The sequence below is a fragment of the Vigna umbellata genome, chromosome 2 (assembly GCF_029865625.1).
Source record: "Vigna umbellata cultivar VRB3 chromosome 2, Vumbellata_1.0, whole genome shotgun sequence".
Classification (NCBI taxonomy): Eukaryota; Viridiplantae; Streptophyta; class Magnoliopsida; order Fabales; family Fabaceae; genus Vigna; species Vigna umbellata.
This window is the reverse complement of record NC_142166.1, coordinates 34418888-34490976: the sequence shown is the minus strand read 5'-3', so window position 1 is coordinate 34490976 and position 72089 is coordinate 34418888. Positions and strand designations below refer to the sequence as shown.

Genomic DNA, 72089 nt, shown 5'->3' with positions numbered 1-72089 from the left:
TTAATTACGTCTTCTGGTATAGCAGATGTACTCTTGAAGCGCTGCAAAATGAAGAAAGATGCATTATGTACCTAAAACAACAAAGTTAAGTTGTTAGAAACTAAGAATCTAAATAAGTTAAGAATCATTACCTCATTCCAGTCATTGCTAATGACAGCTCGAATGATGGTCTTAATCCAAGACATGACATAGTAACCAGATTCCCATGAATCTAGCTGCTTGTTACACTAAAATGACAAACTAAATAGTCAAGCATTTAGATCATTCAATAACTAGTAAAATAAATTAGAACTATAAATAACTTACAACCTTTGGATACAGGACGAATACTAGCTGACCTCGGTTTTTACCCATTACTCTATTTACATTGAAAACACAAGGTAATATTAATATAACTATATTTATCATAAAAATTGAAGGTCAAAATGAATTTGAAACATAAAAAGAGAAACACTTACCCTTGAAGCATGTTTCTCAAGTCATTTTTCATCTTCTGTGTAGCGAACAAAACCATACAATTTTACATTGTTTGGGAATGATGAGCATCAACTACCAATGAGACCTATCATGATTCATAAATAGTTAGTAAACTAATTACGAAAACTTTAATGAAATTTTACATAAAGCAACCAATACCCATCAATGTATGGCACAAAGTATATGTCTCTGTTTGACTCAGCCATCCATGTTTCCAAATACTTTTGTTTTCTCTCAATTGTGTTACCAGAAGATTGGATGATTTGAGGTTCAACAAATCCGTACATGGAAGACCGACCTTGGTCCATAATGATTGTGTCCATGTACCTAAAACAACAAAGTTAAGTTGTTAGAAACTAAGAATGTAAATAAGTTTAATATGGAAGACAAAATTAACTATCTTACATGCACCATAGTTGAAGGATGGAAATATTCAACATCTTGTCTCCCTCAATGACCTCCGGTGCATCATTGAGTGTGATATATACTGGACATGGGGGGATGCCAAATACTTTATTATCCCAGTACACTTCTACTGGTCCTCTGTTCATCCTGGGTAATTTTGTCATGAGTTTTGCTAGAGGATCATCCTCCGCTTTAGCCATGTCATCATCTTCAACTATGATTGGCTCATGCATTTGCTGCTTCTGGGGACATATGAACTGTACATAAAAATTTCAAAGTTATCAATAAATATTTTTAAATTTAACATACAAAGACTAATAATAAAAATATTATACTTGTGGTGTAGCAATGTGTTCCATAATCAATGTTTTAGGCCAGGCTATAAATGTTCTTATGGCCTCCCCCACAAAATGAATTTATGAAGTGGGTACAAGCACCTGAGCCTGGGGATCCCGAACCTTGTCAATCGTCACACGCACGTGGTGGGTTAATAGGTGAACACCATGAACAGTCTGTCCTCCCTCAAGTACTCGTCCGACAGCCACAATGCGTGGGGGATCCCCATCAACTAACAGCTCATACTGACCACTATACTTAGTAGGGTCTACAGCAGAGCATGATCCCCTAGTGCTGACCCTAGGTGGTGTGGGAGCTTTAGTGGGCAACCCCATGGTGGGTTGCGTCATGGAATGCAACTTCTCTTCAAGCGCTCTTTGAATTTCTTTTTGTTCTTGTAGTTGCTCCATGAATCGTTGCTCCATTGATCTCATGCTTTGGTTGAGCCTTTCCTCCCACTGAAGATCCATCTTCCTTAGTGCCTCCTGACTCATGAATTGAGTGTTTTTTTTTTGTTTAGGGCCAAAGTAGTCACGAAGACCAATCGCCCCAGGAACTCCACGTACACGTCTTGCCTGCTCGGGCTTTCCAATGGCCATTGTTAGAATTCCGTCCCTACCTTGGCCAACAAATGTTCCCTAAGTTTGCTGCTCAACCAACTCATCCTGCATATAAAAAAAACTTTGTTACATAAAATACATGCGATGATAAATACACAATCAAACAATGCTTTGGTTTGAACTTACAATTTTTTGTGAGATCAAGACAGCTGAGGAAGATGTCATTTTCCCATCAGATTTATTCCGAGCAGCCTTCCATAGCTCGTACCTTGCAGGTGCAGGTGCTAGGTCAGGGGACTCAAGCCCTAAGGCCTCCTCTCGAGTCTTCCTCATCTTCTTCTCAAGTTTTGCATAACCACCTCGTGATAACACGCGTGGTGCATCATTTAGCCGTTGCCTTTCTTGGGCAGCTAACCTTTTACCCTGTGAAACCATGTATATTCATAAGTGTAAAATCATAATAAAATGCATTAACTAAAGACTCTGTAGATGTTAAGAGACAAACCTGTCAGTCGGCAGACTCTGTAGATGCACAAAACTGCATCCACTCCTCCTGTGTGAAATTGTAGTGTTCCCATGGATTCTTATGTTGTCTGTCTCCAAAGACATATACACGTGTTAGTCTTGTCTTGAAATCCCTCCATCTGGTTGCTACATGGGATAACACTTTCTTTCTAACCTGGGTAGTGTTTGGAATTTCATAATTTTCCTGTTTAAAATATAGAACATGTTAATGACATAAACCTATAAGAGAAAAAAGTATATCAAAGTCATAATAGGTAAACATACCTGAATATCTTGCCATAAAAGGTTCTTGTCGACCTCTGGGACATCATCCCAAGATGCAAGAAGGATAGACACATGGGTTTTTGCTAACACACCAAATAACTCCTAAACCTATCAACATTTGGCCTTGATGGCACACCTGATCTGGGGTCAATGTCAACATGTCTCCTCTTGCCATCAACACGTTGGCATGTCACTTCTGGAAATCGTGTGACAGATCGACGACATCCTGATCCTGAGGTCGACATATCTGCAACATATATACAAGGTTAGTACTACATCAAATATCATGAATAAAACATTTAAAATCACTAAAAAAAATATCACAAAACCTATTAAGATATTGTTTTCTCCCAGATCCCTTCATTCTGATCACTACGACTTGCATGGATGTCATCAGCTACGTCATCAACCTTGTCTTCAATGGGTCTTGATGGAACAAATGTTGTCTCAAGTATATCAAGAGAATCTTCATCATCATATCCTTGCATGTTTTTTCCTTCCAAAACCATTGACCATTTTTTATTTGCTGGATCATTTATGTAGAATATTTGTTTTGCTTGACTAGCCATCATAAATGGTTCATCAGTGTAATCCATCTTGTTAAGTGATAACAGTTGAAAAACTATTATTTTCATGCTTAAAATTGATACTAAAAGCAACCTTTATACTTAGAAACTAGCTTGAAATCATGCTTTTCTTCATATTTTCAGAAATAAGAGAGTTGGACAGGTTTATGCTTGATTTCAGTGTTTTTGTGCAGGTTTTAAGGTGAATTTGGTGAAAGAAGTGAAGAAGGAGAGATATGGAATCAGAAAAGACATCAAAAAGTGCAAAAGGAGAAGCCGAAGTCACCGCTCAGCGGCAGTTTACCGCTGAGCGGCACTCAGGAGCTTACGGGAGGTCCGCTGAGGGGCAAAATGGCCGTTGAGGGGAAGAAATGTCTCACGCACTTACCGCTGAGCGGCACTTTTATGGGCTTGGACCTAATTTTCTGTAATTTACGAATAATATATAAGCTTTAGGGTTTCCTAGGGTTAGGTATCTTTGGCTGGAACGAAGCAAACACTCTCTCTTCCACCCCTTTGAAGGAGGATCTTGGATGCTGAGGCTTCCTCTTCACCTTTTTAGGGTTTTATCTTTCATTCTTTCATTGTAATTCATCTAGGTTCACCATGAATATGGTGAACTAAACTCTGTATGTTTGTTGGGGAATCAATGTAATCTTTTGAAGCTCTCATATATGGAATCTGCTTTTACATCTTTTAATTAAGACTTATGCTTTCTCTCATCATTAGTTAGGTTTTTCCTCTTTGCGTAATGCTTGCATTGTTTAACTCATTCGATGCATGATTATTGGTTTTGTCGATACGGGCGCGTACGGGGAAGTCTAGATCCGGGGAATTTCTCCCAATATTATATTGGTTGTCGTTAAGCTCCTGTACTTATGAATTGTTCATTAGGAATGCTAGGAATTGTATGAACTCGTGATTAGGGAGAAGCCTTCTTGAAAGGTACTTTAGAGAGTGGCATTAACATTGATGATTTGAATGTTGAATTCCTAAAATATATGAGAGTGGATAAGATGAAATTGAACCCCAACAACATATTCATACATAAATTTCATTGAAAGTGTTTAGCTTTTGCTTTTTGCCATTGATCAAAACTTCATGCATACATATTTAATTTTCGTCTTTTGCATATAAAATCCAAATATTTTGTCTTTAAGTCTTAGCTAATCAAGAAACCACACAACTAAACTAGGCCGTGAGTCCTTTGGGAAGAACGATACTTGGTCTTACCAAGTTTATTACTTGAACGATTCGGTCACACTTGCCGATTGAAAAACAAGTTTGTGACATCATATTTTGGTGTTCATAAATTTGTCCATCATTAAGGTCCACCAATGTGAAACCAAAGTCATCTGTCATGACACCGGAATCTATATCAGCCCATTTACACTTGAAAACTGGGACTCTAAAACTGACATAATCAACTTCCCATATTTCTTGTTTATTCCAAAATAACTCATGGATGTTGTGATTGGATTTTTGTGTTTAGAACTAGCAAAGTGCACAACCTCAGCTTGTAGTGTAACCCCACTATTTTGAACTCTACTTTTGTCATCTTCTACCTTTGTTTGAAAAGAAATATTGTTTATATAGTACCCACCATATGTAATGACATATGTGTTCGGCCCGCGAGATAGCCTCAATAGACTTTCAGAAACATCTGGAGTCGCATAAATCTTTTTCTTAAACCATTGTAAGAAGGTTTTGACATGTTCATTAAGATGTCATTTTTCACTCATTCTTGGGTATGCTACCTTTATTTCATTAACATGTTCAGAAATGTAAGGAATCACATCAATAGTGTTGTTTAAGTTGTACAAATGAGCTTGATCAACTTCTTTTCTACTAACACACTCAATTCTCACACCTCGAACACCCTTACCTTCACATTTTCCTTCTTGTCTGCTCTTAGGAAGACCCACTGGTTCACAACGTGGCATATAACTTGAACAAAATTCAATGGCTTCTTCTGTAACGTATCGCTCTATGATTAAAGCTTTTGGTCGATACTAATTTTTGACATATCCCTTTAACATCTTCATGTATCTTTCAACAGGGTACATCCACCTTAAAAAACCCGGTCCACATATTCAAAATTCTCTAACTAGATGAACAATCAAATGAACCATGATATTAAAAAAAGAAAGTGGAAAATACATCTCCAATTCACACAGTATGCTTATTCCTTCATTTTCCAATTGATCTAAACCCTGAGGGTCAACAACTTTCTTGCAAATGGCATTAAAGAACAAACTCAGACGTGTCAGGATATCTCTAATAGAAGCAGGTAATATGCCTCGAATAACAACTGGTAACAATTGTTGCATCAATACATGACAATCGTGAGACTTTAAACCAACTAACTTTAACTCTTGCATAGCAACAAGGTTACTAATATTTGAAGAATAACCTTGTGGAACTTTCACACTTCTTAAAGATTTACAAAAACTTTGTTTTTCTCTTTTAGAAAGAGTGTGACATGTTGGGGGCAGATAGGTGCGTCTTTCAATTGACTGTGGATGTAACTCAGAATGGATTCCCATGTCAGCCAAGTCTTGTCATGCTTTTATTCCATCTTTTGTCTTCCCTTTCACGTTTGATAAAGTTTCGATGACACTGTCACAAACATTTTTTTTCAACATGCATGACATCTATACAATGTCTAACATCAAGTATACACCAGTATAAAAGATTAGAAAATATTGATCGTTTCTTCCAAATGTGTTTTGCAAAGGTACTTTTATGATGTTTTCCGAAGACAATGTCAATGTTTTTGACTTCATTGTACACTTCTTCATCATTGCGGGGTTTGCAGACAACCTCATCCTCAACACTTCCATTAAATGCTTTTTTCAATCTACAGTAAGGGTAATTACGAGGAAGGAATTTTCGATGTCTTGTATATACTGTCTTTTGACCATGCTTCAATTGAATGTAACTAGTGTTTTCTTCACAAATGGGACATGCAAAATGACCTTTAACATTATAACCGCTCAACTTTCCATACACTGGCAAATCATTTATAGTGCAACACAACATTGCACGCAAACGAAAAGTTTCTTGAACACCTAAATCGAACACTTCGACCCCTTCTTCCCACAACATTTTCCAATCATCAATTAAAGGTTTCAAGTAAACATCAATGTCATTTCCAGGTTGTCTAGGACCCGATATCATGGATAACATCACAATATTTTCTCTTCATGCACAACAATGGATAAAGATTGTATATCATCAACATAATTGGCCATGAACTGTGTTTGATACTTAAGTTCCCATAAGGATTCATACCATTAGTTGCAAGTGCAAGTCTTAAGTTTCTTGGTTCTGTACCAAATTATGGAAATATTGCATCGATCTTCTTCCATTATGGTGAATCAGCTAGGTGTCGAAGAAGATTATCGCACTTTCTTCCGGCAACGTGCCATTTAAGGTTCTTTGCATCTTCTTTAACATAGAACATACGTTTGAACCTAGGTATTATATGCAAATACCACATCACCTTAGCATGTGCACCATCATTACTTTCATCAGTAGTGTTTTTGTCATTTTTCTTTTTAAAACGGGATAAACCACACGTTGGACAATACTTTAGTGAAGAAAAATACTTTATGTACAAAATACAATCATTAGGACAACCATGTATCTTTTGATATTCGAGTCCCATTGGACATAAAATTTTCTTGGCCTCGTAATGACAAATAGGTAGAGTATTATTTTCCGGAAGCATCTCCTTCAACAACTCCAACAACTCTATGAAACTTTTATCAGTCCATCCATTCCTTGCTTTTACACGAAACAACTTCAAAGTTGTAGACAGACGTGTAAATTTGGGGCATCTTGGAAACAACGGTTGCTATGAATCATGTTTAAGAGAATCATACAAATTAGCTCTTCCAAAATTATCTTCACCAACATCACGTATCATGTCCTCTAAATGATCAGTCAACCATTCTTCCACATAATTTATTCCTCGTGACGTGGTAGGCTGGTCTAGTACTTCTCCATGTCAAGTCCAAATGGTATAAGTTCTCATTATGCTGAACATGAATAGATATGGTCATGCATATTGCCTAAGTCTCGGAGTGTTTGATTACGACAACGAACACAAGGACATAAATATGTCTCGTTCACAGACTTAGCATTTTGTTCAACATATTGCAAGAACTCTGAAACACGCTTCTCATATTCTTCACTAATGCGACGTTCATTCATCCAACTTTGATCCATACTATGTTCGTAATATACTTCATCAGTTTCAATTTTTTAACTCTCACAAGGTTAGGCCCTACCCATTCAGAAAAATTATTTTTCATAATTTGCTAAGACACATGCAAAGAAGTCTATACATAAATTTGATAAGATTTCGGCAACATTTCGCATTGTTCTCCGATATACACGAAATGAGAGTAGTCAAGGATGACCATAATCAAATATGCATCTGGAGAACAACACAAATACTGAATCGAAATTTTATCAATCTTATCCATAAACTATAACGGACAATTCAAAATTTAATACAAACAATTAAAAGATTAATCGTTTGTGTTAAATTTCAAATGGGTACTAAGTTTCACTCAATTAGATACTAATAATCTAACATATCAATCATAACAACACAACAAAACTTTATCACATGCATATTCAAAAGCCAATAACATGCATACACAAAAGTCAATAACATGTATATATCCAAAACCCAACAACATGCAAATCCAAAAGCCAACAACATGCAAATTCGAAAGTTAATAACATGCATATTCAAAAGTTAATAACATGCATATCCAAATGCCAAAAACATGCATACCGAAAAGCCAATAACATGCATAGACAAAAACTTTTAAACAAGAATGCTAACCTTCTTAACCAATTACAAACGTAGTGGAGGAATTGGAGGAGTGGAAAACGAAAAACCGCTGCCCAAGAACGTAAGAAATCGTCGCCTAAGGAAACGAGCAAAACTGCACCAAAACACAGTGAAAACTCATTTTAATCGGTTCAAATGGAAGATAATCCACCAAAGACTAATTTAATCGGAGTAAAAGTAAGTTTAAACGGTCCAAAAGAGAAAAAAACCAACCTGAAAATGCAAAGCCGCGAGAGAAAACGCGAGGAGGAAGATGATGAATAGTGCGCGTAACTGCCCCGAGTTCATGCAAAGTGTAATAAAACAGCCTTAGACGTCGGGGTCCTCCCCCATCGAACGTTTATAGAGACATCAGACGATCGACATAGGGCCCCGGACATCTATGTGTATTTAAAAAATTAAATTTGGCGGAGGCTATCCACGTCCAATATATGGGGACCGGATGTCTTTAGAGACATCAGACGTCCGACATAGGGGCCCGGACGTCTAAAGCAATGGAATAGGGCACCTTTTCACCTACCTGTCAGGCCATTAGGCGTCCGACATAGGGGCCGGACGTCTATAGAGACATCAGACGTCCGACATAGGGGCCCAAACGTCTAATTAATGGAACAGGGCAACTTTTCACCTACCTATCAGGTCTTTAGGTGTCCGACATAAGGGCCTAGACGTCTATATAGACATTAGACGTTCGACATAAGGGCCCAGGCGTCTACACTACGAAATAAAATGAATTTTGGTATTCTGGTGCCACCATGCGACGTCGGGGTCTTTCCAATATGACGTCTAAGAGTTGTAAAAAAATATTTTCTACCACATTTTGGCGTCCGACTGGGAGGAGCTGACGTTTTCGTGAGTATAGACATTGGGGACCATCCCCGTCGGACATCTACAACATTAACTTATTTACAGAAGTGCCATCGGTCATTTTTTACGTTGGATATTCAAGGGTCGGACGTCTAAAGGGTGACGTTAAAGGCCTTTTCTATACTAGTGTGAAGTTAAAATGTGAAGTGATATTTTAGTAATTAAAGGAATTTTTTAATATTTGTTAAGATAGAAAAAGTTTGTCTTTTATCTCGAGTTCAACAGACAACTTTTTATGTAAATTTTCTTCCTAGTTGAGATAAAAAAATTTCATGCAAGACTAAAAGAATCACTTTATTTTTTATTTTTTTTCCATTTTTTTCTTGTGATTGTTCTTCTTTGCTCTCATCCTTGTTATTGTTATTGTTATTTATTCAAGTGAGTGTTGATTGTTGTTTGTGGTTGAGTTGGTAAAATATGAATATGAAGCTAAAGAATATGAATTTTTTTGTGATGTAGTGTATACCTTTGTAAAGTTTGAAATATCTTCTGAAGAGACCTTGAGCACAAAAAGGGATTTTATATGAACAAATTAATCAATTAGGTTTAATACATAATTGATTACGTTAAGAAGAAACATATATTTTTAAACTGACATCAGAAAAAATTGATTATGTTAAAAGATAATTGGTTTCAATTTTAAGAAAGTTTTTCAAAGATATGCTTCTAATTAATTATATTTAACAATAACCGATTAATATGTCCAAAACTTGTTTTCATAAGGTTAAAACATATTGATTATGTTGAAGACTAATCGATTGTTTCAGAGTTAGAAAGCATAACTATAAAAACGTTGCTAAAGAGTACTTATGAAAAATTGATTTTGTGATAGAAAGATTTTTCACACAAATGAGCAAGGGAGTTTGTTCAAGCTATATGTTCATATTTTATGTAATCAATCACAAAACAAGTGATATTTTTTTTTAATTTGATTCAAATTTCGTGCACTAGTAATTGATGTTTATTTATATATTTATATATGGGTTTGCTAACTTGTGTACACTCTTTTTTCAGTTAGTACATTTTAGCAATGTGTACCGGGTTTTAATAGAAAAAAATACCCTAATATATTATGCATTCTAAGTTTTAAGGTCAAAGGTATTTGAATAATTTTCATTTTCAAAACTAAAAAAAAAAACAAGAAACCCTCAAACCCTTACTCACCTCACCCATTCCTCTCAACCTTTTCTTTTTCATCTCTCTCACTCCAACCTTTTCTCTGTCATCCCTACTGTAGCCCCAACTGGAAAAATCAGAAACACTCGCCTAACCTTAATTAGCCGATGTCAACCACCCACTTTTTCATATGGATCGAATATTCGGGTTGAGATTGTATAATTTCAAGTTCTTGGTGTTCTTAAATCATTAAAATAAGGGCTGGAATGATGGATGATCAGAAATTCAGGCACTGAAATCTAATATATATTTTTTTCTTGTTTTTGGAAACTTAATTGAATGATACGAGAATGTTTTGTGATTAATTTAGTGGGCGACAGATTCAGTTATTTTCCGTGTTGAATAACCAACTTCAATTTTTAAAAAAAATATAAATGAAACCATATAGAGTTGAGAAAAGTTAAGTAAAGTTTCGTGAAAAAATCACTATGTTCTTACCTGAGATTTGAGCGTGTTGTCGCCACTGCTGCAACTCATTCCTTTATTCATCCGCCGCCACCACCGGCGAAATCCCAAACCAGTTTTTCCATCATCTCTTTCCATTGCAAAGTGCATTTATTCTTTGGCAGGCACCTTGCTAAAGGGTCTGTTAAGATTGTTGATAGGGAAGCATTGGTTTAGCTGAACCTACAATATCAGAGTTTCTCGTTTTTTATTATGACAACACATAATTAATAACACATGTGTTTATGTGTTACATATTTTATTGCTTACATGTTATATGTTTTAATCATTGTGTAAATCTGTTAAAGCATTGAGAACATGATTGTGTTGAAACATTGCATTTCACTGTGCTATATAATTGATTTTATTGCTGAATGCATGTCTGGTGTTTTATAGAAAGAAAACCACAAGCACTTTTGTTGAACTTATAATATGTGGCAACACAGCAATTTTAAGTCGACTTCATTATGAAGTAAGTCGATTAAAACTCGTGTTTTTGCACAAACCATTTTCAAAGTTTGTTGTGAGATTTTCAAAGAGAATGTTTTTCAAAACATTGTTTAACTGTATTGTATAGTCGATTACATTCAACCAGCATTCGACTAAGTCTGTTACAGATTTGAAATTTTGTTAATGCTTGTTTTAAATGCTACAACGCCTATATTTTTAAATATGTTGACAAATCATTTATTGTGATTCGACTGCATTAATTATACATTCAATTATCTGCATTGATTGCTGCTAACTGCCTTAACTGAATTGTGATATCGACTGCACTAGTAGCTTAGTCGATTAAAATGCATCTGAATTGTGGAAATCTATAAATAGACGCGAATTTGAATTCTGTAATAACATTTGTAAATTCTGTAATAACATTTGTAAATTCTAACATTTTCATATTCATTACAGATTAGTGTTATCTTACAGAACGTGGAAAAGCTCAAAGAATAAAAAAAGAAGACCGTGGTGATCATCTCTTGTGGTTTCTTGAAGAGAAAGATTGTTGTGCTTTGAAAGAGCTGATCAAATCTACACAGAGAGGTGTTTACTGAAAGATCAGAGTTGACAATCTATTAAAGATTGGGTTATTTTCCTATTGTGATTACAGGAAGAAGAGCGTGCGGCGTTCTTGACTTTGAGGGGTTTCTCAAAGGGTGCAGACAGTAGAAGAGGGGATTCTTGCTGCTGGTCTTTGTGTGTGTATGCCTATATTTTGATTAGAGGGTTAGAGAGGTGTTTTATATTTTTTACTTGGAGGTTGCTATAAAAGCCTTGTTGTAAAAACCTTGATCATTATAATGCATTTGCTTCCTTTGGTGGAAGGACACTGGTGTAGGCTTGGTCCAACCAGTATAAAAACCCAATGTTTGATTTTTCTATCCCTACTCTGTTACATTCAGTCAACTTTACTTTTCACGCATTTGACTTTATTCCGCTGCACTGTAAAGTCTTTTTCCTTGCTTTTCAAGAAAGTTTTTAAAGGCATCTACTTTGCAAAAAAGATTTAAAGAAAACATTGTTTTTGTGTTTCACAAATTCAGCCCCCCTCTTGGTGTTCAAAATTAAGTCATTCTATTTTAACAATTGGCACCAGAGCTGATTTTCATAAAATATTTGAAAAACAAGTCGATTACTTTTTTCTTTAAATCGACTGATCCTGGAAAATGGCTTCTAATTTTCAAACCTTTGGTGAAGGTGCATCAACAAATAGACCACCTCTACTTGCTGGTGAAAACTTTGCTTTTGGAAAATTCGGATGCAAATCTTTCTTGAATCTGTGGACAAAGGTGTATTGCGTGCAATCATAAACGGTCCATATGAACCCACTCATGTTTTGAATGGAAAAGTTGTTTTGAAAATTTTTTCTGAGTGGACTCAAGATGAGAACAGCAGAGCATAGTATAATGTTAATACTAGAAATGTAATTTCTTCTACACTAACTATTGATGAGTTTTTCAAGATATCCCAATGCAAAACGGCTAAGGAAATCTAGGAAGTATTAGAGGTGACTCATGAAGGAACAAATGAAGTTAAGAGAGCCAGAAACAATTCACTGATACAAGAGTATGAATTATTCAGATTGAAGGCTGGTGAGACTATCTACGAGGTGCAGAAAAGATTCACGCATATAGTCAACCACCTCATGGCTCTAGGAAACGTTTTTGACAAGGAAGAGATCAACATCAAGATTTTCAAAAGTCTGAATAGAAGCTAGCAACCCAAGGTTACTACAATTTCTGCATCAAGAGACTTAACCAGCATGAACATGGCCACATTGTTTGGAAAACTCAGAGAAAATGAGTTGGAGCTTGGAAGGCTAAAGGAGGAAGAGTAAATTGAAGAGAAGAAATCGATTGCTCTAAAAGCCACAAGCAACAAAGCTACAAATATTCATGAACCTGAAACTGAATCAGATGCAGATATACCAGAAAAAGAAATGATGAATATGATGGTAAGAAAATTTAGCAGATTCATGAAAAATAAAAATTCTACAACTAACAATGCAGGTTTCTCAAGAGGAGGAAAGAAGAGTTCAAGAAGCAACGTTATTCAATGCTATGAATATGGAAAGGATGGTCATATCAAGCCTGACTGTCCAAACTTGAAGAACAAGCAGAAAGAATTCTCCAAGTATCCTTAGGACAAGAACGGGAAGCAGAGGAAAGCTTATATTGCTTGGGAAAACAGTGATGAAGACTCTTCAAGTGATGATGACAATAGTGCTAAAGAGGAGTCAAATATATGCTTCATGGTAGGCTCTGCACAATCAAACGATGATAGTGATCGTGAATTCAAAAATGAACCAATAGAAGTCAAGTACTACATGCTACTGGATGCATTTAAGGAAATTCATGCAAAGGTCATGCGACTTCAGTACAAACTGAATCGATTATCATCTGAGAGAAGAGATTATGAATACAAATTTGATAATCTTGTGCAGGATAATGAAAAGCTTGAAAAAGATCTTGAAGAAGCTCTGAAATCTGCAAAGTAAAGACTGAAGTACAAGTTGTTGAGAAAGAGTGTGATAATTGTCCTCTACATGTTGAGAAGATTGAGTACTTAACCAGCACATTGGCAAAATTCACTCAAGGCAAAGAAAATCTTGATGATGTGTTGAGATCATCTGGAACAGCTATCTACAGACAAGGTATTGGTTATAAGGCTAAAAGTAATAGGATAAACTCAAAGAAATTTATTGATCTAAGTAAACCTACTTCTAATGCATGCTTTTGCTGTAATACACTTGGTCACACAGTAAGAAACTTCTATTTTAGACATGTTGGTAAAGGGAAAATACAAATGGGTTCCCAAGGAACAACATTCTACAACTGACAAGCAATGACCCAAATTCAAATGGGTACCAGCATCGAAAAATTTAAATTGTTTTGCGGGATAGCAGAGGCTGCTGTAGCAGTGCATAACTCAAGGATGAGCTAACTTGATGATATCAAAGTTCTTGAGTATCTACAGGTGGTAACGATTATTATCTCACTACATCATGCCTGATACTTGTTTGAATGATTGTTTGATGAATGTATGATTATTGATTGAGATTGTTTTATGTGAAAATCAATTTTTACGACTTTTAATCGATTATGTACATAGTCGATTACATGTTGTTGTATGTTGAGATTGTTGATAGGGAGAGCATTGGATTAGCTAAACCTTACAATCTCAGAGCTTCTGGTTTTTGATGATGACAACATAATTAATAACACATGTGTTGTTATGTGTTCTTTAAGTGTTACATGTTCTATTGCTTACATGCTATATCTTTTAATCATTGTGTAAATCTGTTCAAAGCATTGAGAACATGATTGTGTTGATACATTGCATTTCACTGTGCTATATAATTGATTTTATTGGTGAATGCATGTTTGATGTTTTATAAAAGGAAAACCACAAGCACTTATGTTGAACTTTTAATTGTGTGGCAAAATAGCAATTTCATGTCGACTTTATTATGAAGTAAGTCGATTAAAACTCATGGCATTGCACAAACAATTTTTAAAGTGTGTTGTGAGATTTTCTAAGTGAAAGTTTTTCAAAACTTTGTTTAACTATGTTATATAGTCGACTACATGCAACCTGCATTCGACTAAGTCTGTTACAGTTTTGAAATTCTGTTAATGCTTGAATTAAATGTTACAACGACTATATTTTTAATATGTCGACCGAGCATTAAATGAGATTTGACTGCATTAATTGTACATTCAATTAACTGCATTGATTGTTGCTAACTACTTTAACTAAATTCTGATATTCGACTGCATTAGTAGCTTAGTCGATTAAAATGCGTCTGAATTATGAAAATCTATAAATAGACGCGAATTTGAATTCTGTAATAACATTTGTGAATTCTAACATTTTCATATTCATTACATATTAGTGTTATCTTACAAAACATGGAAAAGCTCCAAGAATCAAAGAAGAAGGACGTGGTGATCATCTCTTGTGATTTCTTGAAGAGCAAGTTTATTGTGCTTTGAAAGAGCTGATCAAATCTGCACAAAGAGGTGTTTACTGAAAGATCAGAGTTGACAATCTACTGAAGATTGGGTTATTTCCCTGTTGTGATTACAGGAAGAAGAGCGTGCGACGTTCTTGACTTTGAGGGGTTTCTCAAAGGGTGTAGACAGCGGAAGAGGGGATTCTTGTTGCTGGTCTTTGTGTGTATATGTCTATATTTTAATTAGAAGATTAGAGAGATGTTTTATATTTTTGACGTGGAGGTCGCTATAAAAGCCTTGTTGTAAAAACATTGATCATTATAGTGCATTTGCTTCCTGTGGTGGAAGGACACTGGATGTAGGCTTGGCCGAACCAGTATAAAAACCTAGTGTTTGATTTTTCTATCCTTACTCTGGTACATTCAGTCGACTTTACTTTTCACGAATTGGTGAAACCCAAAAACAATGTTTTCTTTAAATCTTTTTCGCAAAGTAGATGCCTTTAAAAGGCCGAACCAGTATAAAAACCTAGTGTTTGAGTTTTCTATCCATACTCTGGTACATTCAGTCGACTTTACTTTTCACGAATTCGACTTTATTCCGCTGCACTACAAAGTCTTTTTCCTTGCGTTTAAATAAAGCTTTTAAAGGCATCTACTTTGCGAAAAAGATTTAAAGAAAACATTGTTTTTGGGTTTCACCAATTCACACCCCCTCTTGGTGTTGAAAATTAAGTCATTCTATTTTAACAGGGTCGATAGCAATTTTTTGTTTTGTTTAGTTTTTATGATTAGGTTTAATAGCCAATTTTGTCCCCAGTTTCGTTGACAAATCTCAATTTAGTCTCTCGTTTTAAAAGTGTTTGAAATGGGTCCTCACTTTTAAAATTTTGAGTCAAATTAGTCCCTTCTGTTAAGTATAAGCAAACAGAGTTAATGGGGTGATGATCTGGCTGCATTTAGTGGTTACATGTCATAATTTACTTGTGTGCATCTGACGTGTTCCTTAATTACAAAAGATAGGGTTTTATTAAGAAATTGGGTTTTTTTTTATTGGTCCTCAACACTCTCGAATCGTCCAAAACAACCAGAACCGCTTCGCTGAGCTGCATCAATTTCGCAGAAATAGATTTGATTATGTGCTTAAGCTTTGCATCCTTCTTGAGCTCGACGATTTCGCTGTAGCAAAGGCGATCAGAGACCACGGGAAGCCCTCAAGACCATGTTTAAGCTCCTCCGGCGAGAGAGCTTCAGAATTTTTGGCGGACTACTTTTTGGAAGAGTGTTTCTTGCCCTTGGTGACGGCGGCAGCGACGACGGCAGTAGCGACGGTGGATTGGGGAGGGAGGCAGAGATGACGATAAGGGTTACGGAGAGTTTGAGAAAGTCGAAGCGGTTGTGGTTTGGGGTTTTGTGGTTGTCGTCTTTGTTGTCATCATTGTCAGATTTTGGGGTGGGAATTTGGGAGAAGACGGAAGGGTAATAAGGGGATTTTGATAAAATTGATACACTAAAATGCCACAAATTCTAACAATTGAGATCCATAGTGTATATATTCCTATTCAATCCAATGAACAAAACATGTCGAAATCATCCTCGCACTAGCCAAACTCGCCGCCGCCATCGTGAAGCATCTTCACAAGAGCACAACCTCGCGCAAGCCGCGACGCAGAAGCGCCTCAATGCCTCCATTCAACCAAGAACAACACAGAATCCAAACCAACATCACCCTCACCAATTTTAGAACTTTCTCCACCCTTTGAAGGATTTTCAACAATGCTATCAAAATTCGACTCGGGTGACTTCAATTCAGTGAACTCACCACCCCTTTCAGCTTCCACGTATAGCATAAGCGCCTTTTTCTGCTTTAATTAAAGCATGTTCAAAAACCCATTGTTCCTCAAGGGGGTCAGGCTCTGCTGCAACCCCAACAGCGTGACGAAATCCGGTGTGACCCGAATGATTTTACTAACGGTTCGACCCGAGAGGCCCTGAACGAGCAACGCGGCGAGGCCTTTGGTGAGGACGGAGTCGGAGTCGGCTTCATATGACGTCGCAGTTGGGGTTGAGGTAGGCTCGAACCCAGAATTGGGAGACGCAACCTTAGACCTTGTTGTTGTTGGTTTTGAAGTGGAGCTCAAGGGGTTTGAGGTTTTTGCCATAGAAGAGGAACTGTTTGTATTTGACCTTGGGTTCGCGGACGAATTGGAAAAGGTGGACGATTTCTTGGAGCTTCGGAGGAAGGTCTTCAATGGGTTGAAGGGAATTGGATGATGATGACGATGATGATGGCGGCGGGGGCAACGGTGGGGATGATGATGGAAGTCTCTAGAAGGTGATGGATTTAGAGAAGAGAGTTTTTCTTAGAGAAGAAAGGAAAGTTGGGGTTTTGGGGAAGAGGGAGAGAGGGATTGTGTTCTCTGAATTGAGATTCACACCTGCAGTTAGCGAATGTCATTCAGCCCAGAAACATCTCAACAACGACAAAAAGGAAAGCAAGATCGCGCCTATACCTTTTTCTGTAATTAAGGAACACGTCAGGATGCACATATAACACGTAACCATAACTACTGCCAGATCATCACCCATTAACTCCATTTGGTTATATTTAACGGAAGAAATTAATTTGACTCAAAATTTTAAAAGTGAGGATCCATTTTAAACACTTTTAAAATGAGGGACTAAATTGAGATAAGTAGGGTGTTTAAGTGTATAAGAACAAAGATAAACTACTAATTCTAAAATTTAAAAACGAAATTTAATAATAATCACAAATGAACGAACAGAGCAAGAGTAACAAATTACGGTGTCACAGGTTGTTGTGTGTGGGTGAGAGAGAGTATGAAGATGAGAGAGAAACAAGTTGGATAAGTGAGGAAGGTGGATTAGGGTTAGGTGAGTGTTTCTGATTTTTTCAGTTGGGGCTACAATAGAGATGACAGAGAAAATGTTGGAGTGAGAGAGATGAAAGAGAAAAGGTTGAGAGGAATGAGGAAGGTGGGTAAGGGTTTGGGGGTTTCTTGTTTTTTTTTTAGTTTTGAGAATGAAATACCCTTGACCTTAAAACTTAGAATCCATAATATATGAGGATATTTTATCAACTAAAACCCGGTACACATTGCTAAAATCTACCAATTGAAAAAGAGCGTACGCAAGTTAGCAAACCCCTTTATATATATATATATGTATATGTATATATATATATATATATATATATATATATATATATATATATATATATATATATATAATTCAATGTTTTCCTTGCCATGAAAATCTTCTTAAAATATATTTTTGAGTAATTATTTCTATCTTGGTCTATTTGCATAAGATTTGTTTGTCATCAAACAATTTCAAGATTTTAGTAAAAAATCTCTTTTAAGATTGTTTGGATTAATTGAATGTGTAGATTCGAGAATATATTGTATAGATCAAATACCTTTCAATTTTATCAATGTAGATCTCTTCTTAAGACATATTAGTGCCCGACACACCTTAGATATTATCTGCCAAGAATTGAATGTATCCACCAAATGTTACATGCTACCTATTAAAGGTTAAGTACTCATGCCGAAACTCGAATACTACCTACAAAAGGTTAATATTTGTTTGTCGAAGGCCAAACACTGCTAGCCAAAGATCAAGATCCGTTTTTCGAAGGGTGAAAACTAACTAATGTGTCGTGTGTGCCACATGTCGACAGTCGCGTACTCCCTGCTAAAGATTAAGCATTGCATGTTGATGGATGATGGTCTCTTGCCGAGGAATATGTGCTACCCCTTAGAACTTGTTGTCCTCTACTAATACCTAACTACCATTTGCTAGGAGCTACATGCTTTCTACCATGATCGTATAACGCTTGCAGAAGATAACGACTAACACATATAGCATAACTTAATCAAAATCAACTACCATTACCTTAGGTAAATGGGTTATTGTGCCATTGGACACATATCCAAACCCATTTAGACAAGGACCAATAAATATTAAATTATGTTATAAATACAATAGTAATCGAGATTTATATTTATTTTTTACATTAATTGTAAGTTTGACTTTTCATTACAACATAATTGACTAAAGGATTAGAGATTTTTTTACAAAAACAACTCTCGTACATTTTGCAGAGAACGAACATGGAGATAAAAAAGAAGAGTAGTCAATAGAGTAAAGGTAGAAGAAATGTAGAAAATTAAAGTATCTTTATAGATACCTCTTCTACAAGAATAGGAATAATCAAACAATAAAAAAAAATTACATGAATCTTTTTTTATTTTTTTTTTGCATTATGTTCTTGAAGTCTTTTACCACAAAAACTCTTTTCATTATTAACAAATGTCAAGAACTAAATTTTTGACTAAAAGTCTTAAAAAATATTAATAATCAATTCAAGCGCCTTGTCCCTTCTCTGCGTACTCCCTTAGTATATAAATTGTTAAATATTTATCATTTGTATTATTAGTTTTCTTTGTTCATTCCTATGTCTTTCTTTATCTGTCTAATCTAATAAGTTATACATTTATCCTTCGTTCTCTGTCTTTTTTCTTTCTGTCTATATCTTCCACCCTTCACCCTAAAACGCGGATTGACACTAGCCATTTTCAAAATATTATTATTTGGACATTAGACTAAAACATGTGTACTCAAATAAAATATTTTAGAGACAGAGCAATTTATTAAAAAAGAAAATAAAGAATTCTAGTATCCTGAAATTAAGAGTCAAAGAAAAAAGAACGAAACCAACAAAAATAATAAGAGAAAGTTATCCTCGTATGTCATGGACAATTTTTATATAGTACATGTTTCATTTCATTTTTCTAGTTTTACGCCAACTCTATTTGTTTTGAAAAATCATATGTTTCTAACACATTTAATTTTTTTTAAGATTACGATATATTAAAAATACTTTGTAGAAAAATAAATAAAAAGATTAAATAAAATCTGAAAAAAATTATATATATATATATATATATATATATATATATTTGTAATTTAGTTAAAGAATAATGTTCTCCCGAATGGAAATATTTTGTTTAGGTAAACCCAATTATTTTCAGCTTTTTATTCTACCTCTACTGCAGGTTATGTTTACTTATTCTTATAAAGGTAAAATGTCTTTATATTCAAACATTGGTTTCATTCTTTTATCTTTTCCCCAATTAAAGTAACAAAAATATAGCTTTTTTTTGTCTTTTATAAATTTTTTTATATTCTTTTAAACAACTTATAACACCTTCTTTGTTCTTAATGATAGCTTTTCAACTAATATTATTGAATGTAAATTTCTTTTTTCAAATTCAAAATAAAATTTAGGTAATAATTATTCACGAATCTTAATTAACAATGGGAATCTATATAATATATTTTATTTCGGTGTGGATGTTGTGGAACTGAGGTACTGACCTATTTGACATGTTTTTCTTGTTTCGATTGTCTGATTGCTGGAGCCACTCGGTTTCTCTCAGTTGTGACCGCTCGGCTACCTTTTTGACAAAGGGTTGAGAGGTACCTACAAAGGCACTCTGACGCTCAAGTTAGGCGTTTGTTGAAGGAGCTTTTGTTCACTAACAAGTATTATCGTAATCGAGTATTGTAAACTCAGTATAGCATGAATAGAACGTACCTAGCTTTTTGCCCTGCCTCTGTACTTATAGGCTTTCATAAGCCCAATGAAATATAAACGAACTTACCTTAACCTTAAAATCTTGTCAGTTGCTCACAAACAGCTTTATCAATATCTGATCAGTATCTTTAATCAGATATCTTTGATTACTTTATCCTCTACTGGACTATTAGCCCAATAATAGTGTAAGCGCTGACCCAATTACTTATTGGCTCATCAACGCATTACTCTTAGTATAAGTCACGCAATCGCTGGCCCAACTGCGGCCCAATCCAACTAACCGATCGGCTAACTCTCTTAACCACTCGGTCTGGATATCATACTATACATATTTCAATTAAGTGTAGTTTTAATATAAAATATTCATGCAAAATTATTAAAATTTATTTTTCACATATTGCAAGTAACTTGGACGTTTTGCTTCCTCCTACAGTTGTAAATAAATATATGGAACACATGCACTATCCTTAATCATCAAGAACATTAATCTTAATCGTGTTCTTGTCGAAAAAAGTATGGATTTGGCCATAGAGTGGAAGACTTGAGACCACCCAACCAATGAAGCTCGGCTACTAGTAACAACCATTTTTTTTCTTCTTAATTCAAATGCAAATAATGTTTAACACAAGATACTTTGTGTTATGAGATTTGACTTAGAATAACCAAATCAAAACTTTTGAACCATAACTCGGTAAGCCACAGAAGACTTCCAATTTTAACAAGAAAAATATGGAACATAAAGAGAATGAAAAATGTTTTAATGAAAAGAAAATTAATAAATTGATATGACATATATTAAAGAATATACTGTTAGGAAATAAAAATGTAAAAAAAAATTAAAATTTTTTCACATACACGGCATCCAACACAAGCGCACAAAGAAAGGAGTTGTCAAATATCTTTACAAATAATAAAAGTAATAGTATTATATTTTTGTTCCATACCGGTTCTACTAATTTGGAATGCCTAGGGAACTAGTTAGTGAGGAAGATAAACAGAGTAGTCGGATTGAGAATTAAGGCAATGGATATTATTTTAAACTTAAGTATCACCATTACTAATTGAGTCGTAATTAGGTCAACATTAATTTGAAACTTATTTCGAAATCTATAAATACAAGTTTAAAGTATTATAGTAGGTTGGTGATATTTAATATCCATTTATTGCTAGAATTGTCGAATCTTTAATGACTTTGTCATCGGGGTACCTTCTCCAAGTAATTTCGAAGTTTGACTGAACGATGACGAGAGTGAAGTGAAGAAAGAATAGTGACTCGTTCTTGGAGTAGGATGAACAGACTAGAGAGAGCAGTTGACCTCAACCCCACAAACCCTAACATTTTAGCGTTTACCGTGAGGCTCGAGGACATACGAAGAAACCCAATGGTGACCACAAGAAACATGGGCGATCAACAGGATCCTATGGAGTTTATTAGAGAAATGTCACAACAAATGCAGGAGATGCAACGAAGACATGAAATTGAGATAATGGCATTGAGGGTCAGGCATAATGCTGGCCATCAGGAGCAGATCCCACAACACTTTATGTCGGTCATTCATACCCCGTCGAATGTGAACAATCAAGCAGAGGGATCGACCATGACAGTTCAGGAGGCTAGCACAAGGGTAAGCAAGGAGCCCTCACGGTGTAGATGATATAAGTCGAGGGCCTGTTACCTTTTACAGTTGTTGTTAAGGAGGTGTCTATGCCTGAGCGGTCGACGACTCTAGTTTTCGAGAAGTATGGTGGATCGACTTACTTGTATGAGCATTTAAGCTCGTAAATTAACACCATGGTGTTCTACTCGTCGAGTGACCCAGTCTAGTGTAGAGCTTTTTCTCTATCCCTAAAGAGGGAAGCGCTGGAATGGTTCAACACTATGACACCCAACACAGTGGAATCTTTTGCCACTATTTGCACCATGTTCGACTGTTAGTACATGACTAGCAGGGTTTAGAGCTTGACACATCTTGTGTTAGTAAGCATCAAGAAAGGGAAGGATGAATCCATGAAGACCTTCATAGACAACTATAAAAAGACCACCGGGCAAGTTAAGCATGTGAGTCAAGATTTCATCCTTAACAACCTCTCGACGACCTTGAGGTCGGGACCATTCGTGGATAGCTTGTGTGCTAGACTGGCCAAGACCATAGACGGGTGCAAGAGCAATCAATCATGTTTATGCACATTTAGGACATGTGCTATTTTCGTAAGAAGAAGTAGGAGGAGGCCGTAGTGACGAGCGACAATAGGAAAGACAAGAAGAAGCTGGTCGATGATGGAGAAAAGGAAGGTGGCTCTTGGCCGAAAGATTTTCCCCCAAGGGCCAAAGTTCCATCAATACACCTCCTTAAACGCACCAAAGGCAAGGATTTTGGAGGAAACGATGAGTGCAGATCTCCTTCCTTAGATCAAGAAGAAGACCACCCCCAAGAACGCGAATGGTAAGAAGCATTGTCAATACCACCAAAACCTGAGGCACACCACGGATGACTGTCCTACACTCTGTGACAAGATATTAGAGTTTATCTAGGTAGGTCATCTCCAAAGGTAAGTGAAAACTGATCGACCGAAAAGGAGTCCCTCCGAAGGCGAAGTCTCGACTTGCATCCTCATCGTGACGATCATCGACATGACAACTAGCGTAGAAGTAGGAGAAGGAGTTGTGACTGCCCCTTACGTGATCACATCAATATTATCTCTAGGGGGTTTGCAGGAGGCGGATCCTCGTCGTCCTCTTGGAAAAGCAACTCAGGAGTTTGAAGACTATTCACCTGATGGATAGGAAATAGAAGTCGATGCCCATTACTTCCATGGATGAAGATTTCCATGCCCTTGACCCTGATCAAGACGACCAAATAGTCAGCACTATAGAAATCGCTCAATATGGCGTAAGCAAAGTCCTTATCAATCAAGGGAGCTCAGTGAACATCGTTTACTAGAAGAATTTCCAAAAGATGGACCTTTCAGAAGACTTGATCGTCCCCTACAACGTACAAATTGTAGGCTTCTCCACTGAGCAAGTCGATATGCGCGGTTATGTTGATCTAAGAACAAGGATGGGGCATTGCACAATGCAAAGGAGCTCAGAGTAATGTATTTGTTGGTGGAAGAAAATACTTCTTACAATGTGTTGATCGAACGATCATGTCTGAACAAATTTAGGGCAATTTTTTCTACACCTCATCTGGCGATGAAGTTCCCTCCCAATAGGGGGACAATCTGCACGGTCCAAGTGGATTAGAAGACAGTCCGAGAAAGTTATGTGGCAAAGTTAAAGGTGGAACCATACATCCCTCCGAGGAAGATCAGGAGTTTAGAGGTAGTCGTGGATGACTTGAACACCACAACCAATACCGAAGAAAAGATGGAACTACAAGGCGGTATGAAACCTTTCAGCTGGGGAAGAGGGACAGGTGACCTCTATGGAGAGTTGGTTAGAGCGGAGCAGGAGAAGGCTTTGGGCGAAACATTAAGAGCCAATTGGGACTTGTTTGCATGGACGACTGTTGATATGTTGAGCATTCACCCTAATGTGATGTCCCATAAATTGGGGCTCCAAGGAGGCATGGCTCGTGACTCAAAAGAAGAGATGGTTTGGTGAAGAGAAAAAACATGCGGTTGATATAAAGGTAAAGAAGCTCTTTGAGACAGGGTTTGTTTGGGAGGTCACGTATATCACAGGGCTAGCAAATGTAGTCATCGTGAAAAAGGAGAGCCTCATTCAAAAGCCTCATTTGGTGAATAACAATCACTATTCATTTTTCAAAAACTAAAATGTGTCCTAACCCCTACACCTCGGGAGCCCGCTCACTCATCGTCCCCCACTCGGGCCTTATCCTCTTCCCCCTTAACTTCAACTTCTTCATGAACCTCGATGTGTTGGGGTTTACCTTGATCATTTGGTTCCCTCTTTTCAACCTTGGGAGGAGTAGTAATATCGACCAGGTGGCCATTCATCATTCGCTTCATCATGTCAAAGACTTCATACTTCGTAAGGACGTTGAAGAAGAGAGTTGCCTAAGAGATGTCCTTGTTAAAGCCCACAATGTGTTCGGCATATACCAGGATCACTGAGAACTCCATTCTCTTTGGTCATATTAGCTCTCTACTTCAACAAAGCCTCCCGCTAAGTTGAAAAGTTGTTATACTAGCTATAGAGTTTTTGAAGGTCCAGCTTGAGGTCATTGATAACGGTTGATTTCACCATTATTTGGGATTAAATTTGGATAATAAATGAACCCTTTTTGCTTAGAAGCTTGCTTGTTCTCTTGTTTTTAGCTTATTTTGGTGAATAAGAGAGTTGAGGTTATACTTGAAGATTTTATCACTAAATTCCCTTGATTTTGTAGGAAACTAGGATGAATTCGAAGAGAAGTTAAATGTCATGAAGTTGGAACTCAGAAAGGACAAAAAGAGCACCAGAAGAGAAGGCTACTGAAGGTTGCAGAACGCTTGAGCGCCCTCCTCTAGGGCCCTCAGCGCAGGAGTCTCGCACTCACGCCTGAGCGCCCTTTCAGGGACGCTGAGCGCCCTTTCAGGGATGCTGAGCGCCAGTCTTTAAGTAACGTTTCATGCCTGGGCGCCTTTCTTGGGGCGCTAAGCGCCACTCCTCTCGCAAGCTCGCTTGGGCACCCTAAGTTGGGGCACTGAGCGGTGTCAACATTGGCCCATGATCCAATTCAGTTGTATATAAAGACTTGGTCGTCCTAGAGGGAGTATCTTTTGACAGAATTGACACAAATTCATATTTCTCCAACTCTCTGGAGGAAGAAGTGGAGGCGGAAGCTCTCCTCTTCAATTTTTAGGATTTATCTTTCATTCTCATTCCATTGTTCATCTAGTTTCCCCATGACAAGGGGGAACTAAATTCAATTTGTTGTTGCGGGATGATGTAACCTTGTGAGCTCTCATGTATTTGAATTGATTCCAATTTATTTATGGTTCTTTCATTAATTGTTACGGTTATTCTTCTTTGCTCTATGCTTGTTATGTTTAACTCATTCATGACATGATCATTGCTTTTCGTGATATGGACACATACGGGGAAACCTAGATCTGGAGAATTGCTCCCAAAAGCAGTATTGCCTATACATAGGGATATGAGTTTTGGTTATCTTAAGCTTCTAATCGTAATGCAGAATTATTACTAGTGATACAAGACATTGTGATCTAGTAATTAAGGATAGGCTTTCTTCGTCGAGACATCAGGTTTTAAGTAATTTAGAAAGTGATATTAACATTAATGAAGATGAACTCATATATGCATAAGAGTAAACTAGGTGAAATCTAAGCCCCAACAACATATTCATCTCATATTTTCAATATCATCCATTCCTTTTTGTGTTTTCTTCAATTGATCAAAAGTGCATTCATATTTACTTTCTTATTTTTTGCATTCAAAACCCTAAAATTGTTCTTCAAAGTCTTAATTAGTTAAGAAATTACATGACTATTTAGTGTCGTGAGTCTCTTGGGAAATGATACTTGGTCTTACCAATTATTATTACTTGATACGATTCGGTACACTTGTCGACATCTTAACAAGTTTTTGGCGCTGTTGCCGGGGGACTCATGGTTTAAACTATACTTTTGTGTGATTCTTAACCAATTAGACTTTATCTTTAATTTTATCTTTTTATCTTTTACTTTTATCTTTAATTTTTATTTTATCTTTAATTTTATCTTTTTATCTTTTATTTTTATCTTTTTATCTATAATTTTTATTTTATCTTTAATTTTATATTTTTTTTATCTGTTAGTGCTAATTAGGTGCTCTAGTGTTTTTTTCTCTAGTGTATGCAGGATACAATTCGGACTAGAAACACAAAAGATTCTTAACCGCTTCTTGCAGGTTTGGACAACAGTAGAAGAAAAAGGAGAAACAGGACGTCCAGAGAACTTTTCCCTTCTCCTAACACTCTTTTACAGCCTTCACCTTAATGATTTGATAAGGAAACAAAAAATATGACTGAAGAGCATAATGGTAGACATACCCTGGCAGATTATGCAATAGTCATTGGTCCTCATCATCTTAATAGCATTGCAAGGCCGAGGGTTAATGCTACAAACATGGAGATGAAGCCTTCTCTGATTCAATTGGTGAAGAGCAACCAATTCAATGGATTATCACATGAAAATCCATGAGCATCTGACCACATTCAATGAGATATGCAATATTGTGAAGATCAATGGAGTGCCAGATGAAGCTATTAGATTGAGTTTGTTTCCTTTCTCTTTGGGAGGCAATGCCAAAATGTGGTTGAACTATTTTTCAGAGAATAGTTTTACTGAGTGGGAAGCCGTGGTTGCAAAGTTTCTGAATAAATACTTCCTACAATCAAAGGTGAACAAAGGTAAGCAAGAAATTTCTTCTTTCAAGCAGGGCATGGAGGAAACATTAGGTCAAGCATGGGCCCGATTTAAAGGCTTGTTGAGAAAGACGCCTACTCATGGTTTTGATTAACCTACAGTAGTCATTATATTCCTTGGAGGTCTAAGCTCACAAACTAAATTGATGCTAGATGCCTTAACTGGAGGTAATATCAAGTGCAAGACTCTAGAGGAAGCCTATGAGCTGATTGAAAATATGGCTACAAATGATAATGAGATGCATAGTGAAAGAACTGAACTTCAACAGAAAGGAGTTTTATAATTACAATCTCAAGATGCTCTGCTGGCACAAAACAAGATTATGACTCAACAGCTGGAAACATTGATGAAGAAAATCTCCCAATTGCCAAGGGAGTTGCAAAATGTGTCTTAAGTTCAACAACAACTTTGTGAGTTGTGTGGTGGAGATCATCTCAATGGACAATATGCCATGCAAGCTATTACCCAAGAAGAAGTCAATTTTATGGGTAATCATGGTCGCCCAAGTAACTACAACCAAGGGTGGAAACCTCACCCAAGCATGGGTCAAGGGCAAGTTGGGCAATTCAATAGACCACCACAACAACAATGGCAACAACAACCCTCTTTATATGATAGGACTGCAAAGATAGAGGAGACACTCCAACAATTCATGCAAGTGTCAATCTTCAATCATAAAAGCACTGAAGCTACCATTAGAAATTTGGAGATATAGGTTGGTCAACTAGCTAAGTTGGAGGAGATACAGGTTATACAACTGAAGCTACCAATTATAAAAGCACTAAAGCCACCATTTGTTTATTTTGTTTTTATTTTATATAAAATTCAAATAAGCATAAAATAAAGCAAAAATATAAAAATCTTGATCCAACGGCATCAGATGCTTTCATCTGAACCTTCCAGCATCCATCAGTAGATGCAAATCCTTCTCATCAGCATCCATCAGTAGATGTTGATCTTTCTCATCTTCATCGGCATCCATAAGTAGATGTCGTCAATAGCATCTATCAGTAGATGCTTAATCACATATCATCCATCAATAGATGCTTAATCTAGTAGCATCCATCAGTAGATGCTCTCATCTGAATCTTCATTATCATAACATCCATATATAGATGCTTTAATCTAGTATCATCCATTAGTAGATGCTTCTTTTCATAGCAGCATTCATCAGTAGATGTTCTCATCTAAATCATCTTAGCATCCATCAGTAGATTGTATCATCTGAGTCCTCCTAGCATTCCTCAATAGATGTTGTCCAACATCCATCACTAGATGTTGTCATTATTGCAAAGCAAAATCAAATCCAAACCACACAAATAATCAATTAAAAAGAAAAAGTCAAAAACTGGGTTGCCTCCCAGTAAGCGCTTCTTTAACATCACTAGCTTGATGCCATAAAGTTCAGTTTGAATTTATGATGTTGGTATTCCTCTTACTTTCATCACACCAACTTATCTTTAGCAACTTCTTGTTCACCATCTTGACTCTCCTAGAGTAAGGATCCTTTATCTAAAAAAATTTATTTGCCTTAATAGTCTTGACAACCCATAACTTGTTCTTAAATTTCACTGGTGTGCTAGGTTTGGGTTCATCACTTTTCACATCAGGGTGTTGGTGAACCAATTTTTCTTCCTTTTCTTTGTCCTCTCCTTTCACTTTTATAGAGAAATAGCTAAGGCTTTTTTTGACCAACTTGGCAGCTTTATCAGGTAGACTAGTCACTGATAGAACTTCATCTGTTGTTTTAAGACTAGTCTGCTTTTCTTGAATTGGCTGCCCAGCTTCAAAAACATTGAAAATTACCTCTTTCTCTTGTCCTTCAATGGTAAAACTTCATCATCTACACGAATGACAACCTTAGTTGTCTTCATGAATGGATGAGTGGTATCTCTGCATTTTCATCCATCTCCATCACTAGAAAGTCCACCGAAAATTGGAGTTTATCTATCTGAACCAGAACATCTTCCACTACACCATAAGGATGCTTGATGGACCTATCCACCATTTGTAACACCATTCTTATGGGTTTGACCTCCAGACCACCAATCTTTTTGAGCAAAGATAGGGACATCAGGTTGATGCTAGCCCTAAGTCAACTAGAGCCTTTCCTATATCATGATTCCCAATGGTACAAGGGATATTAAAACTTCCCAGATCTTTAAATTTTGGAGGGAGAGTCTTCTACATAATGGCACTGCATTTGCCCTGCACTTCAATTGTTTCCTCATCTAAATTGTTTTCTCATCTAAATATTTCTTCTTCTTGCTGAGGAATTGCTTCATGTGCTTAGAATAGGCAGGAATTTGCTGCAGTGCTTCGGTCAAAGGCATAGTAATCTCCAATTGCTTAAAGATCTCCATGAAATGCCCAAATTGTTTCTCTTTTTCAGTTTTTGAAAAACTTTTTGGATTAGGAAGGGGCTTCTCCATTATTTTTTCTTTTTTCCTCTCATACTCTTCTTCTTTCTTTCTCCTCTCATCTTTCTCACCTTCTTTTCTCTCAGCCTCTTCTTTTCTCATGAGTTCTAATCTTTCAATTAATGAATTTTTTATGAAGATGCATGTTCTTAAAAAGGGTTTGATGAATATTGATGAAATTGATTGATTTTGTTGATTGGTGCTGTGTAAACTTGTTTTGCCACTGTTTGGACCAATTAAATTGTGCTAATTTTGGCTAGGATTGAATAGAAATTGTTTTGGAAAGTGAAAAGTGAAAGAAACCCACGCTTGGCAGCAACGCTCGCCGCCCGGGCGGCAGACGTTTGTGACAGCACACTGATTTTTCTGTTTTCTGGCTGTGTGGTCCTATGCAGATGGCACTGATGGTTCCCTACGTGTCTTGGGAATAGTGGTACTGAGTTATTAGATTTTTGGAACTAACGTTTGATGTTTTCTGGCTTTGTTTTTTAATCTCTGTGCAAGAATGGTATCCTCATCTGGCAGGACTACATTTGAAGACTATAGGAAACAAGAGAAAGGAAAAGGAGCAGTACTACTCCCACCAGTTTAGGATGGCTGCCCACGAGAGATACTTCCCCTTAGTGGATGCTAGGAAGCTACTCATGGAACGTAGGGTGGGACTGATCCCTACTTTGGCTCCCAGTTTGGAAGGGAGGTCAACATCAGAGGCTAGGGGAACCTAGCTACTTACCCTGCTCCTGCCAGCATCGCTATTGTGAAGGAGTTCTATACCAACGCTAAGGCGTTAGGTGGAGAGCAAGAGACGTATGTCAGTTACGTGAGGGGCAGGAAAATCTCTTTTGATGCTGACACCATCAACACCTTTTTGGGCACTGATTAGGAAGGATAGCAATGCCAGTATGAGCAGGCTATGGCTGAAGGGGTCGACTATGAGGATGTGGAGAGGACCCTATGCGTGCTTGGAGGGCAGTTTGAGAGGAGCAGATCTGATGTACCCATCCACATCAAGAGGGCATCCTTGATACCATTGGCAAAATATTGGATGACCTTCTCCCAGGCCAACATCCAACCTTGTTCCCATATGTCTGATATCATCACCCAGAGGGCTATTTTCTTGTATTTTATTTTGAGTGGAAGGAAGGTCAACTTAGGGGCAATTATTGCTAAGCAGATCAAGAGTTGTGCACGTGCTGTGAGCAGTAGGACCCCCCTAGGACACCCCTCTCTGATCACACATCTGTGTGGGATTATGGGTGTTGATGTGTCAGCGCCGCCGCTAGAGCGTCTAAGGAAGGAGCTGGAGGAGGCTTATTTCACTTATAGAGGAGCAGGGTCCAGCTATGCCACCACATCAAGATCCCAGGGTGCACAGGAGGGCACCACCACCAGCATAGGAGCCTGCCCATGAGGCCGCCTCGTTTCAGATGCGGGACATGTACATGTCCTTGATGGATGCAAGGATGGAGGCTCTCTACAGAGGCCAGATGGCGGCAGCCGAGATGATTAGCTGATTATATGATCCACCTAAGATTTGGCACCGCATGTTTATGGACGAGTTTAAAGCTCGTATGGCATGGCCAGAGGACCCGACACACGCTGAGGGTGGAGTAGAAAATGGAGCAGCTGATAATGATGAGGACCCTGATGACTAGAGATTGATTGTATTCAGCGTCTACTGATGGACGCCTCTTTGATTTAGACAGGATTTCTCTTACTTTCCCTTACTTTTAGTTTATTGTTGTTATTTTGTTTATTGTGGAACTCTTTTTATATTACTGCTTTTATTGTTTTTCTGTAGTATAGGAATGATGTACTTTGCTCTATCTTATTGCAGTAGTTTGGTTCTTCTGATGTTGTGTTGTCATGAGTATTGTTTTTTTATGCTTATTGTTTGGGTTGATGTTGAGATGATGCATGATGTAAAAATATACAGGTGGTTGCTTCTAAAATGTGAAACAGATGCTTAAGGTAAAATTTTGATTGAAATACTGGGTAGGGTGTTTTTCTGAATTCTGGAACTTGAATTTAACTTGTGTGAGGATTGAACTTCAGAGTTATTATGAATAATTGTTATTACTTTGGAAGCATGAATGATTTTGCCTAAATTTTCTGTGATTGAATTACTTGCTTGCAGGTTTCACATGATCAAGGTCATCTGTTGTTTATCCCTTTTTAGCCTACTCATGAATTTTTTTCAAATAAAAAGAGAACAGTTTCTTTCATCCTTTGAACATTTAGCCTTAAGCATGTTTGGAAAACCCTGTTTTAAATTCTTTACCTTGAGTTGAGTTAAGAATATTTGTGAGGTATTGAAAAAGGTTCAAGTTTGGGGTTGCAGAAAAATAAGCAGTGAGCAAAAAGAAAAATAAAAAAAGAAAAGAAAAGAAAGCTCACTACAAGGGGAAAAAGGTTGGGAAAGATCTTCTTGAAAAGAGAACCTGTGTGTAATTATTAATTTCATAAATATCTCTCTTAACAAAAGGATTTTTGCATTCCTGAAAAACCATGTTTCTTCTTAGCCCAGCCAAGTTACAAGCCAAGAAAAGCCCTTGTGATGAAAACCTGCTTGTGAGTATGTTTAATTTTGGTAAAATGAAAGGCAAAATTAATTTGTAGGACATTGTGATAGTAGAGTGATTGAGAGATCCCACTATACACTTTTGAGTTGAGTGATACACTTTTGAGTGCTTGAGTGATACACTTTTGAGTGCTTGAGTGAAACACTTACCTTGGTGAGGAATAGTTCTTTGAATTTATGATTACTCTCTGCCTGGTTGATTGATCATTCATACTCATAAGCATTTGTTGAACTGTTTGAGCATCACATTGAGTTTAATTGAATTAAAGGCATTTATGCATCTTGACTGATATTCTTATGATGAGCTGATTGAAGTGATTACTTGTCTTGGAAAAAGATTTTGAAAAACTGCTGAACCACTGTGATATTTGATGAGAGCTAAGTTACATTTTGTTTTGCTTAAGGACAAGCAAAGTTCTAAGTTTGGGGTTTTGATAACGGTTTAAAATACCGTTATTTGTGATGTGATTTTGATACTAATTGTACCCTTTTCACTTAGAAACTTGCTTGAAATCATGCTTTATCATTTAGTTGTGTGAATAAGAGAGTTGAGGTTGAATTTGATGATTTTGTGACTAATTTCCCTTGTTTTGATAGACAATGAGAGAATACGGAAAGTAGAGATGAAGAACCAAGGAGACAAAGCTCAGAAAGGCCTGGAAAAGCACTTGGGAATTCGACGTCCACCGCCCGGGCGCCCATCTTGGGCGCCTGAGCGGCGGACCCCGAAGCCTGGGCGTCCAATTGAAGGCTCAAGCCCTACAGCTGGACCGTCCACCGCCCGGGCGCCCGATCGTCGTGCGTCGCAATTCTGGCCCAGTTTTTGCTCTGTTTCGACTCTTTTGGACTAGGCCCTGTTTCTACTATTTTTTGACTTTATTTAAAGGACCTAAGCGCTCTAGGAGTTGCATCTCTGGCTGGAGCAACACAACAGCACACTCTTCTACTCTCTGAAGGCGGATCTGGAGGCGAGAGCTTCCTCTTCTACTTTTAGGGTTTCACTATCTCATGTTTTTCCATTATTCATCTAGTTTATCCATGTCTATGGGGAACTAAACTCTATTTGTTGCTGGTGAATGATGTAACCTTGTGAACTCTCATGTATTTGAATTGATTCTTAATCATATATGCTTTTTTATTAATTGTTAGAGAATTCATCTGTTTCAATGCTTGCTCTATTTAACTCATTTAGTAGCATGATTTATGAATTGCATGAGTGCCGGGAGGTTCCTGACAATTCAGGTTCTTGTTGAATTCTCCCAAGGGTAATATTTCTCAAGGATGAGGGTATGAGTACTTGGTCGTCTTAAGCTCTTGATCTTCAGACTTAATTTTCTAGGAACGCTAGGAATTGCACGAACTAGGAATTAAGGCAGAATTATTGCGCCGAGGGATCGGGTTCTAAGCAATTTAGTGAGTGACGTTAACATTAATGTAAAAAGAAGAATTCTTATATACATGAGAGTAAACTTGGTGAAATCAAACCCTAACAACATAATCATCCCACTTTATTAAACAACATTCGTTCATCTTTCTGTTACTTACTATTGATCAATTTGCATTCATATTTAATTTTATGTCTTTGCATTTGAAACCAACAATCTTGTTTTATTTAAGTCTTAATTAATTGCGTTATCACACAATTGTTTAGTGTCGAGAGTCTTTAGGGGTACGATACTTGGTCTTACCATTTTATATTACTTGTGCGATTTGGTACACTTGTCAATCCATCAATAGGCGACAAAGGCTCCGATGAGGAAAGTCTCTCGTCAAAAGAAGGAGAAGAAGATCTCTCACTCATTGGAGAAATTTCCCTAGTTAGCAAGGAGGCGTGACGACCATAGCCGATATCAAAAGACGAAGAGGTAGGCACACCTATGACAGTAGGTAAAACTAAAAACAAAAGCAAGAGACTCGAGGAAGGGAATGAAGAATGCTCAAAGAGGACGCTCAAAGTGAAGCAACGTTGAAGAACGAAATCCAGCATAAAATAAGTTATAACAAAATAATCTTTAGTCAAGTGACTTTTTGTTCCCGTGTGCAATGTTTGTTTTTTCGAGTTCAACCGCTATAATGCAGCCACGCACTAATACAATAAAAGGAAACAACAACGGTTATTTTCGCTTATACGCAACAGTTCCGCAACCGAGGCATATACAAGCGAGGCAAAAAGGTGTGTGCTTTTTCCTCGTTTCAAATCCAACCAAGGCAATACAAGTGTTTTTTCCTCTCTTTTTTTGAGTGTTTTATTTTGTTTTCACAGAACTGAAACCGAAACCCTAAAATCGTAGACCCAAAACCCCAAATCATAGTGTCATTTTTTACACTACCGTCATCGGATACTCAACCCTTCTCCCTCATCGTCGTCACCAAAGGTCACTCGCGACGCGTCGCTGTCGTCTTCTCTCGCCACCGTGACGTCGTTCTCATATAGGCTCGGTCAGAACTAAACCCGTGTTTGCTTCGAAGGAGGAAAGCTTCCACGATCCCACCACCACGAGAACACCCACTGAGACATCAGAAAAAGAAAACCCTCCTTGTGACGCTTGAACCAAGACGAAAGAAAAAGAGGAAAAAGGGAAGAAGAGAGTGACGCTACATCATCTTACATCGCAAGCCAGAAAAGAAGGGGGAAAGGAAAAGGTTTACGCACGCAACAAAGGACCCTAGAAGTCCACCGCGAGCCACCATCGAAGGCATGAACACGCCTGAGTCGCGCTTCCAAAGTATCGCTATTCTCGCCGCCGTGAGGCCATTGTCTCTGCTCGAGACGCAGAACATTCTCGCCCCGAAGACTGGGTGGTCTGCGAGAAGAAAAATAAGAGAAGTTGGTTTCTCGTTAACCGGAACAGAGAAGAGAATGTGGAAGAGTTTCCCGTTATGCGACCCCAAAGCAGGGTTTTCTTAGTGAAATCTAATTAGGGCTACGGCCTCGGTTCTATAAAGAACCGATGGCTAAACCCTCTAAAATAATTCAGCTATTTTATGCCTTGGTTCTTTAAACAACCGAGGTAATAGACCTTTGCGATAATTACAAAAATCACTACGTTAGTTTAGGCATCGGTTCTTTTTAAACCGAGGCATATACGTTTGCGGTAATTACAAAAATGTCACCAGCCATTTTTTGCTACGGTTACAACTAAATCGATGTCAAATGCGCGAGTTAAAATACTTTTTTTAGTAGTGACGTCAGCCACGTATGCTGATGGATGCTACTAACGACATCTACTGATGGATGCTGATCAGAAAATTTAGACATCTACTAAAGGATGTTACTGAAAGCATCTATTCATGGGTGCTATGCTACTAGACATCTACTGATGGATGCTGATGTGAAGGATTTTCATCTACTGATGGATGCTGATGTAAAGGATTTGCATCTACTAATGGATGCTGGAAGATTCAGATGAAAACTAGTTTGATGATCTTTTTATCTTTTTATCTTTTTATTTATTTTAGGTTTAAACTCTCATTTGGTCCTCGTATTTGTGTGTCAATCTCAAGTGGGTCATCGTTTTTTTTTATCTCAATGGGGTCCATAAACTTGTTAAAATGAGCCAATTAAGCCCTCTCCGTTAATTTATCAGTAACGTTGTTTGCTTAGGGTTAACTTCAGTTTCAACCCCAAAATCTTCCAATCTCTTAATTAAGTAACCAATCTGCATCTCCATCCTTTTACATGATGCGTCAATGCTTTTCTGAGTGGAGATGGACTCTTGCATAAATTGTTGAAAGACGTCATCCATCTTTGCCATTCTTTCTAATAGAAAGCTTTGTTGCTGCCATTGTTGTTGTGGTTGGTTCTCAAATTGTCCTGCAGCTTGTCAAAATTGACTTTGATCCATGCTTGAGTGAGATTCCCTCCAGCGGTTGAGATTACCTTGGTAGAATTGAGTGCCCATATAGTTAAATTCTTGTCCGAATTGCATCCTGCAGGCATTAGGCATAAAACCCTAGAAAACATTTGTTAGCACAAAAAGATAAAAAAAATAAAAAGATAAAAAGATAAAAAGATAAAATGAAAAGATAAAAAGATAAAAAAAATTAAAAGATGAAAAGATAAAAAGATAAAAAAAAATAAAAAGATAAAATAAAAGATAAAAAGATAACAAAATAAAAATCAAGTCAAAGTTAATCAATAATCACACAAATAGAATAGTTAAACCACGAGTCCCCGGCAACGGCGCCAAAAACTTGTTAACACTCGGCAAGTATACTGAATCGTATCAAGTAATAATAAAATGGTAAGACCAAGTATGGTTTTCCAAAGGACTCACGGCCTAAACAGTTATGTGATTTCTTGATTAAATTAGACTTGTAAACAAAATCATTGTGTTTGAATTGCGGAAAATAAACATGAATGCAAGTTTTGATCAATTGGATTGAAAGATGCAAAAGTGATTGATGTAAAATATGAATGAGTATGTTTGTTGGGGTTTTCGACTCATCCTATCCACTCTCATGTATTCATGAATTCATCTTTCTTCATTAATGTTAATGCCACTTTCTAATTTACCTTAAACCCGATGTCTCGGTGAAGAAAGCCTAATCCTAATCACTAGTTTACAATGTCTTGTCTCCCTAGCAATTATTCATGCATTACATTCGCACAGAAGCTTAAAGTCAATTGATCCTCCTATTCCTATGTTTAGGTAATATTGCTTCCGGGAGAATTTCCCCAATTCTAGATTTACATATATGTGTCCATATAGATAACATCAATGATCATGCAATTGAATGAGTTAAACAAAGCATGCATAGAGTAAAGAGGAAAAACCCTAACAATTAATGAAGCAAAGCATATAAAATATAGAACCAATTCAATACATGAGAGTTTCAAAGGATTACATCGGTTCCCCAACAACAATGGAGGTTTAGTTCACCATAGACATGGTGAAACTAGATCAAAAACAATGAAAGAATGAAAGATAGAACCGTAGAATTTGAAGAACGGAGCTTTCGCATCCAAAATCCGCCTCCAAGGGGTGAAGAAAGTGTGATTTCGCCTCTTTCTATCCAAAGATACCAACCCTAAGTCGACTAAACCCTTATATAGTTTATTAAAAATTACAGAAAATAGGCCCAAGCCCAATTAAATGTCGTTCAACGGCACTTTTGGCGCTCAGCGGTAAGTGCGGTTCTTCTAAATGACGCTCAGCTGCAATTTTTGCCCTCAGCGATGATTGCGGTGCTTCAGAATGTCGCTCAGCGGTAAAAGTTCCGCTCAGCGGTGACTGCGGCTCTTCTTTTGTGCACTTTTACTTCCTTTCCTGAGTCCAGCTCCTTAGTACTTCAACTTCTTTCATCTAATTCATCTTAATTCCTTCCAAAACAACGAAAACCAAGCATAAAACCCATCCAACTCTCTTATTTCCAAAACTTAAGCAAAAGCACGATTTCAAGCTAGTTTCAGTCATAAAGGTTGTTTCTAATATCAAAATTAAGTATAAAAATAACGGTTTTTCAACCGTTATCACAACCCCAAACTTAGAACTTTGTTTGTCCTCAAGTAAACAAGATGTAACTCAATCTTCCACCAATCAATACAATGGTTCACCATATTCAAAAACTCTTTCTTTCAAAACAACTAATTACTCAAGTCAGCTTATAAAAAAGAATTCATTCAAGATGCACACATGCTTTGATTCAATCGAGCTCATTGTGGTGTTCACATAGTATCCAACAAATGCTATTCTCATGAATGATCAATTAACTAAGCATAGATGTAATCATGTGCTCATGGAATTATTCCTCACTAGATAAAGTGTCTCACTCAATCATGTTCGTTTTGGTTAGTAAGAGTTATGGAAGCACTGTTCATGTGACGAAATGCCTGGTTCATCTTCTTCTTTCAAATGCACGGGTTGGGGCTTTCAACATAATTCAGCATAGTTCTACCAATGCCAAGCCAGTATTCTGGCATAAAACCTATTCTTACACAACAACTTTCGGCCAGTCTGGCCAAACGATTAATCCACATGCAAACTCTACAAGTCGGCCATAGCCCGACCAAGAGATCGATCACGATAACCCTTCATACGCTAAATCAAACTCCTGAGACTATGGGGGTTATGTGCCTATTGAGTCCAATAGATATATTAAAGAGCATAATCCAACGAGACTCATTAAGCCTCTTCATTTTAAAAGTACCCAAAATAAATGTATAGAAAATATTCACATATCATAACTAATCTTGATACTATGGTTATCAATTACGGTAAGGTATTTTGTTATTATTATTTACTCTTTTATTATTATATACTTATTATTTCAATGATATTATTTGATCCACAACTCATGTTAATTCTATAAATACAATTAATATTTTCACAAGAATACTAACTCATTCTTATATTCATTATTCCATTTTTATAGATCTTAAAACTCTTTTACTCAGCATCGGATGATCTTTCCGCATTCCAACTTTCATAAACTTCAAAAACAGGAAAATCAATGTGATTAAACCACATGTCCAAATGTCCAAAAGACGGGAAGAATAGAAACAATCATATCTGAATTAAATTAAATAAAATGTGTCTATGATATGACCCAACAAATCTTGGGAGAGATAGATTTATAGTATGATAATTTATATATTATTGATGATAATTACAATTAATGTATAATACATAAATGAGTAAATTGATTCAGAGTTTTGGAGAGCAACGAAGAAAAGAGCATGGAAGAGCAGTGTTCATAGAGCAGTTGCATGGAATTAAACATCCAAAGCTGCAGCTTTTAGAAGCAAGCCAAAGAGAAGGAATGGGGAAGAGAAGAAAGGGCTATGGTCTGTGTCCAGTTCATACACAGTAGATGGTGGCCACTTCTTTATCATGGCTTCCTGTTGCTCTGCCTTCACCACCTTGTCTTGCTTTGTCCTTATGTACACGCGGGGCACCTTCTCCACTCCTTCATCACCCTCTTCTCTGAACTGTGCACTCGTCAATGCTACCAATGGCCCTGGCCTCAACAGCATCTCAGCCAAGGTTGAATCCTGACACATCATTCCACTATTCATTCCTCACTCACAGTTCAACTATATATATATATGGACTGCATGCACATGCCAACTTCATTTTTTTCTTAAAGTTGTTTTCATTTGGAAGAATAATTATGTTTTTTTTCAAGGAATCGTCAAAAATGGTCCTACACATGGCAAAAATGAGGATAACGTTAACAATAGGCCAATGTATGTCATGTGGGGTACGCTACTCCCTAATGCTTCGAGAAAGTGACATACTATCAAACAGGTCTATAGACACTGCATGCAATTCCAGTGCAACATAGGATAGCTTCAGAAATGTAGCATAGCATAGCATGTCTTTTTTTTTTTATCATTTATAGTGAGATATTAATTAATTAATTAATTATCATATTTATGTACGTACCTCTTGAGGGCTCAAAGGGTAGAGGATTTTGCGTTGAAATTCTTTCTTCACCAAAGCACTGGTTGGAGGCTTATCACGTCCCAATCCGAATCCTAGCTCGTACACATCCCCATATTCAGACAAGTCAGGCACACCCTGTTTGTTAGACACCAGAAAAACTTTCTATTATATCTGCTATTTATCGGTGGCACAGAAAAATTAGCTACTCTACTATCATAATTAATTCTAGCAATTAGGCTCGTGAATCTGTGTTGCCTTTCAATCATTAGGGGCACAATGAACACGGTCAAAATTTGATTTTGGCTACAATTTAGATCTGTGGAAAAGAAAGGGCTGTCGGACCGAAAAGAAAGAAAGAGGTTTGGAAGTTTTTTTGTCTCCAAACAAAGATTGCTTATAATCATTAATACAGGGATTGTTATTTTATAGGAGTTTGTTTGGGTGGCACACAATTACGGATGATAATTCATAAACCAGAGTAGACACAAGGAAATTTATAATGATTTTGAATAAAGACAATTAGCTTTGTTCGTACACATTCTAGGTCTAGGCTTTTACGAGATTGGGTTAGAGATAGCTTTCTTTTCATTGTTTTCCAGAGTTAAATAAGAATCCTGCATAATATAAAATAAACCATAAACACCCAGGGTCAGAATGCCTGTCCCTTTTACTGATCATTATTAAATTCCAACTAGTTCGTTGTCAAAGCCTGTAAAGGTGGTAATCTGAGTAGAAAAGGTCATTGACCAAATCAAAAACTCTAATAGTGAGATAAACGAAAAAGAATTTTCTCCTAAACAAAGGAAAGAAAAGAGGGATAACGTAAAATAGAGAAATGAAAGAAGTCCCAGTTGAAAAACGTCCCTTTCATGCCGAACAAACAAACTCTCCTATTCCTATTGCTAAACAGCTGCTGATTTGTTTGCACATGGTGCTATCCTTGGGAAAAAACTGAGAGTAGGTGAGTAGAAGCATAATTTAGTGAGTCTCAGAGTTGGCTAAGAACTAAAATCTACAATCTGTTTGTGAAGACAGTTGGCAACCAATTATTTCAACAGGGCATCGGCATCATCCTTGCTGGAAACCTTCGAGATTCCAAACACCGATCAGCGAAACTACCCCTAATCCCAAGTTTATGACACTCATTCACCTTGAGCACAGAAACTACCAAACTCCAATATCAAGAAAGAAGCATAATTCAAATTCAATCTCAAAACATACCAATCGAGAACAGATGAGAGAGTTTACGAAAAGGACTCACATCTTTGAGATCTTGTTCGGTCAAGTATCCCGATTTGAGCATAGTGGCTGCCACATAAACAGCTAAACGGATCTTATTTGCAAACTTGTGACAGGCCTGAGTAATGCTCAAGCCTCCAGCGCTGTGCCCCACCAATATAACCTATAGCAACCACATCAGTGATATGAGTTCTGATGCCACTCTATGTAATCACATTCAAAGAAAGGGTCATAAGAGAGGAGGGGGGACCACCTGTTCATTCTCAGGCAAAGAAGACATGAAATCCATTAGAGGTTTATTATAATCATCAAAGAATAGCAAAGAATCTGCATCAGATTGATCAATTCCAGCACTTTTCAGGTTTATGCATGACACCTTATAGCCAGAATTCTCCATAAGGCATCGGATTTTGTACCAGCACCAACTTCCCCCACCTATGCCATGTACAAGCACAAAGTGCTGCTTCAACCCAACACCAACAACATCTCCGTCTTCCCTACCTCCCTCAGTCATACTTTTCTCTGCCTTCACTATCATTTTTCTTTCAATCTTCTTGGTGAGGAAAAACACACTCACATATATAATATATAGGATAACAATAATACGTGTTCAAGGGTCAGCTCAGCAGCACCAGTAGTGACGTTTATCTTTGTAACTTTCCTTCTTAATATTATTCCAATATTCAGAGGTTTATATTTATATCTATTCATTCCTTCTTGGGGTCATTTTCATTCATCATCAGAATTTTGAAAACGTCTGCATAGATCTGTGGAGCATAACTCGGTTTTTCGTAACACTGGCGTAAGGTGCACTCAGAAAATTGAAATTGTAATAAATGTTATATTAAAGAGTACGTTTAAGTAATAAAGGCAAATATTAAAGTTTATAGTCGTTTTTCTAGATTAGTTCTTAAGATTTTTTTTTTTTTACTTAAATTAAGTAAAATATTTAACTTTTAGTATAGTTTTAAGTGAGTTATCTATTATATTTTTTTTTTGTTTTTTAATTTTAATTTACACTTATATATTATTATTATTTTCCTAGGTTATCTTAATAATTTTTCTCAATTCTTGTCAATTAAACTAAATGTATAATTAAAAAATTATGTTATGAAATTTGAAAATAACACATGAAAAGTAATGTTTTTTTACCAAAAAACGATAATTAAAAAACTAATCAAATAATATTTATTGCATTAAATAGAACCACTATCCTTTCTTGTTTATTAGTCCTATTTTTTTCTTTCCTCTTTAAACCATTTTTAGTAGATGTAACATACCAAAAATACAGCTTGAAACTATATAATAGAATAATCACATTTAATAATATACAGATCAGTCTTACACTAAGAAGAGAATGTACCGTCTTGACCGAACGGCTTTACAGAAAGACCAGAAATTAAAATCGAACGCCAAAAGTAAATTCTGACAGAACGGTTTACAAAAGCCTATACCGAACGGTCATACTAAACAAAAAGGAAAGGTGATCGAACGACCACCTTTCAATCAACTAAACTACTGACCGAACGTCCTACTGTTCGGTCTTAACTTCAACCTCAACTAGGCTTTCTTCCTCCAGCGCCTCTTCCAGCAGCTCATCTCCTTCTGCTCACATCCACACGGATGATCATTGCAATGACAAAGACGAACGTACAAAACAAGACAAGACAGGAAACACAGGGTAAGCTTATGTAATTTAATTCATGTATAAGCATACAGTTCACACCATAAAACACACAAGATATATTTCATCATACATCTCATACAAAGCCTAATACTAGACTGACTGTCCGGACTGTATGAAATCTGTGTAGCTACAGACGTTCGTGCACTCGGGTGATGTAGTAACTAGGATACCATCAACAGCTGTCACCCGAGGTTAGTCCTATCTGTCCAAATTAACCATAAGGACTAGGACCTCCTGCCGTTCCCGCACATGACCTACCCTCCTCTACATGAGGACGAGTACTCACGGAACATCAGGATGAACCGTCAGCTTAACATGCCCACATTCATACTTTACCAAATCCAATATACATTCATGAGTCATTCCTCCCAGGAACGCTCGTCCATAATACAAAACATTTCAATCCATATCAAATTCTCTTCCTCTTTCATTAATAATCATTTCACTTAAACATTTCGAACAAAAATCCGCAAGGATACCAATTACCGAACGTTCAAATTTCACCTTTTAAATAGACCGAACACTTGGAGTGTGACCAAGAGACCTCCAGTCCAGAATAGATTAAGACCAAGGAGGTTACTATCGGGCTGAGAAAGAAACCGAACGCAATAGATATTGTAAGAAACGAATGGAACGAACGTTAATTACAAAGTGAGCCAATTAAATGAACTGAATCTTGAGAGCTCCAACCGAACACCGAAAAGACCATGCCAAGTACTAAGACTCTAGGCTGGAACCAATGGATACAGACACTTCAAAACATTCAAAGAATAATACTTAGAAGAAGTTACATGAAGAAACCGAACGTTTATAAATACTTAGCTTGTTTGAATTTAGCCTGAAGAAAACCGAATGTCAGTCAATGACCGAGCACGGTAGAGAGAGAACTCTATTAAATTTGGACGAACGTTATTTTCATCAATATAGATCATAGGAAAGAGAATGAGCGCTTGGTGTAAGACCGAGCACTACTCAGTACGAGCGCTTGGTGTAAGACCGAGCACTATTCAGTACGAGCGCTTGGTGTAAGACCGAGCACTACTAAACTTATATTAGAAAGCTTGATAAATATAATAAGATACTATTGAAGTAGTGTTTTAAGAATAAACGAGACTATAAAAATACATACATATATATATATATATATTATATTTAAATTTATCACAGAATACCCAGATACAACTATGTTTGGCCGAACGCTCAAGCATAGTATTACAACGCGAAGACGATCGTCCTCAACTAGGATTCTTTCCAAATGAAAGAATCCAATTCTAACCAAGTTTACTAGCATTATCGAACGGTCAATGACCATTCAATGACGAACGTACACTATCATAGGAAAATTTCATATTCAGAATTCATTTATATTCAACTCATTTCTTAACACATAGTTTCATAACTTTATACATTCATATCATAATCAATTTTCATACTTCATACAATCCAAACATATCAACCATCATATATTAATTCAGTCAAGTCAACGAACATTCATGCAACACACATAATCATACAAATTAAATTAAATAAGCTTCCCTTACCTCTGAGCGTGAACGAACGTTCCTAGAGGCAGAATTAAGGTTCGTCTGACTACAATTTCTTCTACCCTCACGTTCAATAATTCTTCAAACTAAACCAAACAATAGAAGACCAACAATGGCTCAGACAAGATGAAATCATGCAACCGGAACTTGGTTTGCATGTACCAGATAACGAACGGTTAAGGACCACAAGAACTTACCAGTTCAGAACTCGAAACCGATCGGTTCAAACTGAAGCCCTAGACACCGGAAGTGCTTCTACGATGCCTGAACGGAGATCAGAGAATAGAAAAGATGAGATTTGGTAGAGAGAAGTGAGAGCTTTTAGAGAGAAGGAGGAGAAATGAGAATTTCAGAGTTTGAGGAAGAAGGTGCATGTAGAGAGTGTAACATAAATTTTCCAAAAACTCAGTTTTGCTTCCCACGTTAAACGAACGTCCGCTCATCTACCGACACCTGCATTCCACTATCTGATTTCCGGATCCCCTCCGCTTGACACCTGACGTCCGTTCAGAGGGTTTTTAAGTGCGTTTTCAATGATTCTGACAATAGACGTGAGTCTGGTTGACAGATTTAGATTTAATATAAATTTGGTAGAATTTAATATTTCAAAATTTATATGTAACTATTTAATTTATTCATTTAGTCGGATATTTTACTTTCCACATCTTATTTGTGGGGTAGGTGGGCAATTTTGAGTCAATATAAAAATAAATCATTTTAATTTTACATAAATAAAATGAATACATTGTCCTTCAAATAAAATGACACATATAGTTCTAATAATAATTATTATTATTATTATAATAAATCATGATTTTATATAGTTTATTTTAAATTTTCACAAAAGAATGTCATATTAAAAATAATTTTGAATTTACAATAGACTTATAAATTTATAAATGTTAAATCATCAATTTTGGGTCGAGTTGAGTACGTACAAAATTCTAATCCACTATTTAAATCTATTATAATTCATTTTATCAACTTTATTTTTTAAAAGTCACCTATTTATCTAACTCATCGTGTTTAAATTTTCTTCAAAATTATTCGGAAATGTCGATGCATTTTCTTTACTCAGACCTATAATAAACATCAAATAATTTATATATCATACGAAGGAGGTAAAAACTTCATTATCATTTAATTAATTAAAATTAAAAAAAGACATTAATACAAAGATTTTAACTTTGGAAATGGTGTTTCCTCCTTGAACACGACGGCAAGAATTTCAGTTTATTTTTTATTTAATGCATAATTATGAACTACGTTTGAGAGTGGAATCGGTGGGTCGTGACACATTAACTTCATTTGTTTTTTTTGGCACATACATTAATTTCTTTAATTAATCATCATTTTATTGCTGTGACACATTCATTTGTTTTATTACCAACATCTCTCTTTATTAGGATATTGCTGGCCGACACTATCCTTCTTTTTCTCCATTACATATTGTCTATATATATACACATTTACAAACACACAAAAAATATATTTTTCTACGGAATTATAGTAAATGTCAAATATTTATTGGTTTTATTTGAAAATATATTTTTTCTGAAGAATTTGATAGAGTTTTTTAATTATATTTTTCATTACAATATTAGAATAATGTGTTATTAACAAACCACTTTAAAATATTTTGGCGATGGCCTTTATTTTATATCTTTGGTGCAACAAAGTGCTCGTAAATGGGACATTTTCTGCCTATGAAAGCCACGCGGGATTAAGCACTACCATTAAAAAATTATGTAGAAGCTTCAAATTATTGAGAAAGTGATAATAGTTTCAATTAAAAAATAAATATCGTGTTTCATTATTTTCAGCGATTGAGAAAACTAAATGGCACACTATGAGTGGATACGAAAGGTCAACCTCCAATACATAAACCCTAGCCATTAGGATGTTGGTAGGTTGAGTTAACGTTTTATTTGATTAAGGTATGGATTGTGAAGATTGATTTGAGTCATTTTGGGGAAAAAAATAATCTAATAAAAAAATGTTGGATTTGAATAAGTATTTGACTTTGTATATAATTAATGAATTGATGAAAGTTGATAAATTCTTTATTTTGTAAAGCTAAAACTATCTTCGTGTAAATTTAAAAATGTAAGTTTTTAGAAATATTAGTTGAAAAAACTAAAATTAATTATTTCTGAAAATAATTATTACCATAAAACACTATTTATTAATTGATAATAATAATTACAAAATAAAGAAAACCCAACAAATAAAATTCTTTTAAAAATAAAAAGAAGCATTTACATACAGTACCCACAACCTCATTACGGTTCCCTTCCACCACTTGCATTATTTTATGCTGACATGTAACATACAATAATTATAAGTGGATATCACAATACCACAAAAACAAAGAATAAGCTATTGAAAATTAAACAATACTACAAATAACATTACCCTTCAAACTCAATATGAAAAATTCACATCAAGAATTGAATATTTATATTATAGTTCACATAACTTAATCATGACAAACATTTCACTCTACTTTTGAAAAACTAATGTATTCAACAAATTCAAAGACTTTGCACATATCATAACCCACTTCAACATGTCATAACTCAATGTAGCTATAAATTTATATATTAGGACTAACATCTTGAGAATGACCAAGGTAAATTGGTTATATTTGTGAGATTCGATCCTTTTTAATACTAAAACTCCAAAACCTCTTTCAACACTCCAAACTATATACCTTCCTCTATGTGAATCTGAAACTAGTATAGTCATGATAATTAGTATATAAATTCTCTCTCAATACACCACCTAACATCACATCAATATATTACTCATTTTTTAGGAGTCACTACATTCACAATATCTACACAAAGGAGTATATTATGGCTAATACCTTGGCTCTACTTAGCCACACACACCCACCCATTTTTATTTTCGAAATCTTAAACCATTTATTTTCATAATCTTAAACAAGGTCATCCCCTTCTCATATGAATTTAACTCATCCTGGCATATGAATTTAAGTGAATTTAACTCATCGTGCCATGGCATATGAATTTAAGTCATCATATTGTGAATTTTTCAGGACACTCCTTTGCCTCTAACATATACCCAACTTGGTCTTCACCTCTATAGTAATCAAATCAATGACTTCATTATATGTGAGATTCCTCAAATAATGGTACTTTACCTTTATATGCGCTTGCTTTGTCCATGTAACAGAGGATTTTTTTTAAGTTTGATTGTTGAACTATTATCATAGTAAGTTATTGTTGGCCTTTGTTGTAATATGGGCAGTTCTTCAAGTATCTTCCTAAACCAAACAGCTTGACATGCAGATGTTGTTACAGACACAAACTTTATTCTACGTAGCTGAATCAAATTAATATGCAATTAAGTGCAGTATAAGCTAGTATATTCTCATGGAAACGATGCAATTTCGCTAATGACCAACCAAGCACACTTAAGCTAATATTGAAACGAAACCCAAACAGCAAAACAAAAATGAATTAATTCTGGAACACAATAGCATCAAACAAAACGCAATTCTAGAATCAAAAACACAAATAAGAACGCACTTAAAATCAAAAAGCGGGAATGGAAGTGCATGTGCAGAACGAAAATGCAATTGGGGAAAAAGAAAAGCATAGAACAGAAAACGTAAATTCAAAACAAGAATAGGAAAAATGCAATTTTTATGATTTCAATTAAATGAAAACATACTGGATCTTGAATTCCATGTTTCTCACTATTCTCACACACATAGTAGAAAAGAACTTACCTGGATCCATTGTATAGTTCTTTCCTGTCAATTGTTCTCCCTTCTCTTATTCCTCTTTGATGCTTTCTTGATGATATAGAAATTGCCAATGATGTTTTTCTCTGTCAAAGTCACAGTTTTTTTTTCTTTCTAAGAACGTTACTTTTTCTCTTTCACTTTTCAGAAACTTAACGTGTCAACAGAAGTAAACATTTTTCCTCTTTTATGATATTTAACCAACCTTAATAAAATACCAAAATTCCCTTTATTGAAGTGAGAAGAGAGAGATTAATTTTAATAACTCTAAAATAATCCCTATAACTTTAATACATTTATATTCTAATAATCATCATATTAGAATCTTTACATCAAAGTTATACTTTAAATTACATGAACCAATGTTAAATATTAATATAATTCAACATTCTCCCACATGGTTCATGTGATGACTTGAAGATCTAAAACTAAACTTTCAGTGTGCACCATTCATTAGAATTATCAAGTCATCATCCTTATATGAATTAAAATGATCGGATCATGGCGAGAAAAGTCATGAATGACAAGATTCCTTCCATATATCACATAATCAAACCAACTCAACATAACTTTAATCAATCTTATAACTTTCATGTCTCTAAAAGACATATAACATGTTACCACAATCAATAATACATGTATATAACTTAATGTGGATAACAATAGAATAAAGAGAAACATAACTTTAATTGAGTTCACAAGTGTCATGACAGTATAAGCATATAACTATACATATCCATATAAATAGATAACATCATCATGTTAATATTGACTTATCCATAATTCTCATACTTTCAACATGGCCAATAAAAGTTTTGGGCGGTATTCCTTTAGTTAACGGATTTGTTATCACCAAATTAGTACCAATATGCTCAATCAACACTCTATGTTTCTGCACTTCTTATTTGACCGACAAGTATTTCAAATCCATGTGTTTAGAACCCTTTAAGTACTTGTCATTTTTAGACAAGAAGACAGTTGCGGAATTATCACAATATATCCTTATCGGCCTAGCAATACTGTCAATAAAGCCAAGCCTCGATACAAAGTTCCGCAACCACAAAGCATGAACTGTGGCCTCAAAGCATGCCACAAATTCAGCCTCCATGGTGGAAGTAGCAATGACTGATTGTTTTGCACTTTTCCAAGAAATTGCTCCTCCAGCTAATAGATAAACATACCCAAATGTGGATTTTCCTGAATCCACACATCCAGCATGATCTGACCTTCTATAGGTGAGCGTGTATTCTTTGGTACCTTGTAAGTACCTAAGAACTTTCTTTGCAACTTTCCAGTGATCCATTTCGGGAGTACTTTGATATCGGCCTAATATTCCAATAACAAAACTGATATTTGGCCAAGTACAAGTTTGAGCATACATCAAACTCCCAACCACTGGTGCATAAGGAATGGACTCCATGGCCTTTCGTTCCAAATCATTCTTGGGACATTGTATTTGACTAAACCTATCCCCTTTTTGAATTGGAACTACTCTAGGAAATCATTTTTCCATTCTGAATCTCTCTAACACTTTGTTAATATAACCTTTTTTAGACAAACTTAACAATCCATGTGATCTATCATGGAATATTTCTATTCCTATCACATAAGATGCCTGATTCATATCTTTCATTTCAAAATTGCTAGAGAGAAACTTCTTTACATCATGTAACATACCAATATTATTAGCAGCAAGAAGAACGTTGTCAACATATATAATCAATATAACAAACTTACTCCCACTGATCTTTATATATATGCACTGGTCAACGGTGTTCTCTATAAAACCATATGAAGTTATGATATCACTAAATTTTAGATACCATTGTCGGGAAGCTTGTTTCAGTCCATATATTGATTTCTTCAATTTACACACCAAATTTTCTTTTCCTGTTATTGTGAAACCTTCTGGTTAGTCCATATAAACTTCCTCTTTTAAGTCACCATTGTTGGATCATTAACTTGTTATCTCTACTTGTTGTGTGACTATGATACAACAAGAGGGATAACAACTTGAGAAGAGACATTAGGTGTAGAAACATTATGAGTATGTTCTTGAATGTCCACTATTTATGATTCTTCACTCCCACTAAATTGTCCATATTCAATGAACCGAGCATTTCCAGACTCAACTATTCTTGTACTGTGGTTAAGGCAATAAAATTTGTATCCCTTTGATTTTTCAAGATAACTGATGAAGTAACCACTAATGGTTCTTGCATCAAGCTTCTTTTCATGTGGATTGTATAATCTTACCTCTGTTGGACAACCCCAAACATGAAGATGTTGGAACAATCGGTACCGTTATAGAGTCGCGCAGCGGAATAAAATACTTAGAAAGCGTGTTACGGTCACAAATCAAGTTTAATGGTCCGTTTTAGAAAAACAATTTTCTTAGAGAAAATTTATCAAACAGTTGATATGCGTAAAAGATAAAAAGTGTAGGGAATAGAAAATCACACAAGCAATTTTTATCCTGGTTCGATTCAAAAGAATCTACGTCCAGTCGTTAATCACTATAAATAGTGATTAACCTTTTTCACTAAAAAGTTATTTAACAGATTACAAGAAATAGTGAATAAAGCAGATAAATAAACCTTCCTTCGACGAACGAACCGGAAGAAGAACACTCTGCCAACTCGAAGAGAACCGCTCCGACTATCGACAAACGAAACACGAGCTTCTCCTATTCACGAGACCAGGCAGAGCACCTTGCTAACTCGAAGAGAGCTTGCTCCGACTATCGACACACGACACGCGAGCCTCTCCTGTTCACGAGACCAAGCAAGGGAACTTGAACTATAGCTTCTGAGAACTTCCTCTAACAAACAGTATTCTGCAAGAGCTTCTGTTCAACAACGTTACCTTCTGATTTCTCCAAATCAAAATATATAGCCAAGTACACTGAATGCCAAAGGACAGCTCCCAACTGCCATGAATAATCGATTATTGTAAGTGATAATCGATTATTCAAGTCCGTTACAGGTTTTCAAAGATGTGATAATCAATTATATGAAGTGATAATCGATTATTCAAGTATGACTTGTGATAATCGATTATTGCTTAATCATAATCGATTATTGCAGGTTAAAAATGCAAGTTTTACAAGGTTTACAAGAATTTCCTACTACATTTAATTTCTACAACTTGCTTTTAACTAATTCTAATATCTTCTTCAACTAAAACTCTTTGTAGCATCATCAAAACAAATTTCTTCAAGATTTACCAATACTCCTTATTGGTAACAATCTCCCCCTTTTTGATGATGATCAAAAATTCAAATTTTAAAAGCAAGTTTGGCTTACCTGCGAAACATACAAGCTAACAAACAACAATAAGGTTAGCAATACCTCTAATAATTTATACTTCTCCCCTTGTATTATTCTTCTCCCCCTTTTTGATCAGAAGCAAAAAGATCGGATGTTAAAGGCTCCCCCTAAATATGATCTCCCCCTCAATTAATCAAAAGATGCATTTCAAAACATAAATAAAATTGAAATTTCATAACATGAAAGAGCATAATACCTCATATATCTTCCCCTGAATGTAATAATCCCCTTTTAGAAACAGACTCCAAAAAAATATAAAAAAATTATAAAAAAAGTTTTTTTTTTTTTTTTTTTTTTTTTTTTTTTTTTTTTTTTTTTTTTTTTTTTTACGCTGTGACTTAAGATAATCGATTATTACTTTAAATAATCGATTATGTGCGAGCCAAATTGTCAAAATCCAAATTTTTGAGGACGAGATAATCGATTATTACCCTTGGTAATCGATTATTTACGTTAATTTTCGAAAAACACAAATTTGGGCCAAATTTTCAACTTTAAGACACATCTAACATTCATAAATTATTTCAAGGCTCTTAAAAAATACCAGGATACCATAGAGTTTTCTTTTCCTTTTGAAAAATTAACCTGCAAAACCAAATAATTGAGTTTTGGTCCCCATAATCTCATTTGGGTCCTTTGGGTTAGAGACAATTTACTTTATAACAGGAATCCAAGCATATTTTCCATTTGGAACATCAAAATGTTTAATTTTACATTTGTTAGAAGTGTGCCCCTTTTTCATACAATAAAAGCATGTGACAATATTTGGATTTCTATAAAACACAGTTCCTTTTTCAACCCATACCCTACGGGTTCTTTTAATTTGGTTCTTACTTTTAAAAACACTTTTGTTTTTATAAACCTTTCTAACAGTTATAGGCATTTCAACATTATTATTTCCAGTTGCAACTTCAAGAAGATTTTCAAGAATATCAATATCAAGCATATGATTCTTACATGAAAGACATTCAACAGGATGTTCAACATTTGAAGACTCTTTCATTTCCAAGTTGCAAATTTTATTTCTCAAACTTACTTCCTCATCTAATGCCTTCTCATATTTAATTCGCAATTCTTTAAATTCCTTTTTCAAATTTTTATGAGCAACATTCAATTTTTCAGATTCATCAAGCAATTCAAGAAAAGCTTTTTGCAAATCAAATTCACTAGATTCATAGCTAGAATTACTTACTTGGCTTCCAGCATTATCAAAATTAGCTGTCAAACACAAGTTTATTTCTTCAACAGAATCACTTGAACTAGAGGTGGTTGATGCATTATCCTCCAAGGCAATGTGAACCTTCTTCTTCTTGTGAATTTTCTTTTCTTTTCTTTCTTTACTTCTTTTGTTGCTTGAACAATAAGCTTTCACATGGCCTCTTTCACCACATCCATAACATTTGAAACTTGAAGAGGAACCTTGATAGTCCTTCTTTTCCTTCAAGATTTTGCTTTCAGATAATTTATCATTGGCCATCAAGCATAGATTTTCTTGCTCATTAGAATCGCTTGAGCTTGAGGAGTTTGATGTAGAGCATGAATTCGAACAAGTCAACTTAGCCACATTCGATACTTCATCATGAGTGACTTTTAAAAATTCCCACATTTCCTGAGCACTTTCATAAACAGAAACTTTGAAAAAATCATCAATGGTTAGTGCAGAAAAAATTATATTCCGAGCCTTAATATCAAATTGGGCTCTTCTATTTTCCTCAACAGTCCAGTTAAAGTATGGTTTTTCTACTTCTACACCATCAATAGTTCTTTTTGGAATATAGGGACCATTTAGTACAGCTTCCCAGATGCCTCTGTCAACAGACCCCATAAAAATTTCCATTCTGACTTTCCAAAAAGCATAGTTATCACCAGTAAACAATGGAGGTCTGTTAATGGAAGCACCCTCAGCATATACATGGTTTTGATTGTGACCAGCCATTTTCACAAATTTTGAAAAACTATCAAAGCAAGCTCTGATACCAATTGTTGGAACAATCGGTACCGTTATAGAGTCGCGCAGCGGAATAAAATACTTAGAAAGCGTGTTACGGTCACAAATCAAGTTTAATGGTCCGTTTTAGAAAAACAATTTTCTTAGAGAAAATTTATCAAACAGTTGATATGCGTAAAAGATAAAAAGTGTAGGGAATAGAAAATCACACAAGCAATTTTTATCCTGGTTCGATTCAAAAGAATCTACGTCCAGTCGTTAATCACTATAAATAGTGATTAACCTTTTTCACTAAAAAGTTATTTAACAGATTACAAGAAATAGTGAATAAAGCAGATAAATAAACCTTCCTTCGACGAACGAACCGGAAGAAGAACACTCTGCCAACTCGAAGAGAACCGCTCCGACTATCGACAAACGAAACACGAGCTTCTCCTATTCACGAGACCAGGCAGAGCACCTTGCTAACTCGAAGAGAGCTTGCTCCGACTATCGACACACGACACGCGAGCCTCTCCTGTTCACGAGACCAAGCAAGGGAACTTGAACTATAGCTTCTGAGAACTTCCTCTAACAAACAGTATTCTGCAAGAGCTTCTGTTCAACAACGTTACCTTCTGATTTCTCCAAATCAAAATATATAGCCAAGTACACTGAATGCCAAAGGACAGCTCCCAACTGCCATGAATAATCGATTATTGTAAGTGATAATCGATTATTCAAGTCCGTTACAGGTTTTCAAAGATGTGATAATCAATTATATGAAGTGATAATCGATTATTCAAGTATGACTTGTGATAATCGATTATTGCTTAATCATAATCGATTATTGCAGGTTAAAAATGCAAGTTTTACAAGGTTTACAAGAATTTCCTACTACATTTAATTTCTACAACTTGCTTTTAACTAATTCTAATATCTTCTTCAACTAAAACTCTTTGTAGCATCATCAAAACAAATTTCTTCAAGATTTACCAATACTCCTTATTGGTAACAGAAGATGTCTTAAACTGGGTTTCCTTCCCGTCCATAGTTCATAAGGAGTTTTCGAAACTGCTATGCTAGGAACCCTATTAAGAAGATATACAATAGTCTTTAATGAATACATCCACAAAGATAAAGGAATATTACTATGACTTAATATACTCCTAACCATATCCATAAGAGTACGATTCCGCCTTTCTGCTACACCATTTTGTTGTGGTGTACCAGGCATTGTATATTGTGCACATATACCCTGAATTTCAAGATACTTTGCAAATGGACCTGTACATTGTCCACTCTCATCAGTTTTACCATAATATTCAGCATCTCTATCAGATCTCACCACTTTTATTTTTCTATCTAATTGTCTTTCCACCTCATTTATGAACATTTCAAGAACGTTCACTGATTGAGATTTTTCATGTAATAGATATATATATATATATATATATATATATATATATATATATATATATATATATATATAACAATAACGTGAGAAATCATCAATAAAGGAGATAAAATATTTTTCACCACTCCAAGATTTAATGTCAAAAGGACCACAAATATCAGTGTGTATTAACTCAAGAAGTTGACTGTTTCTTGTGGTGGGATATTTTGATATGTTTTTTGTTTGTTTACCCTTAATACAATCAATACATACATCCTAGTCATCAAAATCCAATTGAGGTAAAATTTCATTTTTTACTAACCTCAACATCCTTTCTTTAGATATGTGACCCAATCTTTTATGCCATAAGAAAGCAGAACATTCATTTCTTGCACTACATTTTCTATCAACAACATGTTCAACATTAAACAGGGATTCAAAAAAATTAACATCAAGATTTAAACGATATAAATCATCCAATAATGTACCAGAACCATAATAGTATGAAAGTTTATACAAATGAAAAATACCATTTTCAATCCTAAAGTTAAAACCTAAATAATCCAACTTTGCAACAGAAATTAAATTCCTAGCACAACCAGGAACATAGAAACACTTTTCAAGATTCAGATAATAACCAGTTTCTAGAATCAATCTGTAAGTCCCAATTTCTTTTATCCGTGCCTTCTTTCTATTCCCCATATATAAATACTTTTCAGTTCCTTTTATGGACTGGATTGAAAGGAAACCCTGCATAATATTAGAAACATGAGTGGTAGCTCCAAAATCCAACTACCAGGTATTATTAGGCGCTTCAATGATATTTGGTTTAAAACTTACAGAAACATAAAAATTACCTCTCTTTTCGAACCAAGATTTTCTTTTCGGACAATCTTTCTTGAAGTGACCCACTTTCTTGAAAAAGAAACATTTTTGGTCCTTTTGGATATTGCCCTTATACACTTTTATTGGGGCTTTGTCCTTCTTGTTCTTCTTTCCTGATTTTTCTTTACTAAAACTAGCACCTTCATGAGTTGTGAGATGGATAGAATGATCTTTCATTTTCTTCAATCTCCCTTCCTCTTGTACCAACATGGCTTTGATTTCTTGAAAGTTCCATTTATCCTTAAGAGTGTTATAGTTCAATTGGAACTGACCAAATTCAGGAGGAAGAGAGTTCATGATAAGCTATACTAGAAAAGACTCATTCACCTCCATTCCCATTGACTTCCATCTTGCTGCTATATTAGCCGTTCTAGTTACATGGTCATCTATGGGTTGTGACCAGTCAAACATTTTGGTAGTCAGCTCACTCATAAGAGTTCCCACAATAGACTTGTTAGTTATGTTTGATTGTGAGTACTCCTTGATCATTTTCATGAATTCCTTTGCGTTTTTCGTTTTAGGCATAGAAGGCTTTACATTCTCTGCCATAGACACGCACATCAAGTTTAGTGACAGCCTGTTAGACCTATGTCAAGCCTCATAAAGAGACTTCTCATCACTTGTACTGGTCTTCGTAGTGGCTGCGGGCATTTCATCCATCATAATAGTCATATCCAAGTCTAACACACCTAGTTGGAACTAAATTTGTTCTAACCAATCAACATAATTTAGCCCATTAAACTTGACCACATTGTTGCTCAAACCTGATAAATTCATGGAAACTGGAAATAATATACAAGCTCATACATTAATGCTTTGATAAAATTAATGGATTCAAATAGAATAACTACACTAGTCATGCATTTAAGTTCACCTTTGGATGACACTTAAACTGATAGGTAATCATATAAGTCATTCATTTAAGTTCACCTTTAGGTGATTCTTAAACTAACAAATTCCATACAATTAAGAAACTAAAATGAATATACTTTAATAAACAATCAATCATAGTTAAGTCTATATGTATGTTATCTTTGGATATACAAACATATTTACTAAGTATATGAAATGTCTCACTTTAATGTCATCAATTATGAACAATGGTTCACCTTTGGGTAATCCATAACATCCTTATAACAATGACTAATTAGTATATATTCATAATTTAACATCCTTTTTATTATGAATAATTTTCATAATACTTCTTCAGAAGTTGACCACATTGTAAATACACACTTCAATGAAATTTCAAAATAATGCATCTACATTCTCCTAACGGTGTTTTTGGATTCAAAACACCATAACATGAGCAATTTAAAAAAAACAGCGGAATTACCAAAATTTTTAATTTTGATTAGAATTATAACTCACTCGAAATTCAACTTAATTGAATTTTCTTCATCCAAGTTTAATTAACAATTACATATAATTCATAAAACAAAACATGTCATGCGTGTCAGTAGATGCACTTTTCTAATTAAAAGCATTCATAAGTGTAAAACCTTTAATTCGCATACGCATTCCAACCATCTAACATAACTTTCACTTTTAATTCACAAAATAATTTCCATGCAATGCACAGTGACAATAACACATTCTTATTTTTGTAGAATAAATATAAGTCGCAACAGTAAAGTTGCTTTACTGTTAGAACAAGTGTCACAACAATAAAGTTGCTTTATGGTGACAACCAAAATTAAAAACATGCGGCTTCCTGGATCAAATTAACGTAACAGTGAATTGAATTTTCTTTCACGCCAATCAAAAACAATTAATATCAAAGTAAAATTAAACATCTGAAAATTTAAAAATCCCTAAATTTTATAATTAAAAAACTAGGGTTTCTATAATTAAGAAAATTACCATTCATGGAGAATTATAGAATCCAAAACCTGGTTCTGATACCACTTGTAAGAAATTTTTATGATTTCAATTAAATGAAAACTTATAGGATCTTGAATTTCATGTTTCTCACTATTCTCACACACATAGTAGAAAAGGACTTACCTGGATCCATTGTATAGTTCTTTCTTGTCAATTGTTTTCCCTTCTCTTACTCCTTTTTTTATGCTTTCTTGATGATATAGAAATTGCCAAGGATGTTTTGCTCTACCAAAGTCACAGTTTCTTTTTCTTTCTGAGAATGTTACTTTTCCTCTTTCACTTTTCAGAAACTTAATGTGTCAACAGAAGTAAACAGTTTTTTCTCTTTTATTATATTTAACCAACTTTAATAAAATACCAAAATGCCCTTTATTGAAGTAAGAAAAGAGAGATTAATTTTAATAACTCTAAAATAATTCCTATAACTTTAATACATTTATATTATAATAATCATCACATTAGAATCTTTACATCAAAGTTATACTTTAAATTACATGAACTAATATTAAATATTAATATAATTCAACATGCTATAATGAGTTGCTTTTTTATTCCTTGCTCATCCCAAGAATTAATAAATTCTTTTGAATTTTATTATCCACTACGATCACTACACAATACCTTGATTGGAGTCCTTTCTTCTTTTCCAACTAGAGCTTTGAAACTTTTAAAGATGTGAGAGCTTCAGATTTTTCATGCAATAATAAAACCAAGTTTTTCTACTAAAATCATTAATGAACGATATAAAATATCATTTACTCCCATTTGGCATCCAAGTGATAGGTGTACACAGGTCTGTATGAATGAGCTCTAATGCGTTCCTTGGTCTCCATGATTTTCCTTTTTGAAATGGTTCCCAAAGTTGTTTACTAGTGACATATTTTTCACATATTTGAGAAGTTTTTATTTGTGAAGCCTTGTGACTATATTATTTTGTTGCAATGTCTTTAAACCTCCAAAATTTAAATGTCCATACCGAAAATGCCAAAGTCAACTTCCACCTTTCAACCTTGCTGTGAAACATGAGTTGGTAATGGTGTGGAGGTATAGTGGAAACATCTTATTAGGTGTCATACCAACTTGGGAAATTAGCACTAGTAAAAAAGGGGATTGGAAAGCGCTATATACGCTTCGGTTTAAGCAAACCCGAAGCGTATAAAAGCGCGGTGGCAGAACCGTAAATAAAGCTAACATATATGCCTCAGTTGCTCCAAACCCGATGCCTAAAGCATGATACTAACTTGGTCCTACACCAAACCGAAGCATAAACCTACCAGTTGATGTGACTTCCAACCTCTGATAGATGTTACTAACTCGATTTCCACGAAACCGATGCCTAAAGGAACCTACGAACTCGGTTCTAAGCAGAATCGATGCATATGTCTCTGCTTCAGACCTGCCAACCACCTACCAGACATGACTTGCCATGCTACTAACTCGGTTCTGATGAGAACCGAGGCGTGAAAGTCTGATCCACTGCCAACCTCTGACGTACACGGTTTGTGCTTCGGTTTCGTTGAGGACTGATGTTGTTTCTTGGTTTCAGCTGGTGTTTATGCACCGGTAGGCTTCTTGACCGAGCTGTTAAGGGTGTTATGACTCGGTTAAGTGAAGAACCGAGGCAGTAACATGTTTAAATTTCTTTCGCGAACAGAACCACCTTAGTTCATCTTCTTCTCAGCGTAAGTTACAGAAACTCGCGAGCTACAGAAACCCTTGCTACCATCTCCATTTGCTTCCATCTCCGTTTTCTTCCATCGCGTTTGCTCCCATCGCCGGTGACCGCCGTTTATCGTCGTCGTCTCCTCCTCTCCGTGTGGTCACCACCGCCAAGTGCTTTGGTGTTTCCTCCGCTTTGCTTCCATCTCCGCCGCGTCTCAGTTTTGGGTGGCTGTTGCGTCTGCCTCTGCTTCCATCTCCGTCGCTGGTGCTTCCATTTCAGTCGCGGCTTTCAGTCTCGCCAAGCTTGTTGCCACGCTCCCAGGTACTTGATCCTAAAAGTATCTTCATCTTCATTGCTTGTGTATAGGTCATTCATCCAAATCATTTTTGGTATTGATAAAGAAAATTTGGCATGAAAAAGGAGCACGTAGTTAACCAAATCAATTCATTTCTTGTGTAGAAAAGTTATGCTAATTATTTAAAGTGGATGAGTCTCAATTCACAGACACTTTTATAAAAGTTAAATCAAGTTTAAAGTTTATTTTCTAACAATAATATAATATTTATCTATCATTACTTATGATATGTAATGTAATTGAATATTTAAAAAACGTTAATTAGAGATATATATTCTTAAAATTTTATGATATGCTTGAACATACTGTTTGTTGTTGTGAATTAGCCTTAGTTTCCCGTTTAAGATTCAGTACAAAAATTATCTACTATCTCCATATTTTTTTAACAAACGTACTTTTTACAAATGAAAATAGAGGAGATGGTAATAATAATTTACAAGTATTGAATCTTGAATTGTTCGGTTAGACAGTTTAAGAAGAGTAATAACTTTTTCATAGTTTATTATAACATATCAATTTTAATATACATGTCTTAAATTTCACGAAAATTTGTTGTGTTTTGTATTGATCTTCGGGTGCATATTTGATTGTGATTTATAATCACTTTCATTTCGTGTAACCTAAAGACCAATGCGAATTGCTGGCAAAATTTCGTGAAATTTAAGATATGTTGTTTAAAATTGATATGTTTAATAAACTAAAAAAATGAATCTTCTTGAATGGGATAGGGTCACACCTTGAATACAAACACGATCAAAGTGATCATTCAAGATTATTGAAATTGTGTAAACAATTTCAGTAAACGTGCGTACGGATAGAGGGTGGATTAATTTACCACGCATCGCACTGAGTACGAGAGAGGGGTAGAAGAATTTATAGAGTTTGCGCAACGTAATGCGAGTACAAGTGGTGATGATGAAGTCAAGTTCAGATGTCCCTGTGTGAACTGTTTGAATGGGAGGAAGTTGAACGCAACTGATATTAGGGAACATCTTATATGTGATGGTTTCATACGGAGTTATACAACATGGATATTGCACGGCGAATTAACAGACTTTCCAACTGTCTCTCCAACTGAAAATGTTTATGATTCCACAATGGATATGGAAGATCAGGCAGAAGAAGACAACTTAGAGGACATGATCCGTGATGTTGGCGCAGAAGCTTTTGCCCAAGCGCATGTGTATGAAACGATGTCCACTGATGCGGAGACTCCTTTGTAGCGGGTTCAACTAAGTTCACACGGTTGTCAGCGGTGTTAAGGCTCATGAATTTAAAGGCGAGCAATGGATGGAGTGATAAGAGTTTTACAAAATTATTGTCGTTGTTGAATGAAATGCTTCCAGATGGAAATACGTTGCCCAATCGTAATTATGATGCAAAAAAAATTCTTTGCCCGATGGGTAGGGAATATAAACGGATACATGCATGTCCGAATGATTGCATATTATATAGGAATGAGAATGAAGTTTTGATAAAGTGTCCAAAATGTGGGTTATCACGATACAAGTCAAAAAACAACGGTGAAGATGGTGGTCACACAGAAAAGAATGGTTCTGCTTTGAAAGTAGTTTGGTACCTTCACTAGTTGCCAGACTTAAGCGTTTGTTCGCGAATCCCAAAGACGCTAAAAACCTAAGATGGCATGCAGATGAGAGAACAACTGATGGGCTGCTTCGTCATCCAGCTGATTCAAAGCAATGAAAAATTATTGATCAAGAATTCCCCCAATTTGGTGAAGAATGTAGAAATCTTAGGTTTGGCTTAGCTACTGATGGAATGAATCCATTTGGTAATTTAAGTACCAATCATAGTTGTTGGCCCGTTATACTGATAATTTACAACTTATCTCTTGGATTGTGCATGAAAAGAAAGTACATGATGTTGTCAATGTTGATATCTGGTCCAAAGCAGCCTGGAAATGACATCGATGTTTATCTAAGGCCACTAGTTGAAGACTTGAAGTTGTTGTGGGTTGATGGGGTTGAAATATTTGATTCCTTTGCTTCAGAAACTTTCATGATGCATGCCATGTTGTTTTGCACCATTAATGACTTCCCAGCTTACGGTAATTTGTCGGGGTACAGTGTGAAGGGTCATAAAGCATGTCCTATATGTGAAGAAAACACTGCAGCTCAACAATTAAAACACGGAAGGAAGACAGTGTATATGCGTCATCGGCGATTTTCACAATCTAATCATCCATATCGAAGGTTAAAGAAAGCATTCAATGGAGAACAAGAGAAAGACAATGCACCCATTCCACTTATTGGACTTGAAGTTGCTGAGAAAGTTAATAGAGTACATCATATATTTGGGAAAACGTCGAAGAAGTCTTCTGTATCGACCCCTTGGAAGAAGAAATCACTATTCTTTGATCTTCCATATTGGTCAAAGTTAGATGTTGTATGTTGTACAGGCTACGAAATTAATAATTGCACATTCTATACAAAGACTTTGGATGATAAAAGCAAAGTACAAAATAGTGGCGTCAGTCTAGAAGCTGAGTCGCTACAGTTTTCCACATCCAAGGATCAAAATCCTGTAGTTGGATCCATGAGATATTATGGTAGAATTGAAGAGATATGGGAAGTTGATTATACTAAGTTTTCCGTTGCACTCTTCAAATGTAAGTGGGTAGACAATAAGAGTGGTGTCAAAATAGATGAATCTGGTATGACACTTGTTGATTTTTCAAAGGTTGGTTATGCAGACGAACCATTCATCATGGCATATCAAGCAAGTCAGGATTTTTATTTCAAAGATCCTGCATCTGACCATTGGTATGTTGCTCTCCAAGGAAAAAGGCAAATTGAAGATAAAGAAGAGAATCTAAGTAATCTTCATATCGCTGACAACCATCCATTTAAAACGACAATAAATTTGGATGACGATCCTCTAATTATGATATACAAGCAATACGAGAAGATCACAATGAGGGAATATATATATATGATCAATCCATATGATTATGTATGAATTTCATGTTTGTATAAATATTTATGGCTTTTGTTAAATAATATATGTTATTTTATAAGTGTTTTATTTATCTTTCATCTTATTTATTGTGACAGATATATGGCTGAGTCACCTCATTCGTCAGGCGATGAAGTCTCCACCACTTCTAGACGGACGAGAGGAGCAACGAGGTTACGACAAATTATACTTAGAAGAAATGTAGGTGAGAGGACACCTGTCATTATTGACGTGGTCACTGGAGTTGCATCTGGCCCAAATGCAGATGTATTTAGGTCTTACCTTGGAGTACTAGCACGTGATTGTATCTCTATACTTACTCCATGCTTTGACCATGTTTCTGAGGCTGATCGGAATCTCATATGGCAAGATCTATTGGTAAGTTAAGCAATATTGCTCCAAATTCTATATTCATTATATTGATAAATCTGTATTGATATAAGGTTATTACTTTCTTTGTTGCAGATAACATTTGATATGCCAAACATCGAGAGCTTAAGGAATAGGTGTTTATCTGTAATTGTAGAAAGATTTCGAGGGTTTAAGACAAAATTAACGTCTAGATATATATTTGGACCAAAAAGTAATGAAAATCCATGTTCCAAATATTCAGCAATTGACGAAGAAACATGGCGTCAGTTTGTAGAGCTTCGTTCATCCGAGGCGTGGCAGGTAAGTGTAGTAAAATCATTCAATTCATCATTCATAATTCTCTACTATGACAATTATTTCATTTTGTCACAGGAAAAAAGGTTAAAAGCATAGGGAATAAGTGCTCAGAATAAAAATCCACACCTACTGCCTCGTGGTGGATATAGGAAGCTTGAAGAAAAAATAATGAAGTAGAAGTCAGATAGTAGACTTCCACTTTCTGAGGGTGGTGACCATCCTCCTCCTTCACCACCATCTCGGCACGAGAAGTGGAAGTTATCCCGTATAAGACCATTGGGCTCCTACACGTCCGAGTCTGCCAGAGAAATATCTGAAAGAATTGTAAGATGTCATTTCTTATATTTTTACATTAATTTTGTTATATATATTACATAGATCTTTCTAATGATTTTGAACTTTTGTTATGTGACAGGACTCCTTGGTTGAACAGAGCTCCCAAGGTCAATTCACATAAGAAGGTCGTCAGGATATTCTTGCCACAGTTATTGGACGACCTGAGCACCCAGGACGGGTGCATGGTGTTGGGACTGGCATAGGCATACGACAGTTTTTTTGGTCTTTCTCGCGTCCATATTCATACGAAAAAATGAAGGAGGACATAAGAAAAGAGATGACGTAGGAGATCACAAAGAAGGTTCGGGCAGAGTTGTATGATGAAGTTGCTGAAATGGTTGCGCGCCAGTTCCAGTAGCATTATGAGGATTATGGCAATCGTCCTCCGCCATCTCCTGTAGCGGAACATGTTGTGCCCCCTACAGGTAAACTTATTTATTTTTGGTTACTAATTTACTTTTTGCATAACCTAACATTTAATTTGACAAGTAGAAGCGGTAAAGGAAGTTGTTCAGCTGTCGGTGCCCTAGGGGACGACATGGATGAAACTCGTCCATGTCAGTTATATATTCTTTCTGATACTGGGACCATGCTAGTGGCTCGTGGTATAGTTTATGAGACAGCCACTATAGTGCATGGTGTACAACTTTCAGAAGATGAGTTCAAGGTCACGGTGGATGAAATTGTCATAGTAGATGTCGTTCTTCTTGTGCCTACAGATGAGTTCTTCACTGTGGAAGAAGCATTTAAGTCCTTTGTCGCCTGGCCTAAACATTTGGTTGGTGATGTATCTAATCCCCCGGTAAACACTCGTACTATATACTTCTCAATTTTAATATTTACTTCTAATTGACATTATAACATAACCATTTTTGCGTTTAACAACAGATAGGTCAAGAGGGAAGTCCTACACCGAAGAAGACTCATTTATCTGAGGATGACCCTTTTGGTGCGTTAGACGAGCTTGCTAAAATCATTTCATATGTGCCGATGAATGTACACTGGGATTCTACTACATTTGGAAGAGAAACTCAGATCCCATTGTACTTGCATCATCAAGATGTTAGGGAGCTTGCGTCGGGTAGAGAAGAAATTAATATTACACTCATTCAGCTGTGGATGATGTAAGTTTATGAAAACTTTTTTATATAATTTTATTTTATCAACTTACTTATATCAGATTATTTCTTCATTTTAGGTATATGTTTGATGTTAGTAACAAGAAGGGGTTCAACGATGTATATGGGTTCATTGACCCCTCTATGACTCATGAAAGAAATAAATTTGATGATATCCAAACATACATCACCACCTGCTTTGGAATAGGGAAGGAGATATATTTTCTCCCTTATATACATGGGTAAGTGAAGTTTGTTAACTTTAACAGATTCATTTATTAATTTTGGTATATGATTCATAAGTTATTACCAATTTCAGGTGTCATTGGCAGCTACTTGTGATCTCCATACCGGAGAACACTGTTGTCTGGTTTTGTTCATTACAGAAGTCTCCTCCCAGCCCTCTTAAACATGTAGTAGATTGGTAAGAATCTCAATGTTTCGACTTTTTTGTTATATAAATGTATGCTAAAGGAATTTTTTTTAATAGTTTCCTTGCAACACATATGATGTTATCTGGGAGATCTATTGCTACAGCTAAAACGCTTGCATGGGTTGCCCTTAAGGTTTGGTATTTTAGTCCATACTTTGTTACATTTGGTTTCATTCAAATGATGTTACTTAACATTTTATAATTATGATGATATATTGTAGTGTAATACACAAACGGGGTCATATGAATGTGGTTACTACGTCATGTTTTGGATGATGACCATTATTCGTGCACATTACACCAGTGGATGGGAAACGGTATTATTTAGGTTTGAATTTTATTTTCCCTATAGTTTAGATTTCAAATACACTAATTGAAATCATTGTATTTTATGCAGAGATTCAATAGGACTGCTCCAATTCCAAAGAAGTCACTTCAACTTGTGAGGAAAGCACTGGCTAAATATGTAATTCATTTATATAATAGTATGTAGTAGATATTAGGATATAGTAAGTTCTAAGTTTATGTTTCTAAGTTGTTTGATGCTTTTCTACATTATTATTCGTTTAACTTTGTACATTACATTGATTTATGCTTCAAACTTGATTTATGATTACATTGGATTGATTTATGCTTCTAAGAAGTTGATTTATGATTCAATTGAATGTATTTATGTTTTATTATAATTTTCATTCAAAATATACGTTTCTGGATTATTCTGGACTATTCTGGCTGTAAATATATATGCAGGTCTATTTCTGTTGTTGGGAATGTTGCAGAAACAGACCTCATTTTTAAAAAAAAGTAAGGATATATGCCTCGGTTCAAGTCAAAACCGAGGTAGAAAAGCACCTTATGGTCTCGGTTATAACCACACCAAAAGTAGAAAGTTTTGCGAATGAGAAAAAAAAAGGACTCTACTGCCTCGGTTCAAGCTACAACCGAGGCAGTAGGGTGGGAAATACGGCCTCGGTTCCCCTGAACCGAGGCATATAGTCCTACGAAAAAAAATAAAAAAACCAAAAACTCTACTGCTTCGGTTATGGTTGAACCGACGCCAAATCCTCTCCCTTTATGCCTCGGTTCACACCCGAGGCCAAAAGTATTACACTTTTTGCCTCGCCTGAATATGCCTCGATTCGAGAACCGCTGCCTATAAAAAAACAACCGTTGTCATTTCTCCTGTACTAGTGTAATCCCAATTTTCATCTTGAATTTTTTAAACTCCATCTTTAATAGAAATCTTATATCCATTTTCTTGTAGTTAGCCAATACTCAACAAGTTTGTTCTAAAATATGGAACAAAAAGGACATTAGATATAGTCTGGACAAAATTTCTTTTTGTTTGAATTGTTACATCTCTTTTTCCCATCATAGAGACTCTAGAATCATCCCTAAACTTCACATTGTCACAAAACCTCTTATCTAACACCGAAAATGTATACTTATCACTGCTTAGATGGTTGCTGCAACCTGTATCCAAGTGCCATAAATTCTTGTGCTTTTTCTCTTTGACATTACAAACCATTAACAATGACTCTTCTTTTTCATTTTCTACAAATTTAGTTCTTTCTACATATATAATGATCATACATATGACACTGAGAACACTCAACACGTAACTTGTCAACTGACTTTATTCTAAATGTAAAATGATGGCTTCCTTGTCCTCTTCGTTGGTGGTGATGATTTTTGTAACCACAACCTCTTCATAATTAATGATTTTGGTAACCACGACCATTGTTTCCTCTACCTCTACCTTTATTTTTTCCTTTACCACGACCTCCTTTATTTGTGGAATTATTATCTTTTGAAGCCTTCAATGTTTGTTCCTCCTTCTCTTACTAGCAATACCATGAATCAACAAAAAACTTTGTAATTCATCAATTGAACGTTGCTTGACTACTAGAGCTTTCTCAATTGAACAAAATAAAAAATTGAAGTTTGGAGTCATGGAGCAGTTCATGAAAACATCAATTACCGACTTACCCGATTTCATTCGTAGTGTTTTAAACTCTAAAGAAATGCCTTGATTTCTTTTTCTATATGCCCTTGCAGAACTTTGATATTAATATTTTTGCTTCATGAAATCCCAAATATGCTTGGACCGTATCTTTACAAAGGATGGTCTCCAAGATTGAATGATCAATTGCTTGAAAAAGATAACTTTTTGCTGTTAAATCTTTCAAGTGCAACCCATCTATTTCCTTTCTTTGAGTTTTTGTTACTGTTGTGACATTTCCTAGTTCTTCAATGTGATCAGAAAAAACTTGATACCCCAATAGTATTCATTAAAGCGGGGAATGAATGGTTGAACTAAGTGATGAAGCCATTACTTTATAGTGGTTTTGATACCACTGCTACAAACAAATAAATGTCGTTATAGTGTTTTACTTTGATAAAGAAAAGTTAAAAATAAGAAAATAATAGAAAATTATATTGAATTTTTGCATACTTGTATTCATTCAATGGAAATCTTTAAATAGGTAAATACAAACAACTAATTGTTATAAATTAGAAACTCACTACTAACACAAAAACAAAATTATAGGAAAAATAACAAAAATATTTACCAAGGATATGTCATTAACGAACTACTTGGACTTAAGTCCGCATCTCTAAACACATGATGTAGTGTTGTCAAAACGAACCACCCGGCCTAACCCCACCTGGCTCAGCATGGGCTGGTCACTTAGTAAACCAGCCCAACCCGACTCACTTATTAACGAGTCGAAAAAATTCGACCCTGGTCCGACTCACCACGAGTTTGTGGGTTTAATGGGTTGGCTTAGTGGCTCATCTAATGACAACACTAGTGCAGTAAAGAGATACGACATCGGTTGTTTTTGCCTATAGGCAGCGGTTCTGGAACCGAAGCATATACGAGCGAGGTAAAAAGTCTATCCCTTTTGCCTCGGTTGTGGACCGAAACAAAAGGAGTAGGATTTTGCCTTGGTTCTCTTTTGAACCGAGGTAATATCTTGGGAAATTCAATAAAAAAAAAGATGATATTGTGACACTTACATTCATCCTATAAAGCAAAGTCCTTCTTTTAGTGCTCTACTTTAGATCTTAAATAAATTAATATAACATATAAAAGAGAACTGTAACAATGAAACAATAAAACACGTAAAGAATAGGTGTCTCCTTTGTAATTGTGAAATAAGATTAGTTTAGATTGAAAATATGTTTGAGTAGTGCAATAATCATCAATATCAAATGTTGCCAACCTCTTTAAACAGAAGAAACAAAGGATAATCTTTTCAATCAAGACATCAGACAAATCACCAAGATGCAAAAGATATCCTCCTAGACTATCACGACTCATCACGAAATGGCATTGTCCTATTTCTGTGAAGTACAAATGGCAAGAACAATGTCACAAAGATGTCCATCAGCTTCCTTACCCACAAGCTTCATCTCCCTCAACTGTTTCTCTGCCTCAATTCCATGACCAGCACAAATGTACATAGCAAGGAGCCTTTCATGAACCACTCCATATAGTGATGGACTGCCATCTTGTATTAGCCAATTGGACAACCGCACTCCATTGACCAGTAGCAAAACTCTGAAAAAAAAAATTGAACAATATTTTCAATGGTGTTGGTGATGCCTACAACCACAAAACGACAACGATCAAACCCAAAACAATTGATAAAGAAAGAACGAACCCGGCCCAGGTGGGTCTCCTCCTAGGGCACGAACCCAGGCTAGAGGTGTGGCGGATCGAACTTGTCGAGCTTGGGGGCGAAGAGGGCAGGTCCTTGTTGTCGTGATTGATGACAACGAGAGACGAGAGCAAGGAAGCGGTGCCAGTTCGATGAGAGGGCAGAGCGAGATCGCATCCGATGGAGGAGCGAGATCGCGTCCGGTGGCGGAGCCAGATCGCATCCGGTGGTAGAGCGAGATCGCGTCCGGTGGTAGAGCGAGATCGCGTCTGGTGGCGGAGCCAGATCGTGTCCAGATTGCGTCCAGTGGCGTTGCGAGATCGAGTCCAGATCTCGTCCGGTGGCGGAGCGAGATCGCGTCCGGTGGCGGAGCGAGATCGCGTCCAGATCGCTTCCGATGGCGGATCGATATCGTGTCCAGATCGTGTCCGGTGCCGGAGCGAAATCGCGTCCAGATCTCTTCCTGTGGCGGAGCTAGATCGATTGGTGGCAGGGTTAGGGTTGCGGGGTGGGACAACGAGGATGCGGCCATGGGCTTTGGGGACAGAGACGAAGGAATAGGCTTCCGCGGGAGCAGGTTGGATGCACGGCGATAACGGAGCGGTGAAAGAAGAACTGCGCGGAAGCAGAGGAAGAAGAACTACGCGGAGCAGAGGAAGAAGAACTGGAGATTAGGGTACTTCACTTCATGGTTGAAGATAAAAAACTAATATTGACTCGGTTCTTTACTAAACCCGATGTCTATACTCATTTTATTGTCTCTATCTAATTGAACTGATGTTGTAGGTCAATTTGAAAAAGGATTACACCTCGTTTTGATCATTAACCGAGGTAATTTGGCATTTATGCCTCGGTTCAAGGGGAACCGAGGCCTATAAGTTCATTTAAATTGCAAAAATGTCACCGCCTTTAAATATACTTCGGTTTTCTGAAAACCGCGACGTATTACCCGCCTTCTTTTCTGCGTTTTGTACTAGTGCAAGTTTTATTTTCAATTCCAAAAAAATAACAATTTTTTCCAATTCAAATATAAATAAATTTCAATCCAAAATGATGTTAAATTTCAAAGACAATTCAAAATCATCTTAAACTCCAAATATAATCCAAAAAACAAAATTAGGTGGATGGGCGAACCAATCTGACTCGCCACGGATTCAACTTGGGTCAGTCGGGTTTGTAGTGGGTCAAACTCAAAATTGACCCATATCAAAATTTTAATTTTTTTTTCAACACAACCCGGCCCGAACTCGTGGTAGGCCGGATCGCCTGAGGGATTTCAACCCATTTTAACAATACTACATATGTAACTATGACCAAAAAGAAATGTATTCAATGTAAGAGAATGATATATTAATTATGTTTATCATTATTAATTGACAATTACATTTATTACAATAATTAACAATATTAAAAGATAGTATTTGATGTGCAAATCAAGAAATATTATCTCTATTATCACTTCTCTCTATTATCTCTATTATCACTTCTCTCTATTATCTCTACCAAAATTGATAGTTAAAATCATATGTTTGTTATTTTATATTAATATCAATGAGTTGTTATTTCAATAACACAAAAAAAATTATTATTTACTTTATTATTGACTAGCTTAATATATTTTTAATACAAGTCAATTGGTAACAAGTTTACATATAAAATTATAGTAGTTATAAGGTTGCGGTAAAAATATAAAAGAAATGTGGAAAAGACGGTAATTAAGTTCATCTTTCACGTTACCAAAATACTAATTACATTATTTATCTTCTAAAATACAATAATACATTATTGGGAATCAAATTGATTCCTTACTGTCATAAAGACAGTAACTCTTTCTGTTTCTGTTTGTTAGGTTTTACAGTTATTTGGTTTACCTTGTTGTTTAACAGAGCTCTATAAATAGAGCTCTCCCTTTTACATTTCGCAATAACAGAATTATACTACTCTCTGTATCAAAATATTTCAAACTTCACATAATAAGAAAAGACTACATTTTTCTTACCTCTCTCGTTGCCCTCTTCATCTTTGTCTTCTTCGCCGTCGCCAACCGCTGCCTCCGAAGCCGTCGATTTGCACTGACATCACTGCCGCCTAGAGGAGCTTCCAGAACGCTCCGTTCTCTCTCCTCTCACACTCGTATCACGCTCACACTGCTTGCGTGGCGTTTTTCTTCATCTTAAGCCTTCCCAGCTGTAAGCCATCATGGGCTGGGCCGCAGATTCAAATGAACAGTGCTGGGCCAGTTTTAATATGGTATCAGAGCAGGTCTATTACATGCTCTGCTTCCGTTGCCTCTGATTCAATTCTTGGTATCTTCTTGGACTGTTTCTTGAGTTCTTTTTCTCATGGATCAATCCTCCAACCCATCCAGTTCTTACTACCTACACCCAGGTGAATCCACCAACCCATCCAGCCCCTATTATCTGCACCCAGGTGAGAACCCGGGCCTCACTCTCATTACACAGACTTTGAACGAGAATAACTACTCTTCATGGAGCAGAAGTATGAGGAGAGCCTTGCTCTCCAAGAATAAAACAAAGTTTATTGATGGGTCCATAAAGAAACCCCAGAAAACTGATGCACTGTTTGATGCATGGGAAAGATGTAATGTGATGATATTGTCCTGGATAACAAAGACTCTCTCCCCACAGATTGCTGAAAGTGTCATATACGTTGAAGAGGCCAAGGAATTATAGGATGAGCTGAAAGAAAGATTCTCCAAAGGAGATTATTTCAAGATTTTTGACTTGCTGCAGGATATACATTCTATCAAACAAGGAGAAAGGGGAGTGAGTCAATTCTTTACTGATCTGAAAATCCTATGGGAGGAGTTGGAATTTCTAAGACCCATTCCTACTTGCACATGTAAAATTCCATGTAGTTGTGATCTCTCAAGAATCTCCTTAAAATATAGGGAAATGGAACATGTGATATGTTTCTTGAAAGGGTTAAATGATTCTTACAACACAGTTAAGACACAGATTCTTTTAATGGATCCTCTACCTAATATCAATCGGGTCTTCTCTCTCATTATGCAGCAAGAGAGACAAGAGAAACACAACTCTCCCGAGGTCAAGGTTCTGGCGAATGCTACTGATAAGAACAGTCAATGGAAGGGCCAAGGAAGGGGATCTGGATTTCGTGGTCAAGGTAGAGGAAGGGGCATGAATCCCAACTATGGCAAACAATGCTCCTTTTGCAACAAGATGAACCACACTATAGATGAGTGCTACTCTAAGCACGGATACCCTCCTTGGTATAAGAAGGGTGACAACAACCAAGACAAGAGGACTGATTGGAGTTCTGTAAATGCATTCAAGAATAGCACTGAACCTGAAGGAGTTCGGAGCACACATCAAGCAAATAATGGCGACATTTTCCATTCCTTCATAGTTGAACAGATGCAAAAACTTCTCAGAATGATGGACAAAATTGATGAACCCCCTCACAAAGTCAATCAAGTCCAGAGAAGTGACACTCAACATAAACAAGGTACCCTTTCTTGGATTACAAACATTGGTGCCACAGATCATGTGACACATGATAGAACAAATTTTGTCACTTTTTATAAAAATAAACCTATTTCTGTAAAACTGCCAAACAATACTGTTCTAACTGCTGAACATGTAAGATCCTTGAAAATATTTGTATGTTAAAATGTAAGATCCATGAAAAAAAAAAAAAAAAAAAAATATTTATAATAGTAAATTTTAACATTTTATTAGTAATAATAATTTTAATGGATAGAAAAATGTAAATTTTTGGATATAAAGTTATAGTAATTTTGGAGGGAGAGCTTCAAATTTTTGATAACTTATTTAGGATTTTTTTTGAAATGTGAATAGTGAATAGTGAATAGTAAATAGTAAATAGTGAATAGTGAA

At 36.0% G+C, this 72089-nt stretch overlaps 1 protein-coding gene and 3 pseudogenes across 1 annotated transcript; all 4 read right to left on the bottom strand.

Moving 5' to 3' along the window:
• Window positions 1-878: 878 nt before the first annotated feature.
• On the bottom strand, window positions 879-2812 carry LOC148203859 (uncharacterized; annotated as a pseudogene).
• A 13810-nt stretch (window positions 2813-16622) lies between these two features.
• On the bottom strand, window positions 16623-17541 carry LOC148203858 (sufE-like protein 1, chloroplastic/mitochondrial pseudogene; annotated as a pseudogene).
• Window positions 17542-38521: 20980 nt separating this feature from the next.
• Window positions 38522-41252, bottom strand: LOC124845957 (methylesterase 17). Its single transcript, XM_047323145.2, has 4 exons — window positions 40820-41252; window positions 40589-40729; window positions 39328-39462; window positions 38522-38933 (listed from the first exon to the last, which is right to left on the bottom strand). Exons 1-4 carry the CDS (start codon window positions 41102-41104, stop codon window positions 38655-38657), a joined length of 840 nt encoding a protein of 279 aa, XP_047179101.2. The 5' UTR covers window positions 41105-41252; the 3' UTR covers window positions 38522-38654.
• A 7218-nt stretch (window positions 41253-48470) lies between these two features.
• On the bottom strand, window positions 48471-48989 carry LOC148203857 (secreted RxLR effector protein 161 pseudogene; annotated as a pseudogene).
• Between the last annotated feature and the right edge of the window lie 23100 nt (window positions 48990-72089).

What these genes read in the sequence shown, in the direction of transcription:
- LOC124845957 (XM_047323145.2), bottom strand. Translation starts at nt 41,104, where the DNA reads ATGATAGTGAAGGCAGAGAAAAGTATGACTGAGGGAGGTAGGGAAGAC. An exon ending in CTTTGCCTGAGAATGAACAG is followed by an intron (nt 40,730 to 40,819) that starts GTGGTCCCCCCT and finishes TGGTTGCTATAG; the next exon opens with GTTATATTGGTGGGGCACAG. An exon ending in ACCCTTTGAGCCCTCAAGAG is followed by an intron (nt 38,934 to 39,327) that starts GTACGTACATAA and finishes ATGATGTGTCAG; the next exon opens with GATTCAACCTTGGCTGAGAT.